We start from the raw sequence: 72,089 nt of genomic DNA, 5'->3' as shown, positions 1-72,089 counted from the left end.
GTTTTGTCTATGATAATTGATAAAAAGTTAAGTGGATAAATTTCTTGGTTGATAGTGAAATGGGTATGAAATATAAATCATAACGATTAGCGAGTTATAACGTTAAGAAACTTCTATCCAGGCACAACCCCAGGTACAGATTCCCAGTTCACCTCCTACATCAAATACTGCCATGATCCAGGAGAAGAAGTTTCTTCTCAAGCAGATCAAGCCGCCAGAATTTGATGGGAAAGGTAGGACTGTCCAAGCAGATGCAGAGATTTGGATAGAGTCCATGGAAGATTACTTTGAAGCAGCTGGTACTGCACCTGCCAACCAGTCTATGCTCGCCAAGCTGAAGCTCACCAGTGAAGCCAAGCTTTGGTGGAAGCAATGGTGCAGAGATCAAGGGATCTCGGAAGGATCCGTTACCTGGGAAAAGCTGAAGAAAGCTGTGCAAGGAAGATACTTACCACCTGCGTATCGCACGTAGAAAATGATTGAGTTCTACGAGCTGAAATAGCTGCGACTCACTCTTGATGCATACTACTCAAAATTCGTTTCACTTCTTAAGTATGCGCCATAGACGCACATGACACAATAGGTGTCAAACTTTTGTGCTAGTTTAAACCCATCAGTGAATACCTGTCTCGAATCTATGCGCCCAACAGATCTACAGGACGCACTCATTCGAGCTGCACCCATAATTCAGGAGGTGTAAGCTAGGCCAAGAAGTAACAAAACTTGGTCTTATAATGACCTGAACAGAGGAGCATATAGGCCTCAAATGAAGAGAATTCAAGGTCAAAATCGGGGACAAAGAAAGAAAGCAAGGACTAATAATGTCAACAACTTTGTCACCTACCCAAAGCAATGATCGAAACCTCCGTTGTTTCCACTGCAACGAGCCTGGTCATTTCAAGAGGCAATGTCCCAAGCTTGGCAAAGGACATCGTCAAGCACCTTTCCAAGGTACTGGCCGTGGCCAAGGAGCTGCTACCCGAGGCAAAGGAAGAACCGCCTGCGTTGCCAACAGGGAAATGTGCGAAGAAGAAGATCCGAGCATGGAAGCAGAGTTTGAAAGTGCGACAGTCCATGCCGCTCTTCACAAGAAAGGGGCGAATCACTAGTTTTCGGTGATTCAGACACCATTGGACTATCAAGGTAAAGGTTTCAAGACCTTGATTGATTGTGGCAGTACACATTCCTTTATCTCACCAGCTTGTGCAAGAAGATTAGGAATAAACACAGTAGAAGCACCTACCTTGCTTGTGGAATTAGCAAATGGTCATGAAGTCACTTGTACTAGGCAAACTGCTAAGGTGGAATTCTTTCTGGGAGGAAAGACAACTTCGGTTAAATTCAGAGTCATGAACCTAGGTATCCATGAGTGTTTACTCGAAATGGATTGGCTTAAACCTAATGACGCCCACATTCATTGTGGAAAGGGTCAAATTTCCTTTCGAAACTCTGAAGGGGAATTGGTCACAACTCAAGGAGAGGCTCGAAAGCCAAAAATTCAATTGGCCAAAGTATCTCGGATTATAAAGGGAGTTAGAAAGGGACTACTTGTCTACTTGATTACGCTCAATAAGTTAGATCAGAAGCATGAGTCTAGTAAAGAACCTTCATGGCTAAAGGAGTACACAGACGTATTTCCTGAAGAGCTGACAGAACTCCTGCCTCAAAGAGAAGTGGATCGTGAGATCAAGCTAGTGCCACGAGCTGCGCCAATTGCAAAGAGACCTTATAGGATGTCCATCCCGGAAGAAATTGAGCTGAAGGAGCAACTCAAGCAACTGTTAGATCAGGGCTACATCCGTCCTAACAATTCACCACGGGGAGCTCCAATGCTATTCTAGAAAGAGAAAGATGGAATGCTTCGACTGTGTATTGGTTATAGAGGGTTGAATCAATCAACTATCAAGAACAAGTACCCTATTCCTAGAATAGATGAGCTTCTTGATCATCTTCAGGGTGCGAAGATCTTCTCCAAGATTGATCTCAGGTTTGGTTACTATCAGATAAGGATCAAGGATAAAGATATCCCAAAGACGGCCTTCAACACAAGATATGGACACTTTGAGTTCCTAATTATGTCATTCAGGCTCACGAATTGGCCTTCCACCTTCAACAGGTTAATGCAGGATATCTTTAGGCCATATCTTGATGACTTCATACTCTTCTTTGACGATACCCTAGTCTATTCCAAATAGGAAGAAGATCATGAACCCCAACTTCGGATTGTCCTTGAGACAATGAGGGCACATAAGCTCTATGCTAAGATGAAGAAGTATGCATTCTTCAAACGTCAGATTGAATATCTGGGATTCATCGTATCAGTGGAAGGAATCTTAGTGGATTTGACCAAAGTCAGAGATGTTCTAGAATGGCCAATACCAACAACTGTCAAAGAAATACACAATTTTCTTGGATTGACAGGATGGTATAGGGTCTTCATAAAAAACTATGCTTTGATTGCAGCACCTCTGACGGATTTACTAAAGAAGCAAACATCCATTGCATGGTCAACTGCCAAACAATCTAGCTTTGATAGATTAAATCAAAGTTTGGTATCAACACCTATACTAAAACTCCCGGACCTCAGTAAGGATTTGGAGGTAGTAACTGATGCTAGCACGCTTGCTTTAGGATGTGTGCTCATGCAAGAAGGTCATCCTGTAGCATACTCTTCAAGGAGATTGAAGAGCCATGAGAAGAATTATGCTACCCATGATCTAGAACTGTTAGCTATCATCCATGCTCTAAAGCTTTGGAGACACTACCTATTGGGTAACAAGTTTACTCTAGTGATGGATCATAAAAGCCTCAAGTGGATCTTTACCCAAAACGAGCTCAACATGAGGCAACTCGGTGGATTGAAGTGCTAGAAGAGTATGATTTTGAAATGAAATACCGACCTAGAAAGGAGAATGTAGTTGCTGATGCACTCAGTTGCAAGGCATTCCTTAATTCTCTAATTCTACAAAATCCATCAACAGCTAGAGCTCTAGCCACAAAGGTATCCATGCCAAACAATCCAATACTTGAGCTAGCTAGAGAAGAAGCATGCCACGATCCAGCCTAACAAAACATGCTAAGGGAGATCCCTATCAAGGACCAGGACCAAAAGCTACAGGCTAAGTATCATGAATTCTCTATCAATAGTGGACTTGTCTACTATAGAACAAGATTATGTATACCATCAAGCCAGTCACTCAAGCAGAAGATACTGTGGAAAGCTCAGGATTCCCCTTTCTCAGGACATCCTGGCTATGCCAAGACTCTCAATGCAGTTAGAAAGAGCTACTATTGGGAGAGGCTTAAAGGTGATGCTCTCAAATATGTCATTGAGTGTTTGTCTTGTCAACACATCAAAGCTGAACATGTCAAAATTCCTGGAAAGTTGCAATCACTTGACATTCCCCAAATGAAATGGGAATTCATCAGTATGGACTTTGTTGTTGGCCTACCCCAAGTTCAGGGAGGATACAACTCCATCATGGTTGTGGTTGAAATGCTTACTAAGGTTGCACACCTTATTCCAGTAAAGACAAACTATAAAGCCTCAGACATTGCAAGGTTGTTTATCAAGGAGATATTCAAGCTACATGGGTTACCCAGAAGAATCATTAGTGATCGTGATTCTCTCTTCACATCACACTTTTGGAGAGCCATCTTTGAAGCCATTGGGACTCAAATATGTTTTAGTACAGCTTACCATCCCCAAACCAATGGCCAAACGGAGCGAGTCAATCAAGTTATCGAGGATATGCTAAGGGCACACTGTGGTCATGAACCAAAAAGGTGGATTCAATACTTGCCTTTGGTTAAATTTGCCTACAATGCTTCTTACCAAAAAAGCATTCAGATGACCCCTTTTCAAGCATTGTATGGTCATGACTGTCGAAGTCCCCTAAACTTCTGAGATCCAACCTTGAGGGTTGAAGCTTCAAGGCAGATGCTGGAAGAGATGGAGGACTAAATAAAGTCAATAAGACAGGACATCCAAGTTGCTAAGGATAGACAGAAGGCATACGCGGATTTGAAGCGTCAAGATAGAACATTCGAGGAAGGAGACATGGTCTTCATTCACGTATGGCCAAATAAGAGTTCTCTATCCTTAGGAAATTGTAAGAAGCTAAGTCCAAGGTATTGTGGGCCATAAAAGATCCTCAAGTGCCTAGGACCTAATGCTTATAGACTGCAACTCCCTGAGAACCCAAAGGTTCATAATGTATTCCATATCAGCCTACTGAAGAAGTATGTACCTAATCCTAGCCATGTACTTGATGATCAACAAATTGTAATGCCTAGCCAAGGAGTCCTTGAGCTACGGCCTGACAGGATCCTAGATGTTAGGGAGAGACAACTGAGATCTAGAACCTTGAGAGAATACCTCGTCCAGTGAAAAGATTATCCCGAGGAGGATGCCACTTGGATGGATGAAAGCACTCTCAACCAACAATATCCCCAGTTCATCTCGAGATGAGGACATCTCGATTCCTCCAAGGGGGAGAGAATGTAATATTTCCGTTTAAATGAAAATATTACTAGACCAAACTACCGCGCATCGTAAATCTGTGCAAAAGATTATCTCCAATGCCGGTAGTTGATTTATGACCGTACGTGAGAAAAGTTGTACTCCGCATTGGCAAATCCAGACCGAGGATCGAAACCCGCATAACCGCAGGTGAACATCCTCTTGGGAGGAGGTTAAGAGGATAATGTGGGGATAAAAATTCAAATTTTTATTTTATATTTATTATTCCTTCTCCCCCCAGCCGAATGTCATGCTGAAGGAGACAGAGTGTGGCGGGGATGGGTCAGCAGTGTTGCTGGAGGTCGTGGGGGAAGAGGGCCATGCCACAAGCCATGTGGGGGGGAGGTCCCCTCTCCCCCAAACTATAAAAACCCCCTTTCGGGGGGGAGGAGGGGGGGAGGAAGCGTGAGAGAAGGAGGACGGTGCCAGACTGTGGAGGGAGGTATTGAAGCTGCCGTTGTGATGTGTGGGGGAGGAAGAAGCTCCTGTAGTCCTTGGAGCCACCGGCCGGAGGGAGTCGCTGGTTAGAACGCCACCGCCTGTGGCTTAAGAGCCGCCGCCGGATCCATTAGAGCGGCCAATGCCGCTATTCCCTAACAAGGGAATTTCCCCCCCACGACATCAGTACCACCATTTTCCCCACGCTTTCCATGACATTATCATTAATCCCCCTATTTCCACGTGGTCTGCACTCAACCAGAAGCCCTTAGAAGCTTCTAAGGGGGCTTCTTAAAGCCCCCCTTCCCGTGGATTTCCATAAAGCCCTTTTTTCCCCCGGTTTTCTTCTAAATCCCCTTCCCATTGCAACTCCCACAAGTCCATATTAACCTCAGTTTTTAAAGCCCCCTTCCCATGGAGTCCCTATAAAGCCCATTGTACCCTGGAATTTAAGCCCACTTCCTATTTGGATCCTACACAAGCAATCTTTACCTCCGGTTTTAAAGCCCTTCCCGTTGGAATCCCCATAAACCCATATTAGCCCTGGTTCTTGTAAGAAGAAGAGGGGTTTCTCTAAACCCTTGCCAGTCAATTTCCCCCATAAACCCATCTCTATTTTTTCCCCCACATCCCTCTCCACAAAGATTTTTATTCCCGGAACTTCTATGAAAGGAAGGAGAAGTTCATAAGTCCCCATTTCTGCAAAGCCCATAAAACCATTCCTAGTCGGAATTTCAAGGAGAAGAATCTCTCAAGGCTCCATTTCCGCAAGGCTTTTGCAAGAACCCTCTCACAAATACCTCTTTTCCGAAAGAAAGAAGGCCCAAGATCCAAACCCTAAGGCCTTCCAAAGCCCAATTCCGCAAGTCAATACTTCGGTCAAGGAAGCCGTACCTCAAAGGGAATTGCGTGTACGAGGGAGACGGGCCAAGATCATAAGACTGCGGCCAAGACAAGAAGGTCGAATTCACGATGGCCCCTAAAAAGGCACAAGGCGCAACCACAGGAGGATCATCTCCTAACATTCATGTGGACATTTCACCGAATCCACAAGTCCAGGTTTTATTCCTATTTTTTATTTACGTCAAAATATTGCAATTATGCATGGTTAATTCATGGAACTGGGATGCACTTTTGCAACTGAAATACTTTGGCTATTTTAAAGGAAGTAACACAGGATCGAAGATCAGTCATTAGTATTTTTCAATGGAATGAACGAAAGATGCCTATGCATTTTTAGCAAGATACTTCTGTGCATTGCAAAGTAACGAATCTAGAACAACTAATGACTATCATTACAAAGTTGAGATTATTGTAGTACACCATCGATTATGCATGGAAAGATTAAATCGCATGTCGCATTATTAGACAAATCTTTCTTTGTAATGATTCATTAAGATAGTTGCTAACAACTGTAGGAATTTGCAAGGCATGGAAATGATTCTAGGACTGCATCAAGTAGGTTAACTCTAGTCAATTGGCATAAATCTCATTCAACTACGTAGTAGTTAGGAAAGGTTGCATAATGCTCAATCAGCGTACGAATATTTCATTCAGAAATGAAGTTAGGGAAAGGTTGCATCGTTTGTTTAACATAAAACCCTAAAAGCTTAGTAGCATGAGTCATGAATGCATGGAAGTTATGCGAATTTTAACATGTGCTTGGTTTTAACAAGAAAAGTTAGGGATTGTGAATCTAGAGGAAATGAATCACATGCTTACATGAATTATGACGTAATGCAACTAGTTTTTCCCCTCTTTGATCAAGACAATATCTTTAGGAATAGACAAGTAAATTGGTTTACCCTTAACACCTAAACTGCAAAGGACTCGCTTAGGATGGTTAAATCTATACAATACGCTCCAAGTGCTAACTAGGGTTAGCACGTTAAGGACTTGACCTAGTCGCACTTATTGCCAAGCCAAAACTCTCATACCCTAAAGTCCTACCCACATTCACGGAATGTAGGAACAATTGGACGGACTTGTAAGAACGAATTAGGGTTTCTGCCCTAAAGATCCCTTGTTCAAAAGATTAAACTCGGATTGAGTTGGAACCCCTAGGACCGAATGATGTCGGCCTAGTGCAATTGAAAACGGATTGGATATAAAGACACCCTAAACCCTGTTTCCTATCTAATCATGATTTCGTGATTAGAAGACACCGTTCGATGGGTGAAATAGTCCCATGGATTAGATGCGACACTTGTGCAACAAGTTGCAATGTCGTATGATCTTGTGGTTTGATCACAAGAGAATGGCCAATTCCTTGGAATGAGATTGGCAGATTCTTGCGCAAGTTTATCTTGCAAGAGGATGAGTAGTCATCCTAATATAGCATCTTTCTTGGGAAAAGTAACCAAGATAAGGGAATTAGATATTTGCATGGAAGCAAAGGACCAATCAATAATTTCGAGCAACATATTTACTATTAATAGAACTTAAGGTATTGATTAAGTTGGGTTAATAGGGTACGGCCCTAACCCAAGGACATACGGGTTAACAAACAAACCCTTGGGTATCTTGCCCAGTCGCAATTGATCCCGGATCGAATGTTGGATGCATTCAGAGAGAAGGATTCGCTCCTTAGTAGTTGGCCAAATAACGACCATTGGAAATGATTGTGCTTGTAACAATTTAGAGAGCAATGTTTGCTTTGTTTTCTCAATGAACTAAAGGATAAAAATATATCTAAAACTTCAGGTTGAAGGCCTGAAGGGAGAGGTAACCTCAGTTACCCCCGACTGTCTGCCTGACCCTAACCAAGGGGATTGTTAGTTGCACTGGGAAGGTGGACCAAACCCACCGCGTGAGGTCTCTTTGTTGAGCGCTACTTGGAGTAGGAGGACGCTTGGGTGCCAAGGGGGGATCTGGTCGTAAATCCCTCGCCTTCCGGGCCCTGCACAAGAGGCCAACGTGACTGGAGATTGGATCTCGAGGCCTGCATACTAGTCTACGAGCGGAATCTTGGATTAGTAATTCTTGTGGATTGCTGGATAGCCTTCGGGCGGATTATGGATAAGCCTGCGGGCTGGACTTTATGAATGTATTCCAAAGATAAATATGATAACCTGTTGAAAAAGAACTTGTTTGGGACTGCTTTTCTATGTCAAGTGCTAAGATTATGTGAAGGAACCGGTGCCTAACGGGCTAATTAAGAAAGCTGCTTGATGCATGTCCAACTAAATGTGGTAGGTAATTAGACAACTAAAACAACTTGAGGAAAGTGCGATGGATGTGGCCATGGGTCCATCCTACGGATGGGTGGTCCTGGTTGGCCGGGAACTTTTCTCAATCATAATGGACAGCAAGGAGATCTTCTTAAAGGAAATGAATAGCAAGGGCGCTGACCTAGAATCTAGATTTATGCTGTTTTAGGGGAACAGAATGGGACTATGCCTTACGTCAGAGAGGTTGAGCCTTGCATCCCTCTCGTTTCCCATTCTCCTTGAACGAAGTGCATCATGAATCAGCTTCGGCCCTGGCGTTTCTGCATAAAGTAGTTCGCTTGGGGTTTGACTCTAGTTGCCGTTTAGGAAATGACCATTAGGGGAAACCCTAATTCAGGTTGGTCCTAAGTGGGAACGGCCAGAATACTTCCATTACATGGCAGACGCGGAAAGTCCTAGATCGCAAACCCCGTAACATTCCATGGGAGTGCCGGGCGGAGCTTTCTAGACCTCCTTTTCGATGGACTGCTAAGACGTGTCCTGAAGGGAACAGGTGGACACGTTACAATGTAATATTTTCGTTTGAATAAAAATATTACTAGACCAAACTCCCTCTCCTTCAGCATGGCATTCGGCTGGGGGGAGAAGGAATAATAATTATAAAATAAAAATTTGAATTTTTATCCCCACATTATCCTCTTAACCTCCTCCCAAGAGGATGTTCACCTGTGGTTATATGAGTTTTGATCCTCGGTCCGGATTTGCCAATGCAGAGTACTCCTTTTCTCGCGTACGGTCATAAATCAACTGCCGTCACTGGAGATAATCTTTTTCATGGATTTACGGTGCGCAGGAGTTTGGTCTAGTAATATTTTTATTCAAACAGAAATATTACAAAAATCCTAAGGCTCGTTCTTGTTCCATGCATGTAGCTACCCCTTTATTTTTTCTTCTTGAAATAATACAGAATATGCTTAACCAAGATTAATTATAAAGCCTAGAATTTCAAAAGAGCCTGGGTTTGATTCATGATCATAGGGGCATTTGTTGCATTGGTCGCTCCGCTCGCTTCTCCTGCATTACCAGTACCATTGGTAGCTTTGGCACTTACACTTCCTGCAACTTTCTTTTTGGGAACCATTTATCACGGGGAATTTGGATAGTCCTGACCTTAATGGGCCTTTAAGATGACAGGCTTGGGAAAGGAAAGGTCATGAGTAAGGTGACCTTCACCGACGAGGGGGTGGCTTGAAAAAAAATGGCTTCTCGAACCGGCTCCTCAACAACCCCTCAAAACCTTCTCTACACACCAACTCTCTCTCTCTCTCTCTCTCTTTTTCTTCTTCTTGTCCTTCTCCTCTTCTCCTTCTCTCTCTCTTCCTCTTCTTCTTCTTTTCTTCTCTTCTTCTCCTCCTCTCTCTCTCCCTCCTCTTCTTCTTTTCTTCTCTTCTTCTCCTCCTCTCTCTCCCTCTCCTTCTTCTCCTTCTTTTTCTTCTCTTCTTCTCCTTCTCTCTCTCTCCCACTCCTTCTTCTTTTCTTCTCTTCTTCTCCTACTCTCTCTCTCCCTCTTCTTCTTCTTCTTCTCTCCTTTTTCTCCTTCTCTCTCTCCCTCTCCTTCTCTTCTTTCCTTCTCTCTTCTTCTTCTTCTTCTTCTTCTTCTTCTTCTTCTTCTTCTCCTTCTCTCCCTCCCTCTTCTTCCTTCTTTTTCTTCTCTTCTTCTCCTCTCTCTCTTCCTCTTCTTCTTCTTCTCTTCTTCTCCTTCTCTCTCTCTCTCCCTCTCCCTCTTCTTCTCTTCCCCTCCTTCTCTCTCTCCCTCTTCTTCCTCTCTTCTTCTCCTCCTCTCTCTCTCCCTCTTTTTCTCCTTCGCCTTCGCTGAACACGGGGGAGGGGGGGTTTCCCACCTCACAACGAGAAGGGGGGAGGTCTTTATCGACAGTCTAGGAGGGCGTAGCTGTTGCCACACAGAGGGGGGGAAGGATCTGCCTGCGGACGACCAGGGGGCGCGGTGTAGATGATGGAGGGGGGGAAGCTCCCCTTTATAGAAGGGGGAGGAGGGTGGTATGGCCGCCACCCCTTCCACCTAGGGGGCTGCATGCCCCCCTATTACTTTCACTTCACTCCCTCTCTCTCTCTCCCTGACGTGCTGTTGGCGGGGAGAGAGAGAGGGATAAAAAAATTTGCTTTAAAATTAAAAAAATTTTGTAAGGGGGGGGCATATTACATCCTCCCCCCTTAGAGGAATCGAGATGTCCTCATCTCGAGAAGAGTTGGGGGTATTGTATTTATTAGGTTCTTGAGTTTCTGTGCATCTTGAAATTGCTAGCTACCCACCTTGTCTGAAATTGTGCGACATGGCAGTCCTAGTTCTCTTTCTTCTTGCCAGAGAACTTAAAAGTCCTGACCTTATGATTGACTAGTGGATTTTGATTCGTGGTTCTTGGCTTTTTCTTCTTCAATGGAGGTAGAGGATCAAAACAAAGAGACTTCTTTATAGTAAGTACTTTACTCTTGAACATCACTATACTTCCTAACACCAAATGCTGCAATCTCTCTACCACAAAAATTAGAGGAGATTTTGTAGATGTAGTAGGGAAACAATACACCATAGCAATACCAATAGAGGTACGGACATCCTAGAACTCATCTCTAAACTATAGGAATTTTTTTTCCATCTAGGGTGCCAATTCCTCTTATTTTACCACCTTCATTTTGCAATCACACATATTATTGTCCATCCAATGACTCTCTTACCTCTCTGGATCTGTTTCAGGTCAAGATGACATTTGATGGATGCGGATAATTTTTTGATATACATGCAAAAATGCAAAATTAAACCTTTATATTGCATCATGCTGCTTGAGGCAATATGCCACTACTTTAGGTTGTGAAAAAAACTCAAATTTCTAGATTTACACAGAGGGGTTTTTTGTTGGGCTTTAATTCTAGACATAAAGAACAACATAGAGAGGGTTGTATCATCTTGTATATGAAAATGTGTTACTTCTTCATATAGAAAATTTGAAAATTTTCCATCAAATAAGGTTTTTTTTGTTGGTGTTTGAAAGCAGAGATATAGAGAAGCAACAAGAGGGTATACACACAAAAACCTTTTGAACTACATACATCAAATTGATAATAAAATCAAGTTATTTTTCACAAAGCTTCACACCAAAGAGTCAAGATGACAATGCTACGATTGAAAATGACTCTTAGCCCCAAATCTATGTAGAGTGCGTAATAGAGTTGACCTGCTTCATACAGGAATTAAGTAAATTGCATTAGGTAGTGAAAAATGCCATATCAGGCAACTCATAAAAAACTTAGAAATAATGACATAGATACATAGAAATACACTCTACAACACTCATAATGGTAAATTAGAGTGTATGCTAGAAATAGATAAGAAACATAGAGAAAACCATGGCTTCAACTGTCAAATCTCATATATAATAATAGGAATCCATCATACAACAAGTTGTGAATATCAAGAATGATTAAAAAACATGATACACCCATAATACCTCTCAAGCCATCCTGAAAACTGCCTACATAACTATAGCTTCATGAGAGGCAACAACTTCCTGAGGTATTTTAAGATAGAAAACAATAAGCCTCTTAACCATGCTAAGGGAAAAGATAATGTGTTAAGGCAATGGGTAACACTAGCAACCCTTTGAATTACCATCCTTTGTATGGTAGCTATTGGGATTCAAAGATGGGGTTTTTTTATATAGAGTCAACTTGATGACTCTGAATGGTTTTGGTGCTTCTTTCTCAATTGTGGGGATTTGGTATCTCAAGATTTTATGTAATGGGTTATCAGGGTGGTTTTATATGTGAGATTTGGTAACCAAATGAGCTTGTTTCTAGCTTAGTAGCTTTATGCTTTGAGCAAGGCTTTAGAAACCCACCAAATTAGATTTGGGGCACACCATTTGCATCGCCATTGTACTAAGGTAGGGGTTGGTATGTGCTGGGAACATGCAGTAAGTGGGCACCTTGCAATTTCTTACTCCATGTTGACACCTACCATTGATAGTTCATGTTGGATGGATATATTTTACTGACTTACCTAACATGAGATTCCTAAACTTGAGCAACTTGTTGAGGAGAGCATCATTGCTTTTTTTTGAGAGGTAAATTAGGGTGTGTGGAGAGCATTGGTGGTACTCCCTTCTCCATTGAGGCCTTATTACCCTTGTTGAAAGTCATGATAATCTTGAAGCTAGGAAGCTCCAAATGGACACGTTGTAGTTTGAGATTGATAGTGAGTTACTTGAAGAGCTATCCCAATAGTACATGATTACTAACTCCTTTGGCAATAGGTAGCACATAGAAGATAGCAAACAAACTTTTAGTCTCAGTAATTAAGGTGATATGACATTTTCCTAATAATATGTAAGGAGATCCCCCATATGGACTTACTTTTTCCATCATAAGCGTGAGTGATATATGTCAAGATGCTATAATCAACACCTTGATCAATCAAGGCAATGACATGGAGATATGGCCTTGTAATTATGCTGATATGCAAATAAATGGTAGGTATGGGGCTCTCATCCTCATGGTCATGTTTGGTAATTATAACTACTCCTATAGGAATGGGTGGTGATGCCATTAGGGCTTCGTATAGAGGGTGTGCTAGGGATAATATTTTTTAATTCTACTACCATTAGAAAACCCTTAGCCTTTGCCATCAAGTGTTGCAAGTTAAAAATTGCAAGTTCTGCTAATGGCATGCATGTAGAATACACCTAGATATATAAATTTCATTTTTTACTTGTGTCCCTTAATGGAGTACAATAGTAAAAGCTTGTCACTCTTATTGAAATCTCATTTCTTGATATGTTTTTCAAAAGAGGCTTTTTGTCATGCTTTTTTACAAATGAGCACATGGGTAGTACTAATTGTGTTTCAAAAAGTTTCTCTCACTCAAGCAACAAGCAGTTAGTCCATGCTACTCGTAGACTTGGAACAAAGAATTCTACAGACATGATGGTGTCTATCATGTATGCCAATTAAAACAAAATTTGTATGGTTACCATTTGTTAAGTTGTCTAGAATGTCCATAGAGTGACCATCATGAGTTTATTGTTCTAATTGCTTCAAGAAGCTGAGACAATTTCGATCATGACATTGATCAATGTTTTGTTTGTGGACTCAGCCTAGCCAATGGCTTGAGGGTGATAAGAAGAAGATTATCATAAAGACGATAAGTGTGCAATCACCTCATTCATGAAGTGGGTGCCTTGGTCACTTACTATCTCAATTGAACAACCAAATTGAAAGATCACATGTTCCCATAAGAAATTTTTTGTGGCTCTTGTGTTATTCTTTCCTAGTAGCTATAGATTCCACCCACTTGGTCATATAATTTGTGGTAACAATGATGTATCTTACCTACACGTATTGTGGTGCAAGGCTTATAGGTATGACAAAATCAATTCCCAGTTTTTCAAGATTATGCCTTGCTATTACTATATTAAGCTCCATGCTATCCTTTCTGACTAGAGTTTTAGCTAAGTGACACTCATCTAAGAATGCTTCACAAACCTTGCTACATCACGAAATAGGGTAGGCCACCACAATTGGTCTTTGATTTGTTGGCCATTGCACCAAACCATGCATCTATGATAGCTTGATCAACTATATCACCAACAATGCCCATTTTGGGTTGTTGTTCTCCTACAAACACAAATTCTCTTCCTCTAGTTGCAATAGCTTATTGCTCTCCTATACATTGATGATACTCCTCTTCTTCCTCTTAGATCTTAGCCTTGAGGAGGGACTTTATCCAAAAATCTTTTGCACTAATTCTCTAAAGTTGGCCCCATCAATCTTGACCACTTTAGAGGCCTTGATATGAACTATCTTAGTAGCTAGGGGACCACTTAGTCTCCTACCTGATGGGGGATGGTTATAAGAGTTGAAGTTAGGGTAACTATTCATAGGTTGTAAGATGAAGCTAATCAAGTTGTTGAGGTCCTTGAGCTCATATCATCTATTAGATATCTGTAAAACAGAAACAACATATGTGATTCGAGTTAAGAAAGTTGCAATAGATATCATAAGTAGGTGTTTAAGCTATTCATCAAGGTCAGTAGAGATAGCTATACCTACCATGAAACCAACAATGGTTGCATGGGAGAGAAATTTTGTTATAAAGCCAAGCTTGTACATAGCATAAATAGATGAAGTTATCATTTGAAAACTAGAAAACCACCAAAAAGAATTTGCAGACTCTATTTGGAAAATGTAAGAGACTTTGAGATTAATTTTCAAGACGACCTAAGTATACCAAGGGCTACTTGGAATATGCAAGAAAAGAAAGAAGTAGTCAATACAAGTGCGAAATAAATCTCCCAACATGCAAAATAGTCATTATTGATGCACTTGATTAAAGTGGTCTCATATTTAAGAGTGGCACATAGACCAAGCTAGACATGACCATAACCTTTTCAGTGAGTACAAAGATACTCCAATTCAGATTCCCCCTAATATTACTACTTGGCAAGATCCCCGTAGTTCATCCTTTATGTGATCGGAACCAAAGTGTGCACTAGTAATCTACACCTTGCAATAAGGACCCTTTGTCCGCACCATAGAGAGATCCAAACTCTATGGACCATCCATCCCCTAAATAGACCATGACCTTGCAATAATGACCCTTTGTCCCCATAATAGACCAAGACCCTCTATCCATCTGTCCCCTCAATAGATTAGGACCTTGCAATAAGGACCCTCTATCCCTCTTAGTAGACCAGAACAGGACCCTTTCTCCCTCTGTGCCCTTAGTAGACGAGGACTTTGCAATAAGGAGTCTCTATCCCCACCAAGAGACATCCAAACTCTATGGTAGCCATGGTATCATCTACAACTTGAGCTCTAAGATTGATGTGACTTTGATAAGCACTATGACTTGGATCAAAATCGTGCATGCATGCAAGCAAGGACAATCCCCAACATATGTCTAGCCCTTCTCACAAGGAAATTTCCTGCAATTGATGTTGCCTTATTTTAATTGGAGCTGCCATATTGAAGGCCTTGCTCCATCCATGTACTCTATATATAGCACTACCATTATTGCTATTGAAGGTGTTGTCCTTCACCCATTCAATAGCATCCTACACCCATTTAGTAGCCATATCAAGTAGAAAGATCATCTAAAGGCACATTGTGTGAACAAAAAATGAATGATTTGATCATCTAAATGGCCACCACATTTAATTTCATTGGCCTAGCCATCATTACCACTAGGGAACCTTATGTCCTTGAGGACCCTACAGTGATTAGAAAACTCAAGATAAACCATTGACATGACATGGCATTGACCATGGAAGATAGTTGTTACTTGCCTTGCTACAGCAAGAGCTACAAGGTAAGATGGATCTAAGAAGTAGCAGAATGCAAAATCAGTGTCATGATGGTCCTCCCCCTTCCACGTTCCTCCAAGCATCCCTATACTATTCAATAGTACCAGTTTGACATCCTCTGAGTATCTATGAGAAGGGATGTGTCTTGCTCCCATTCAGTAGCAGCAACAACAGGAAAAAGATCATCAATACCCTATACATTAATGGCAAAGTCCCATGACATGACAGTCATGGGCATTATGCAAGTAGCAAATGCATAAGCTAATCATCTAAAGGGCCCCCACACATAATTTCATTGGCCTGACAATTTAACTTCATTTAAAGTTGCTACCCTTGGCTATAAGCTCACTTGCGCTCTACCAATAGACTAGAATAAATGATTCTGAAGCATGATGATATTCTTGCAAGGTGATCCTTCAATTAGATCTAGTTTTCCAAGTTAATGGATCATCGATTCGATCCAACGTGCATTGTAGTGGGAGCTCACACTCAACCACCAAGACACATGGACTACTTATTGCTTCAAGCATTTCAAGAAAGAAAAAATGGCTATCTCTCACCTAGCTAAGGTGCCTTCAATCCAGAGGGGATTCACTAGTAGTAATAAGGAGACGTCACCTGTGTGCAAGAAATATATGAAAATACCCCTTATCTACCCCCTATTTATGGGACCTTACCTTATAAAATGTACCTTCCTTCCCTTGAATAACCCCCCTTCCTTACACTCATGTGGTACCACACGGTAAACCCTAGTGGACCCCCCGTGCTTCAATCCTATGGGATGTAGTGAGCTTATCTTGATGCCCGAATGAGTAGCATCCTCCAATAAGCAAGCTACTAGCTCTATGATTGGAGATGCTAGATCAAGCAACCCCAAGCCTCCTCCCTTGAGATCCATTCTCCATAGCCGTGTGCAAGAGAAGAGAAGAGAAGAGAAGAGAAGAGAAGAGAAGAGAAGAGAAGAAGAAGAGAGGAGATAATGAAGATCTTCTTCTCCAAGATCCTTCACCCTCACACACTCACTCCCTCACACTCCCTCTCACACGCAAGAAAGAAAGAAGTAGAGACCACTTTTGCTACACACCAAAGAATGAGCTCCTCATTCACTTTTGAGGTTTATATACAAGACCCAAATACCTTGGGCACCCATTTTCTTTTTTTACATGACTGGACATCTTGCCCAGGTCCTCTTTCCCTATTCCCTTTTAGTTGCCTTATCCCTTCACGTATATCCATTTAGAATTTACAACTTTCACAAGAGGAGGGAGCCTGGTGCTCTTATAAAATGAATCACATTGCACCCCACACTTTCCTTGTGAGAGCCCTCAGAGGTTCTCCTTCATCCTTGTTGAGAGAGCCTCCTTCATCCTTGTTGAGAGAGCCTCCTTCATCCTTGAGAGAGCCTTCCTACAATATTCGGTGCTCTCCCATATTTTTGTTGAGCTTGCCTTCTCCTCCACTTTTCTTGCTTGGAAAGAATGAGTTTCTTCATTCACTTTTGGACTTGGGCTTCCTTGGTCTTCCTCTACTTTTTTTTTGCTACATGGTCTATGTCTGTGACATGTCTTGCAACATTATCCCCTCCTAGACAAGTGTCACTCCCATGGGACTTGCAGGTTTGAGCTAACAAAGATTCAGTGATTTGACGGGTGGTCGTGTGAGTTGATGATAATGGGGCTTTCGAAGTTGGTGGCTTGCATTGCTTGGAGTTTCCTATAAAGAAAAGAAGGTGCACTACCTAGGGGTGTGTCTACCCTACCATCTGGTGCATTGTGCTTGTGCTAATGGAACTGGGAGTTGGGTCAAACCACATGTAAACCTTGGGTGCTGTCCCACATTTGAGGACCCAACTCTTGCCTAAGGGGATACCATGAGTGTGGCTTAGGGAGACATGTCTAACCTTAGGGGAGGGTGACCTCCCTAGGTATGTCCCACCCTTGACGTGCCCTAAGTGTGATGTGGGGAATAAAAAATGGGCTATGGCATTAGGGATGGAGCCAACAAAGCCATCGAATCTTCCCAACTTGAGAATCCCTAGATGCATTGACTATGGCCTACATGCAACAAGATCATTCGGTTGGTTTCCTTGTGATTTCCTTTTAGTGATCTCTTAGTCTTTCTCTTTCCTTTTTTTCTTTTCTTTGTATTTTCTCTTCTCTTCTTTTCTTTTCTTGTTTGTTTCCTTCTTTTTTATTTTTTATTTTTTTTAATTTTTTAAATAAATGTAAATAGATGAAGATCTAGTCCTCGTCACATCAGAGACATGCGAGGGAGGAGTTGCGAGCTTAATGGATTTGCTAAGAAATTGTCTACTTTGGATGTATCCCTTTAGGCCAATTCAAGTGTTAAGAGGAGCGGTAGATAGGAAGGGATGGTTGCAGGTAGTGACACAACTATCATTCATATCCTATAAGAGGGCTACGTAAAAAGATGGGTGGAGGGTAGTGCGCATCATTATCCTAGCCATTGCGCAACTATCTATGCCAGCATTGAGATAAAAAAGAGTGGCAGGATGTGGTTATCATGTTGGCGTGGGCTCCTGTCTAAGTAGTACCCTAAGTAATATTAGATAATTACAAGTAGTAATAAAGGTGTGATCTGGGAAAAAAGTGAACTCATTGAGGAAATGGGCAATTGTGTCCCATAGATCAGTTTTGAAGAAGGTCAGGGTACCCTCTGGCTTGGTGGCATTTACATTATATATCTTTGGAAAATCATATTTTCCATGGATGTCAGGGTTGAAATCCACCCCTACCCTTCTTGGATATGGCATATGTGTGGGGTCATTTCTCTCAATGGTAGTGTGTTGCAAAATGAGATCTAGACGTCCATGTTGTCATCCTAGATTCTCCTTTGCTACTTTGGTTGGGACTCGTAGTCTTGAACTGTTTGGGGCACCTCCTTGACTTTTTCTTCCCAATATTCGGATGATTCCATTTCCCAACATATCGAGTTATTTTCCCTCTCATGATTCCACCTACTGCCAAGTCTTACTCCCATACTTATTGCCTTCTCCTCCAGTTTTCATGCCACGGTAGAATGAGCTTCTGCATTCACTTTTTGACCTGGGCTTCCTTGGTCTTCCTCTGCCTCTTTTTGGCTGCATGATCCGTGTCCATGACATCTTGGATATGGCATATGTGTGGGGTCCTTTCTCTTGAGGGTTAGTGTGTTGCAAAATGACATCCAAGCGTCCATGTTGCTATCCTAGATTCTCCTTTGCCACTTTGGTTGGGACTCGTAGCCTTGAACTATTTGGGGCACCTCCATGACTTTGTCTTCCCAATATTTGAGTGCTTCTGTTTCCCAATGTGTCAGGTCTTTTCCCTCTCTTGATTCCACCTACTACTGATCCTTCCTCCAACACTTATTACCTCCTCCACCACTTTGGTCAATATCACTCTACATAAGATGGAGGGGAATTTGAAGGTGAAGTCAAAGAGTTGTTGGCCATTTTCTTTTTGCTCCTATACTATGAGCTCCACATTCCAATCCACTGGGAAGTAGTCCACTCGTGGTGGAATGGGTGCTTTTAGGGGCTATTCTTGGCTAGGCTTTAAATCTCCTTTTTTCTTGCTCCAATATCCTCACCGTTTTCTTCTTGAGTTTTGCTCTTCTCTCGGTAGTGGTGTCCACTTCTTGCTGCATTTTTGGATGTGGAGAGGGAGGTTGCAGTACTATTTTCTCTTCTAGGTCCCATTTCAAACTGTGGTTTGGATTTGGAGAGTGTCCTCTACCTTTTTGCTTCACTTCTAGGCTCTTGTGGCTATGCTTCCTTGGGTCCTGCAGCTTGCGGTTGGACGTGAAGCCCCTGTCTTAGAGCCATATGGGCAATCTCGAGCTTTCTCCTTAATGTTTCAATGGCATCTACCTATTCTAATTTTGTGGCCTCTAAGAGAGCATTGGGAAGGCATGTTGTTGGGCTTCCAAGATTATTTGCGCAGTCCTTGCTATCGTGCTTTCTACTAACACCTTGTCACCTTCTGCAAGGGCTAGTCATCTTGCTAAGGCTCTTATCTATCCTTCACTCTTGCCCATCCATTCATCTACACTTCTTTTCATCTCTTCCAAGCTTTCATCATGTCTTTGGGCTAAGGCCCTTATTCTCTACTCTCGCTCCTTGATTTCTCTTTCTGGTATTTTTTTCTCTTCTAGCTCCACCTCCACCCTCTTCTCCAACTCGTGCATGTTTTCTTAGTACCTTTGGGCTCTCTCCTCTTCTCCAGCTATTGTGTGCTCCTCCATGGCATCTTGCACCCTCCATCTGTCCCTGCATCTCTTCTTGTTGTAGGATCAAGAGCTTCTACTCCCTTTTAAGTGTCATTAGCTCTTGATTTTCATCTTCATTGCCAGTTGTCTTCTTATCCTTCTTTAGCCTTGAGCTCTGCTTTTAGCTCACTTATTTCTTTTTGGTAACGTGCCACTAGGCGCATTTTCTCTAGCTAGAAGGTTGCCAAGCCTCCTTTTTAGCCTCTAACTCAACAATGTCCCATTTCTTTTTGTCTTTTGCTCTCTCCAGATGTGACAGAAGTTAGTTGGCATAGTCATCATATCCTCTAGACGACAGGATTGCTGTAGGGGTAGTCATTGTGGATACTTCTATTTTTGTCTTTTGGGGTTCTGTCTAGACTCTGCATTTGCAGCTGCTAGTCTTTTTGTTTTGGTCAACACTAGAGTTCCTCAACTTCCCCCTTCAACTATTTCTTTGTGAACTAGAAATTGCACCCAAGCCACTAGGTTGCTCACATCCACTATGGTAGAAGAGCCTTGGGTGGGTGCAGCGACTAGGGTGGTGAACACTAGGGTAGATGGGATGGGGTTGATCACGCTTTTGCCCTTGCCCAACTATTTTGTAGGGACTATCCCACTTAGGCTCTAGTTTCCCTAGAAATAGCTTCCTACATGCATCATAATATAAAATTAAGTGCCCTTTCTTGAAGATAAATTTCTTTTCTTTTAAATCATGAAGCTGCTTCATTCGATGCTTCGCTACCTCATGATGTAACAGACTTTGCAATTTAAGCTCATCGAGGTGGGTGTGCTAAAGTCCTAAAGTGCTCAAAGAGTGCATCTTCATTCCCCAAAGAATGGTTAATTGCAAATCTTATAGCTAGTAACTCAATCTCTACGGGTAGTACACACTCCTTACTATAAAATAAATTCAATGGGGTGCAACCGGTAGCTCAGTTAAGGATCATATTATATGGCCACACCACCACATATAACTTGCTATTCCAATCTCGTTTCTTCTCAAATACTATATTTGATAGAATATCCACAAGTTGTTTATTGGTACCTTCAACTGGTCCATTTGCATGTGGATTATAAGGTTTCATTCTTTTATGTTTAATCTACCGTGCTTCAATTGGGCTCTTAATCACCTTATTGAGAAAATGGGTTCCATGGTTTAACACTAAGTCCTTTGGCACACCAAATTGGTAGATAATTTTCTCAAGCACAAAGCTAGCAGTCTCTTTTGCATCATCATTCCTTATCACTCGTGCTTCTGACCACTTTGTAAATGTAATTAGTTGCCACTATGATATACCTCTTCTATGCAGAGGATGATGGGGTAATAGCATCCACAAAATCAATGCCCCACTTCAGAAATGATAGTATAGTCATAATAGGAGTTAGCGGGTGCTTCCTAATCTCCCTAGTATCATGTCTTTGACATACATTACATCTCTTGACATATGCAAATGCATCCTAGAAGATGGACGGTCACCAATATTTGGCTCTTAAAGCTTTTTGTATAATCACCCTACGCAATATACTTTTAACTTTTGGCATGAGCTCAAAAGGGTACTACCTTTGACAATTGTGCGGAAGGTGATTTAGGTTTCATTAAGGTTAAAAAAAATATGGTTAGAGAAGAAGATTTAGAACCTTAGATTATGGCAATGCGAATGACTAGATTTTTTGCATGACAAGGTGTATGAGGTGCAATGGACTAAAAGGTTCCAAGTTTTACCCTTTTTGGAGAAGGAATACCTTAGATGACAACATGCAAGCATGGTTGGCCCTTCCAGCTCACTAAGGTCTCAAAGAGGGAACCCCACTTACATGCCTTATCCTAGGTGACATGGAGTTGACTACAACTCTTCAAGGTATGGCATGCATAAATTCCCTCTAATATAGAGTGTTAGTGCTGCGAAAAGGCTGGAAGATATCCACAATTTTCAAGAGAAGGACTTGACCTCTTCCTTGAAATGATTTGTAGAAGATTTCTCTTTCTACCTATATCCCAATTTCATTACAACATAAAATTATTTTAGATTTGTTCTTCAACTACTCAATTAAAAGAGGGTGGCAAAAGGGGAGGGTCTCCACCCATTATTCTTTGATGTGAATATAGGAATAAATAGTTATGCTATGATGAGATTAATCCCTCATACTACACTATTATTAGCATAGTTTTTTTGGCTATTGGAAGACATGAATGTTAGCCAATTTACCAGTTGTAGCCATCCTTTTCTCCCAAAAATACCCTTAGCAGTAAGATCTTCATTGCAAATCCATATGGCAAGCAAAGCATGTCTAGAAAGATAATTATCTAGACCTACTTGGGATTTGACTTGTCTCCTAGCTACGCCTACACAAGCACAAAAATCATGACACATTGGCATAGATACCCCCCAGTTAGTGGACACACCCTCCTATAGTGAGAACTAATATAAAGAGTAGCTTGATGAAACCAACAACATCAACGGCCCACATCAACTTGATTCTTCCATCTTCTATCTTGACATAGGCTTGCCCTCGAAGAAAAATCAGTAGATCCTAAAGCACAAGAATACTACTAGTACTCTCTACATCTCCAAACTAGCACCAATTGTACATGGATCCCTTCAAACCTTAAAGTGACATGGGAGTGACACTTGGCTAGGAGGGGGTAATGTTAATCCCTTTCAAAATAAAAGTTGTGGAAGAAAGAAAAATTACAATAAATATTAACTTTTTTGAAGCATAAGCCAATGTAAGAGCAAGAGTTTGATTGGGACCAAACAAGTAAAATTTTTCAAGTTGTACAAGTGCAAGAAAAATAATTCAAGTGCATGATCTCCAAGCTCCCTTATGTGTAAATTATGAAATTTGAGAGTTCATAACAACATATAGAATAATTTGTGTTATGTAGGCTTAGAAAGAATACAAGACATGCATTGAAAAAGGTCCAATATTGGACCAAAGGGTGGGTGGATGCCCAAAAAAGAGAACATGTATATAAGTTAAAGAAGAAAAGGATAAGCTCATTCTTGGAGAGTGCAAACTTGTACAACTAACTACATTCAATTGGAGAGTGCAAGTTGGTTATGTGACAGTAACCATGGCTTGGTTGCCTAAAGAACCATTGTATCATAAGCGAACATGCATAAAGGGCAAGTGTCCAACCCCCACTATCTTAAAACATGAAGTTACGGTATCTTGGAATCTAGAATACAATTTTACCCTATTAATATAATCCAATGATATTGAAATAACAAGCACTCCCATAGTATTTATATCCCATACAGTTCCCTACAAACTCTATCAAATGATCTCAATCAAATCAATCACCAAAGCTTCCAGGTTCTCTTACTTTTGAGAGTAGAAGTCCTTGCTCAAAGTTTTTGAAAGTTAGTTGAATTCTCACCATATTTCAGTAAGTACAATGATGTTTGAATCTACCTACGGTGATGAAGTTCATGAAAAGGAGCTAGTACGATACATATGTACATGGTTTTAAGTACAAATTAAACCGAGACATTCCCAAAAAAGTCGTGTTAGTAGTGACTATATATGAAGCATGCGGCCTGCATGAAAATTTTCCTCTCTTTCAAATAAATGTGACTGCTTCTAAAGAACCCTCAGGGTTGCAATAAGCCTATAGGTATAACTTTGTGAGACGCAACTTCTTTTCATCTTGTTCCCCTAGAGTTGAGATGAGTGCTTTCAAGCCACACTCTCAACCCTTTCTTTTTTTACTTCAACCTTTGACGCTTCTTCTAATTTATAGTTGGAATAAGCACTCTTCTAGTTGTCTTGTTATTGATGGGTTAATTCTTGAACCACGCTATCACCAAAAGTGACTTCAAGCTACGGTGAATAGGAATTGACTGACACCGATTATTGCATGGAATCTTTGATGTTGTGAGAGCTGTTTGATCATGCAATAGGCTATCGGGTCGGCCTTTGAATTGGTGAAAGAGAGTCTCCTCTAAATACAAAGATATGATTAGTGATCATGCCCCTTTAGACCACCCCAGGATTGCAGTTATGGCAATGCTCTCTGATACATGAATCATGTAGATGGCAACACCATCTTCAAGTACCCTTCTTGCAATCTCACATGCTGGCTCCTTCTCTTGTTTATCAAGATGGCCTGCAACTCTTTGCTCTCCTCAGGCTCGTGTTCTTGCTGACTTTCAAATATAGTGTTTTTTCTAAGCTATCCATTTGCTATCTCTAAGTAGCATATGTATCAAGACTTCTATCACTAGTTATAAGATGTTATGTTACCGACTTGAGGAGTTGCCATCCTATTTTTCTCTTGTCTACAAAACCTATTTACCACCATAGACCTGCTTGTAGCTCATTTTGTAGTCTAACAATTAGCTATTGATTTATGGGAATTTCATGCTTTGGTTGGAGCTGATACAACTACAAAGAAAAAACTTGTGAGAATCTTCAATGGGTTCTATCATGGGATTTCAATCCCAATACTTTCTCTCATTGCCCCCTGATATCTTCCTGCATAAAACTATTGTTATAGCATAAACTAGCTCCCCTTGCTCAAATCTTGATCATGTTGTTTAGCCAATAGTGTGCAAACATAAGCCTCTCACACAACCCAAAAACAAGACGTCAAGGAGTGCCGGTTAGGGATATGATTTTGTCGAAGTACAACATAAAATAAAAATTTTCAAATTTTGACAACCACAACACAACCAACATAAGGAAGTTTTAATCATTTCCTAGATGGTGAAGAAAAAGAAAATTTCCTATCAATTCCCTAATTAAAATTACACATAAGTAGGAAAAAATCTCGTAATTTTGAACCATCCATACTATGGACACTAACACTAACGACTAATATGAGATTGACTCTCTAGATTAACAAGAAAGCCAAGTGATGATGCACTCGAGGGTCTTTCACACTATGTCCTTCCCCAATCCTCGAGGTTTCATTGACTCTCTACATTAACATGAAGTTTGAATGATGATGTAGTCGAGGGTCCTTCACATTGTGTCCTCCTCCAATCCTTGAGGTGTCATCAAGACACTGGTACCACAAACAAAACTTGACTACCTACTATAAGAGGTTAAGGAAAGCCTCTATTATATACATAATCTAAATGTCTTTAAAAGAGATCAAAGCCTTTAAATCTTCAAGAAACAGACTCTGTAAAGAATAGCTTGCTTTAAAAAAAAAGGCCATGCTAAACAAAACTACGATAGCTTTTGATGAAATATTTTTTAAAAAACAGATAAAGTCAAATTTCTTCTAAAAACTCTCAGACCACGTTTATGATACAATTGGCTCCTATGTTGATTATGTCTCAACCACTAATGTATCCCACAGATAGGAAAACTCATCCAAAATAGAATATGGTTTCCAAGAAACTTTCTCAAGTGGTAAATCCTTCCACTTTATCAAATACTCAATGATAGAGCAAGAGCAAAGCTTCTTTTCACACTAATCTATGTATGGTTATAAGATGTATTTTCCATTAAGTGCAACCATGATCGATTTCTTTCAGAAGACATTGTGACTTTTGGTTAGCCCTCGGGGTTTAGGCTACTAGAAGTAGGATCCAAGCATTAGCAAGTTGATGCAAAGTAGAGATAGCAAGCTTAACACATACAAGCATTGATGATGAATTACTTGGCTAGATGGATCGGCATGTCTATAATTAGCATGTCAATGGTCATTATGATCCTCACATGGCCACTAGCTTATCACTTATTATATTTAGTTTATTGCACTTACCTACAACTAGCATAGTAACAACACTAGTCGAATAATATAGTCGGTTATGCAATGTTTGACTTAGTAGGCCACTTTCCTTTATGTTGTATCTTATTTATACTTTATGTAAATTGTATTGTGTGTGGAAGAAGAAGAAACCAGCAAGAAAAGTTTTTGGCCTCCATCTCTTTTCTTGTGTTCTTGAGTGAGATGTGTCTTGTGTATATGGTGTGTGTTTGGCATAGCAACTGAAGCAAGTCCCCACATCATACGATTCTTGATAGCGAAGACTAAATGGATTCACACCATCCATAGAAAGACCAAGTCAAGAACTCCTTATCTCTCATGCAAAGCTTGGAAAGGTGAAGCCGATGTGAATACATGAGTGTGAACCAGTTGGTATTCATTGGACGCCATTTGTGAATCTATTTTGTGTATGCCACATTGTCAAGCTCACTATGCCTGATGTATGAAATATGGGATGTATATGTGGTACTCGGTGAAGTTACTATATGTATATCCTCCAAATCACATGCGTTCAATGGCTATTTATAAATATCCTTATCTGTGAAACTTTCCTTAATAAAACATAACCCTTTTCTATTCAATCTGCAAATAATCCCTTTATATTATACCCTTCTATATGTATAAAATAAAAAAATATCATAATTAAAAAATACCTTATTTTGAACCCACGTGATACACACATATATTCATGAGTAACTTACCCGAGATGTGGTATAAGAAAAACTATCGGAGAAACTTCTAAGGGATGGTTTTCCCTTGCAAGTCTTGTACTCCTGTGAGCACCACACTTCAAGGATGTCTCTATAGTCTCATAGTTTCTTCAAGATGGCACACAATCATTGATATATGTATGAATGTTGTTGTGGTCCATACTAAGCTTTCGTAACACTAATTGTATATCATCATGGCACTCAAGCATCATGTTTCTAGGTGAAAATATGTGATATTTTAGCAACCTGAAAAAAAAACTCAACAACCTTTGAAGAGCCTAAAAATCAATTTTATAATGAAGTGAGAGACAAAGGAGTATAGTATGTACTTGAACAACTCGGTCACACTTGCATTGCTCCATCAATACTTTACATGTACACTTATTAGGATTGCAAGTAGCATCTTTAAGCAAGATACTTGATACCCATCATATAATGATATGAATACCTCCTTTCTCAATGGATCGGCTAGATGGCCCAACGTCCATGGGCATGACCTCTAATGGCTTTTTGTCGGCTCAGCCACTCCATCCACTACATGCCCACAAACTCTTCATACAAGTTACAATAGGTGCATTCCTTTGGATGGAATGGTACCTCTCTATAGACATTTTCAAGGCATATCCAATATTATTGTATATGATATTCAATAACAATTTGAATGTAAAGCATGATTAGTACACACTTTTGTTACCATTAGCTCAAAGTCTGAGATTTCTTGGTCAATAATCTCTGATTGAAACTTGCAGAAGCATCGCATGTGGTCTATAGACAAGCAACACTTTTGTCGAATTGCTAGTTTGCACCGAGTGCAAGAGCACGGGATACAATGATTGAGATATGCCTAATGATCTTGAATTTCATGGCTATCATCGTTGTTCATTTTGTCTATGTTATGACAGACAATATCATTTTATTTTTCTCATTGTTTCTCTTCCCCTATCTCTCTCTAATTTCTATGTCCCTCTCTCTCATTCTCTATTTTTATCTTTCCCTCCATCTCTCTATTTCTATCCCCCTTCATATCTATTTCTTTGCTATCCATCTCTTCATAAACAAAAGTAAAGAGAGAAAATAAGAAACTTAAAAACAAAGAATTGGAAATCAATATATCCCTCCCTCTCTTTTGCCCTCTCTCTCTCCTCCCTCTCTCATTATCTTTTTATTTTCCTATTTCTCTCTATTTTTATATTTCCCTCTCGCTCCCTCCCTCTCTCTCTCTTGCTATTTGTTATTTTCCCTTCATCTTTCTTTTTCTATCTATTTCTATGTCTCTATAACTCTCTCCCCCCTCTCTCTCTATTTTTCTCTTTCCCTTCATCTCTCTATTTGTTTGTGTCTCCCTCTCTCTTCCTTTCTCTCTCCCTTCCTTCTTTTTCTTTTCCTTTCTTTCTCCCTTCCTTTCTCTATCTTTCTCTCTATTTGTTTCTCTCCCCCCTCTCTCATTGTTTCTCTCCCTCCCTCTCCCTTATTCTATCTCTTTATTTTTCTCTTCCTCTCCCTTGCGCTCTCTCCCTTACTCCATCCCTCTGTTTCCCTCTTCCTCTCCCTCTCTCTATTTTTCATGAAGCTCCCTCTTTCTCCCTTCGTTTTCTCTCTTTCTTTCGCTCTCTTTCTCACTCATTATTTCTCTCTCCCTCACCCTCTCTCTCTCTCTATTTTTTACGAATCTCACTTTCTTCTCTCTCTCGCCCTCTCTATTTTTATCTGTACTTCCTCCCTTCATCTCTCTATTTTGCTCCCTTCCTTTTCTCTCCTCCTCTCTATTTTTATCACTCCTCCCTCTCTATTTATCTCCCCATCCTGTTTCTCTCTCTCTTTCCCTTTCTTTGTTTCCCTCCTTTCCTCTCTCTTTGTTTCTCCCCCCTCTATCTCCCTCATTGGTTCTCTCTCTCACCCTCCCTCCATCACTCTATTGCTCTCTTTCTCTCTCCATCTCTTTATTTTTTATGAAGAAACCTTCTCTCCTTATTTCTCTCTTCCTCTCCCTCCCTTATTCTCTCTATTTCTCTTTTTCTCTCCTGAAAGTGGAACTTGGGAGATTCCCAAATTCTCTACCATGGTGTTAGAGAGAAGAGATTCATATTCAGCTTCTTCCATTGCCTCCGACCATTTTTCCTTTTGTGGGGATGACATGGCATCACTATAAGAGACAAGGTCTTCACATATATTGAGATTATTCTCAAGAAAATCAGCATCATAAATATGATATTTACAATGCACATTATCAATTGGAAGATCAACACAAATATCAATGCCAAGGTTATCATCAATGGTAATAGCTGCAGGTTGTAAATCCTTATTTGAAGACTCAATATTATCCCATGAAGGAGGCTCATCATCATATAGAAAAGGAAAAGTATTGAGTAATTGAGTAATGACATTGTATCATCAACGTCCTCTAGTGACCACATCCTTCCATCATCCTCCTGAGACCATGGTGTTGTCCATAAGTTACTCATTAAAAATAGCATTATGACTTATGCTTACCTTCTTGGAGGATGGATCATAAAAATTATATCCCTTGGAAAATTTTGAATATCCAATGAAAATAACTTTCAAACCAAGAGGACTAAGTTTTTTGCGAGTCTCTTTGGATATATGAATATAAGTAATACATCCAAAGGTTCCAAAATATGAAACAAAAGGAGCTTCACCTATCTTGCTAGGAATCTGTATTTTACTAGAAGAAGTAGTTGTAGGAAGATGATTTTGCACAAATAGTGCTAGTAAGACTGCTTTAGTCTAGAAACATTCAAATAAGCTAGAATGAATGAGCATATATCGCACGACATTGAGGATACTCCTATTTTCATATTCAGCGATACCGTTATGTTGAGGAGAGTAAGAAAAAATATATTCATGATGAATACCCCTAGTCTAACTTGCCTATTAGCTGACCTAAGATGATTAGACCAAGAACTCCTACTAGGTGAGGACTCCTATAGCTTGGTCTATAAAAAGTCACATACTCTTCCATTTGACCATATTTTTCCCCTTCAATAGACCTATCCTTTTTATCAAATTTGAACTCATAATGTTGATGGAGGATCTCGTATCCACAATGGCATGATCCATTAATATGCAGTCAACATATGCTATCACTCTTCGACAATGATTTTTAGTATTTCAATCCAGTAATCTCCCACATGAGTTATTCCAAAGGGTTCGATGATATATCTAGTGGAAAGAATCTTAAATTCTGTATGCACTCCTGAAGATAACTTGATCAATTATTGCAGGAGATTCACATCAAACTTTATCTCGCAAAAGCAATATTATTTGACACAAGAATAGTATCATCAACATATAGAGCAAGAATAATAAAACATTTGTCCTCCCTTTTGATGTAAAGATTTGGGTCAGCAAAACATGCAACAAAACCTTTAGATGTGAGGAACTGATCAATCTTAATATACCAAGCACGAGAGGCTTGCTTCAATCCATGTAATGCACGATGAAGCTGGCATACAAGATGCTCCTTTCCTGTAATTATAAAACCTTCAGTTTGCTCCCTATAGATTTCTTCTTCAAGATCTCCATTGAGAAAAGCCGTTTTAACATCCATTTGGTGAATTTCTAGATCAAATAGTGTTGCAAAAGCCAAAATCATAAGAACAGTTGTGGAGCGCACAACGAGAGAAAATGTTTCTTGATAATCTACTCCTGCAACCTGCGAGTAACCTTTTGCAACAAGTCATGCTTTGAACTTATCAAATGAGCCATCAGCTTTGGTCTTGGTTTTATAAACCCATTTACATTTGATAGGAACACGATTTGGGGGGAGTTCAGTAAGAATCCATGTACCTTTGGAGATTAAAGAATCGTACTCAGCTTGCATAACTTCTTACCATTGATCCCTTTGAGACGAATTGATAGCTTCCATATATGATATTGGATCCTCTTGGATAGACATAGCATCATCAAAGACATCATATTCAATAGAATAGAATCCACGCTCTATCTCAATAGGAAGATCGACATAGATCTCCAAATTTTCATCAATCTTCTTTGGAGGTGAAGGAGTTTTATGATCATCAGAATTAGTAGACTCACAAAGCAAGTAAGGAAATGCACTAAGCAAAGACTGTGTATCATCTGAAACATCTGACGACCATGTGCCACCCATAGTCTTCTCATCAAATATAGCATCACGACTAACGATAACCTTTTGAGTAGAAGGATCATAAAATTTGTAACCTTTGGAATGATCTGAATAACCAAGAAAAATAACCTTCAAACCTGGAGGATCCAACTTATGTGGAGTGTTCTTGGGCACATGAATATAAGCAATGTAGCCAAATGTGCGAAAGTGAGAGACTGAAGGTGTCTTTCCTATCCAGATTGTTATAGGAAATTTACCAGCAGGTGCAGTAGTTGGAAGATGATTTTGAATAAAAACAGTTGTTAGAAGTGCTTCAGTCCAAAACTTTCGAGACAAACCAGAATGTATAAGCATGCAATGTATAGCATTAAGAATAGTGCGATTTTTGCACTCAACAACACCATTTTGCTGAGGAGAATAAGGAACTGTAAACTCATGATGAATACCTTGATCCTTACAGAAGTCATCAAATAGATTGGATACATATTCACCGCCATTGTCACTGCGAAGCATCTTGATAGAGAATCCAGTTTGAAGCTCCACACTTATCTTGTATTGTTTAACTATAGATAAAGCCTCAGACTTATGTCGAATAAGATAAACATGTGTGTACCGTGAGAAATCATCAATGAAAGTTATAAAATATCGATATTGAGACTTTGAGGCAAGAAAAGGATCGCAAATATCGATATGAACCAAATCCAAGAGAGCACAGGAATGTGATGAAGTAGAAGTGTGGAAAGGTGAACGATGGTGTTTTCCAAGTGCACAGTACTCACATATTCCCATACGTGGATGAGATTTAAGATCCATACCTTGCACAAGACCATGACGATGAAGATCAAGAATTTTGGAAAAATCGGAGTGTGCAAATCGTTGATGCCATAATTTGCAATCTGCATCTCTAGGGGCAGTAACAACATTTGCAACTGTATTGTTCAATGATAGCTCAAATAGATTACCATGTCAAGGAGCCACTGCTAGAGTATGTCCGTCTTTCTCTATACGACATTGATTATGATCAAAGCCAACAAACAAACCAAGATCAACTAGACGAGCAACAGAAAGAAGATTTCTTTGCAAATATGGAACATGAAGAACTCCTCTTAATATTCTAGTGGATGAAACAGTCCCCAGATATAAATCACCCACTCCTTTGACTTGACAAGTCGTATCATCCGCAAGGTAAACAAACTTCTTGACAAGAAGAGGATGATAATTGTGAAGCCACTATGATTGGTATGTCATGTTTCTAGTGGAACCTGAATCAACGATGAATAGAGAACCATCATGAACATGAAGTACCTTTTCTGGAGAGATATCATGATGGACAAAATTGAGCTCCTAATGAGTATGATCATCATCAGTTGTAGTTTGTTGAACAATATAAGCTCGAGAACGTTCTTCATCATATCTGCGTTTATAACAACGACAAGATGGATGATCTGTATGTGCACAATAATCACAAGGAGGAAAACTTTTGGACGAGCGAGGTTGCTTTGTAGTAACTCCATGCTCCTCATCATATTGACGTGCCCAGCAAATCAAAAGCCACATGGCCTTTCTTATCACAATAAGAACAATGTTTGTTAGGATAAGCAAGACGAGAAGATTTACTACCTTGATTTGGGCGTCCACCCTGCTGAAAATGTGAAGCGGGACGCTTGCAAGCAATAAAAGCAGCATCAAAATCCCTTTGTTCGTGAGTGACCAAAACAGCATCAGATTTTTCCAAATGATGCTCATGACGTTGAGAATATTCAATAAGAGATATACATTCTTTGTCAAAGTGGATATCATCCTTGTTAGACAAAATAGTGATGATATTGTCATATAAAGGATTGATGGTATAAAGAAGTTGAGTAACAATTTAATTTTTAGCAACAGGAGCGCCGGCAACACCAAGCCGATTGATAGGTTTCTAGATGAAAGACATCCAACATAAGTGAGTCAAGAAGTGCAGACAATATATAACGATGAGCCGCTTTGTCATGACGAATCCAACCAGTATGATCAATTTTGCATTGTTCAAATAATGGGCCATCAGTAATCACAGAATTATTATTCATCACATCAATAGGTTGAACTAGGCAAGACACATCGCCCAAAACAATATTAAATAATTCGTCACCTTCAAGAATTAGCATCATCTTTGCTTTCCACCCAGGAAAGCCTTGTCCTTGGAAGAAGGGAACTGAACGTTGGCCAAACGGATATCCGTTAACAATTACGCAATTGGCCATGCCTGTATGTCGAGAGAAAACAAATAAGATGAGATCGCAGAATCTGCAAACCATGATCAAGACGAGCGTAGTTGAGATGCATGCAACATCATTTTCAGCCATAAGAAAGTCATCTTCTTCCTTCTCATCTATCATCCCATCTTCATTCTCATAACGTGCTCGAGAGAACATGTCTGCCATTGGGTTATCTTTTCCTACAATATGCTGAGATTCAAGGTTCAAAGATTTGATGTATGCAATTCACCAGAGCATAGCAATGTTCGGAGTAGCACAACTAGTAATCATACCCAATACCGGTAAACAATAGGTCTCAATGACTACATGAGCACCCATAAAATACTCCTTATCACATTTAAGAGTTGTCACAATTCCCCATAATTCTCTTTTAACATGTGGATATCTAATGAAATTTTTGACCTTTCCTTAGAAGCTGATAAAGAGCATAGGCTACATGTGCAAAGTGAGGAATCCACATCAAATAGAACACACATGCACCCAAGAATCTACACACCTTTGATATATTCGTGCATACATCTTGCATTCTATCAATCCCATCTATTTTTGCTAGTGATGGCTTTCACCCATAAGGCCCACACATATGCCCAACAATTAAAACCTCTTCAACTCCAAAGACATAAATTTTTCCAGAAAGAGTTAAATGCACCTCTTCTAGACGTGTCAAAATCCTCTCACAATCCACAATATGATTTGCAACAAACTGTCTGCATCCATGAGCATCCATCTCTTCATTCTTTTCATCCACTGTACACCCTTTGATTGGAACATCATCCAAGAAGGGCATAGTCAATTGTGGTATAAAATCCATGAGTACCCTATTCATAGCATTTGTCATGTGTGCCACTAAGTTTGTTGCACCCTGTGGGAGAGTACACATCCGTACTAACCCCAAAGGAGTCTTCATGGTTGTGATATCCCTGCTTTCAATTTCAAGCTGAAACTGATCATAACCCGAGTAAAGATCACCCAAAGAATAGATCACTTTGCCTACAAAAGCCTCTGCAAATTCATCAACCACACGACCTGCATCCACATTTCTTATGGTCACTTTATTGACCGGTTGCATGTCTTGAATAAATCTCAAAGCCCCATTCTTTTTTGGCACAATAAACCAATGATTTGAGTATGGGGCTGAAGAAGGCTCCAAGATCTTCATGCAAATCTTTTCATTTAGCAAGTAAGCTTTAAGCACTCGAATAGGCCTCAAGTTCCATGGTACATGTGGCACAGTAAATATGACCATAGGAGAGACAACATTCGGATCCACACAACCTATTTTACTTGGCTAAAATGCAAATGCCTTCCCATGTCTAGCCAACATCCACATAAAACAGTCTCTCTCAGCAGGCAAAAGAAACCCTTCTGCACCAACTTTCAATGCCTGAAATGCCATCATTTTCAGCTTCTAACAACCCCAATGCTCTCAGTTTCTTAGTAGCCCATTTCATAGATATGTGTTCAACCCATACACATAGCTTCCATAGGCTTAAACCAACATGAACTATTTGCCGTAAACTGAGAATTACCAATAGTAAATACATGCTTCATTTCATCAAGAGGCAAGTACACCCACTGAATAGCACTACTATAGCCCCGCATTACAGCAATGCTTAATGAAAATCCAGGTCTTTGAATTCCCTTGTATTTGGAACCAAAGGAGACTCTCGAAGCGTATCCCGATTTCTAGGATGATTAACACAAACAGTAAGAAATCGGACTACTTTTCTCCCATCCTTGCTTCTGACTCTTGTATAAGAAGAACCATCATCAAGTACCTTTGTTTCCGTACACACACTTGTAATATAGGGCTGTCCCAAAATCACTGCATATGAGAAATTATCTTCCAAAAAGAAGTGTTGCTCTTCCTGTACATCACCAATTGTCACTTTTACATTAGGACATGCAGCATAGAGCTCCCTTGAAAAATTATTTGCAGCCCTCATTCGCCAACCATGATCAATGTCCATAGGCGATGCACCATTTTCATACAATCCACACTCAATGACATTTATCTCAAACCCATGGTCAAGTAAAGCAACACAAGGAGTTTCACGCTCTCCTATTTCCACTACCATTTCAGTGGTAGCTCTAGCCCAATGATTTCTTATGTAGTGACTTCGAGGAATAAATCTTGGAGTGTCTTCTCCATATTGTTGCATTTGCCTTACTCCACCTTGTATATTGCTACAAGACAATGCATTTTCAACCACTTTCTTCTCTTTTCCACATGTTGTCCATTGATTAGTAGCATCCTGCATAGACAATGTTGTACTTACTTCATGCTCATATTCAGCCTGAATACCCAACAAACAAGTTTCCTCTTCAAATTGCAGCAATGCACTAGTGGTATCACCAAGAAACTAACACTTCCTTTTAATTATGTCAATGATCTCATCATGAAATTCTCGCTTGGCAATGCCAAGCACCTCTCCCAAGGTAAATTCCACCCGACTGTTTAAGATCCATTCTTCAAGAACCTTCTTAAGATCTGTGGCTGTCTCAATGTCAGATTGCAACTTATATCCTAGCTGCTTGCTGTTCTTTTTGCCCTCTTGTTTGTTATCCTAGTTTTGCTCCTGACTGACCTCTTCCATAACATGCTCAGGAGGTGGCTAATTTGCAGCTTTAGGCTGATCCACACTTCTTCTTGTCATTCTTTTAGATGTCCCTGCAATATCTTCATCTCTTTTTTGCAACAAGTATATCCATGTTTTCTACCTTTGCTAAATATACATACACCGAATATGCATCTACCGGTGATTCCCAACCAGTTATGCCACGAATGTCTTGCCATGCATGAGACATTTCACTATCAGTGAACTTTCTCTTTTCAGCTACATGTAAAGCATGTGTCCATATTTCAGCCTTTGGACCAACCATCACTTGGCCATGCATTCTATCCAACCATCACTTGGCCATGAACTTTCTCTTTTCAGCTACATGTAAAGCATGTGTCCATATTTCAGCCTTTGGACCAACCATCACTTGGCCATGCATTCTATCCAACTATAGACCAAAAGTAGAAGCATGTACCACCGCATAAGCATTTCGGACAGCCAAGTCTTTCAACAACTTCTGCATACCTCCCTTTCCAAAATTCAAAGAAAGAGGCAATCCCATTTCTTATCCATGGATCTTGCCATCTTTCCAAAAGATAAGCTATCGCGCCAAGGCCTCCTGATAGGCAGCACAATCCTTTCTCTCATGATGCAAACTATCACACCACATATATCTTTTTCCAGGCTTAGGGGATATTGCCTGTCCCCTTTCCTCTTGTCCTTTTTCATCCAATTTTTCAACCTTCAATTGAAGATCCCGCATGCCTTTGACCAATTCATCTAAGACATGTTCTCTAACAAAGGGAACAATAGCAGGTACAGCCATAGTGTTAGCCACACAGAAGTAGGTGGCTTACTGGATACATCAACTGTCTTGCTCGTAACACTAGGCAAGTTAGAGACATGCAATCTTTCTCTTCTTCTATGCTTCTTCACAAGTGCAGTAATAGCTTTCTTGACATGTCTTCACTTTGTTTTCAAACATGTCTCTATAGTCTGATCCTTCGACAAATTATCAAGCTTCTCTTGAAGCTCAAGATCAATTGCCTGTAGAAACAATTCAATTTTTTGACTTGCAAGAGCTTGTTATTTTGTGAGATCCAACTACTCAAATCGACTTTCAAATTCTCTTAACAATTCTATAGCTGCAAGACCCTTATTGGGTTGTATAACCCACTCCCGAAAAGACTTGTGTGTAATCAAACTGGTATCCTCAATATAAAATTCTTCCCTGAGTGTCTTCTTGAAGGCTACCCAGTCACCATCTTGCAAGTATAATTCAGTAATCCATGCTTTCAATTCATGAACAGTAACACGTACAAAATACCGGCTCCATGCAGACTGAGCCACTCCAAAGAATTCCATCTTCTGAGCATAGGTATGTACATATAAAGATACATTCGTGCCATTGAATAACTTCACCTCACGCTCAATTGCTTGCAAAGCATTCATCACAACACTTTCTGTTTGAGTAGAAGCTTGCATCACCTGTTGTTGTTGTTGTACCTGCATAAGCATATTCATATTTTGCACCAACTGTTGCAAAACATCACTGGAGAATGTATTCAAAGATTCTCCCATCTTGTCTTTCCTTCTTCTGACGACCTTTCACGTCGAGTTCACCAATGTCGGAGGGGTTTTTGTCGAAAGGTCAAATCCACCGGGGATCAGAAGTAAAAGGAAGTAGAGATAGGAGATGGAAGAGAAGATAGAGAATACCCAAGTGATAAACACTACAAAGAAAAATCATAATGAATTGAATCAATATGTATTGAAAGAACCTGGAATCTTTGCACTACTCAAAAGCAATCTCCAGGCATTAGATCTCCTGGAGCTTCTTCCCAGAACAAAACGTGCATAAAAATTAGATCTCATTCTCTGCTGCTCGAAACCCAAATCTGATGGCTCCGTTGGCTCCGAAAGGGGGGTAAAACCACAGGACACCTTGGTCACAGATCTCCCAGATCACTCATTCTTCTTCTTTCAGTTCAATCTATAGTTTAGCCTATTTACAATGATCGTGATGCGCGCAATTTTGTCAATCTGCCCCTCTTGTAAAAATCCCATAATTGGCTGAAAAAGCAACTAGCTTTTTACATGCCATCCTAATCTAGAAGCTTTTTCTAACTTTTTTCAGATTTTTACAATAAATAATAGGCTAAAATTATCCAAAAATCTAGTATTTTTGGATAATCCATGTAACTCACACTTTTACTAATGGCTTAGATCACATTGACTCTCTAGATCAATAAAGAAGTCGGATGATGATGCATTCCATAGTTTTTCTCAGTGTGTCCTCATAACATCACGACAATGTGCTGGAGGTCATTCAAGAAAACATATCCTAAGTTCATGACCCTCTGGCAAGAAAGCGGTGTGTCCTTGATATACCATTTTCTTCATGGTTCATGACCTTCGGAAGTCGAACTGTGGCCCACACAATGGACATGCATGATAACCTGAGGTAACCATGTTACAACTATATATATCATCTCTCACTTGACTTGGGTCTCACCTATATATACTAACTCTAGATCAATATGAATTATTCTTTGGGAGCATGTCTTGTGTATCTCTCTCGTACTCTCTCTCTCTCTCAACATGGTATCAGAGCTATGGATGTGTAGCAACAATAAGGAAGATAAGTTGTTTCATTGTTTATACTTGATTGAATTCTTTGCACAAGTGATGATTTGATACATGAACTTGTTCAAATTAGAAGTATTAGTTAATTTTGTCTTTAAAAACCGCTTGTCAATCGGAGTTCTGGATCAAAAGTTATGACAGTTCAGGATTCAAGACAACAATTCTGCTCGAATATGCGATTCTTTATTTAAAACTGTAATTCTAATTATAGTTCATTAATCCCCAATTACAGTTCTTCGTTAATGACGTTGATTATGACAAGCAAACATCTTGCTATTTTTAATGATGTTTTATTATCGTTCACGTTCTTTGCTCGATCGAAATAGCACTTTTCTTATATGTGTCATCTCGTCTTGCACGTTACGTCTCTCTATTTCGGGATTTCTTTTTAGGTGTTTTGTATCTTGTGTAGAAGTGTTTCTGAAAGACAAATATGCAAGAGAGTAGCTGAGAATTGGTCAATACCTCAGTACATTAACAAAGAGAGATGAATGGTCAGATAAGGAGTTTAAGAAAATAAAGAGGAAAGCGTATGGTTTTTCTTTTAAAGATTGATACTTATGGAAACATGCTAAAAAGAAACAGGGTATGCCATTGTGAGTTTTGGGTGATAGAGCTTCACAAGTAAAAGTAATGCAAGAATTTCATGAAAGCTTGTGGGCTGGTCATAGATGTGTTTGGGGTACTTTTACAAAGATCAAAGAAAGATATTGGTGGCATGGCATATATAAGGATGTTGCTCACTTTGTGAAAACATATACGACATGTCAAATGTATTCATCTGTGAGACATCGAGATGGATTGCAACCCACATATTCATTGTCTCTTCATTTCAAGTGGGTGGTGGATTTGGTCACAATGCCTACAGGTCTTTGGAAAATGAGGTATCTTGTGCTTGCTTGTGAAGACTTGACTAATCAAGTGGAAGGGAAAGCTTTACATACTAAGACAACAAATGCTGTGTGTAATTTTCTCTTAGAAGAGATCTTTTGTCGGTATGGCTGTGTGGGAAAATTTACAGCAAAAAGGGGTGAGTTGGATGCAGATGAAACTCATGATTTCTTTGCACGGTTGGGGATAAAGGTTGCTTTAACTTCAGCCTATAACTCTGAAGGAAATGGAAAAAGTGAAAGAGGTCACCCACCTATTGTGAAGGCATTGGCAAAAGCATGTGGAGAGAAGGTAAAAGAGTGGCCATGATTGCTCCCTTATGCTTTGTGGACCGACAGAACAACTCATAGTGTTGTTATAGGATATATACTTGCAGAATTGATGTATGGTCAAAAACCTATCATTCCGATAGAAGAGATGATGGTCACATGGAGTGTGTTACCTTGGGAGGAGGAGTTGAATCGAGAGGAGTTGTTGGTCTTACGCATGACAGTTGGAAAGAAAGTCAAAAGACATAGAGGTAGCAACTGCAAAGCTAAGGGCAATAAGGATACAGAGAACAAGAAATGGTTTGACAAAAGACATAGACTGAGACCAAGAACCACACAAGATGAAGATTGGGTATTGGTTTATGATAGTAGTTTAGATAACCAGCATAGTGCCATGCTGGTTGCGTAAAGTTTCCAAAAGATGGTTTGGACCCTATGTGGTAAGACATGTGTTTGATAAAGCTACTTATGCATTAAATGAGTTGGATGGGACAGCCATCAAACTTCTACTAGCAGGGCAAAGAATCAAATTATTCAAAAGGTGGGAATCTACTACCTATGAGTTGCCAGAATTGGAAGAAAATAGTGGTCTTGATACTGGGGCTAGACACGAAGACATGGAAGATGAAGAAGTAAAGGATATGGTTGCAGAGGCTGAGGAGGACTCTCTCAGAATCCTGTGACAACTAGGATTTTGGCACATACCGAAGGATGTGCAAGTTCAGAGGGGTTGGATGTTGTAATGTTATGAGGACACAGTGTGAAAAAGTATGGAATGCATCATCATGCGACTTCTTTTTTTATCTAGAGAGTCAATGTGATCTGAGCTATTAGTACTAGTGTGAGTTGCATGGATTATCCGAAAATACTAGGTTTTTGGATAATTTTAGCCCATTTTTCATAATATTTATTGTAAAATTTAAAAAAAAAGTTAGAAAAAGCTTCTAGATTAGAATGGCATGCAAAAAACTAGTTACTTTTTTAGCCAATTATGGGATTTTCACAAGAGGGATAGATTGACAAAATTGCGCGCATCGCAATCGATGTAAACAAGCTGAAAACTACATATTGAACGTAAAGAAGAAGAATGAGTGATCTGGGAGATCCGTGAGCAGATGTCATGTGGTTTTACCCCCTTTCGGAGCCAATGAAGCCATCAGATTTGGGTTCCGAGCAGTAGAGAAGGAGCTGTAAATTTTATGCACGTTTTATTCTACGAAGAAGCTCCAAGAGATCTAATGCCTGGAGATTACTTCTGAGTAGTGCGAAGATTCCAGGTTCTTTCAATACATATTGATTCAATTAATTATGATTTGTCTTTGTAGTGTTTATCACTTGGGTATTCTCTATCTTCTCTTCCATCTCCTATCTCTACTTCCTTTTACTTTTGATCCCCGGTGGATTCGACATTTTGACAAAAACCCCTCCAACAACGTATGAATGCCCAAAGCTAGTACGAGCTGAAAATGGTCCACACGGAGTCACATCCAAACGAAATGCGACGGTTCTCACTTTTCTATGAATTTTTATATTGGACCCACTTATAGATCAACCACTTGTTGGATCCCATGCATATTTTCAAGAACATGGGTAGCTTACTATGGGACCATATCACAAGAAAGAGAGACACTGTAGGGGCATGAATGGATTTGAAGGAGGTAGGCAAGATGGAGGCACTTTGGCCGTAGTCAAGTGATGATGGTCGCTTGCAACTACCTCGCGCTTCTTGGGTTTTGTCCACTAAAGAAGAGCGCATTGTGAAGTAAATAGTCAAGTCTATGTGCACTTCAACAGGTATGATGCGTTCTCTCAGGTCCGTGTTTTTTAAAGACAATCAATTATCAGGGCTAAAATCCCATGATTGGCATAAGATATGTCATATTTGTACTACGAGTGGATTGTAAGTGGCCTACGTATTTTACTATTTGGAGTGTAGTCATTGTTCATAATACTTCCTCATTGGTGGTAGTTTGTACTGCTGATCTCGATCACAGGATGCCTTACTCTAGAAATACACGGGGTGATTTACAGATTGTCAACTTTAGTGTAGTGGATCTCACATAAGGAGATTAAGATGTCCCCTATTGAATCCGCAAGGCGGGGAGTAGTGGAGACGGTTTGTCTCTTTGAGAAATACTTGCCTACTAGCATACTCACGATAGAAATCCACCTTCTTGTGCATTATGTAGATGAAGTGGAGATTGTTGAACCTGTCCATACGCGATGGATGCTCTTCTTGGAACACTTCATGAAAACCCTGAAAGGCTTTATGCGACAATGAGCTCGGCCAAAAGGTAGCATGGCTGAAGGTTGGTTGGTATCTGAGACATTAGTGCATATTTCACAATGGCTACCAACGGTGGATTCAAACAACAGTATGCTATGGTCGCTGAAGGACGATGATAGACTGACCAGAGATGTGGTGGTTAAAAATGGGGTAGAGAAAATAATGGATGTTGCAATGGAGGAGAATATGAATTGTTTTTGTATGTTGCACCATGCCTCCATGGAGAAGTGGCTCGGTAGGTACGAGGAAGCTAGGAAAGATCAGGAAGAAATGCGATCTGAATTTCGATGTAGTATGTACTATCGACTAATTTGATATCCCGAGGGCATGGAGGAGATGACATGGCTTATGTCAATGCGATAATTACATGGAGCTTTAACCGCAGCATCTCGTGAAGGGGCGAAGGTCTCAACCAAGGAGTGGGAATTCTCAAGGAGATGTAGTCCAAAGGTGATGACGTGTTTAGGGTTTGTCGTATCTATATTTTATATGCGACAACTAATTGAGTGTTTTAATGTACAATACAAAATATATAGTGTGGCATGGTCGTGCAGATGACATTTCCACATGGAGCGTATCGACAAAATGCGCTCCACAATAAATTGTGGTATCATGGAAAAGTTCGAACAAGAGAGCCGACGACGAGCAATGGATCTAAACACAGTTATAGATGAGATGGAGTATTTTGGGAACTTGAAAAGTATTATCACGGAGGATTACCATAGCTTCTCCATGGCCCTATTTGATATGCAGTGGTTCAAAGTGGTACTTAAAGGAGCTACAGCAACAATTTGATGAGGTCCATCTCGATTTCTCAAAATAGATTCCAAAAAAATATGGATGGATTTGCGCGAAATGTTTATGTTCTCAGCCCGTTGTGAACATGTGCATGAGCTCGTGTTTTTTAAAATTTTATTATGACATGGTACATGTCTTAAAAGTTAAATCTCTCTTGCACATGATTTTGAATAGGTAATTTTCTATCCAAACCCTTGACAACCTCAATGGTGGTATGTTATACCTTCAGCTCCCTGAAGTGCGAGATTATATGATCAAAGTGATGTTCCAAGTGTAGATGAGGACAATTTGCAAATAGACGGGTCAATATTGCAAGAGGTAGAGGCCACCAAAAGCTTGGAGCATGTAGAGGAGCCACAATCGGGTAACAATGATGAAAATATAGAAGTCCAAGAATTCTTTGAGAATGAGGTGGACTCATCGTTTTGTGGTGACATGTCTATTGACCTTCCAATGTATGCGCAGTTGTGTCAAGAGATTGACATGGGACCATAGGGTACTTCATACTTGGAGCATCCACCTACTCAATTCGTTGACGAATCGCTTATAAGGACACATAAGATATGCATTTTAAGTAAGATCATTTTTTTAAGATTTATATTACCGTACTTTGTATGATTTATATTGATTATACTAATATAAATTTTTGTCTATGCAGGTAACCTTTGTGGATATTCAGATCAGCACAATGAGTCAAGGGATGAGCAACAAGGATCTATAGGATATCTTCACGTGTATGTCTCTAGATCAGATGGCTCGATTCAGAGATATGGCAGACCAGGAGTTGTCTCCGACACCATCAGGCCGTTCTGTTAGATCTACTTCGGTGTGCTCTGATGCTTCAGTTTCCAGTAGAGGAGATCGATGCTCGAGACTTGGGCCAGACAGCAGGAGTGGTTTTGGGGGATGCAACAAAGACATGGATGCAGTGAGCTCGCTGTCGACTTGGGATACAGGTGCTACTCCTCACTTTTTGGTGGTGGTTTGAGAGAGCATGGCTCAAGTGGTTGTTGTGGAGGTACCGACGTTGTGTCTCTGTCTTGTCATTCTGTTGAAGTTATGTCACCTATGGGATTTGTCACACATGTGGGGACGTCTACTCTAGTCACTCCAGTTTTTTCTCACCCATCCGTAGGTAGCACCACTATGGATGCTACTCCAAGAGATACTACCCCTGTAGCTACACCAAATGTACAGGGGTCTCTTGGATATGCCCAGGAGTATGGTTACAGGTGGGAGAGGACACATCTTAGGCATACCCCAAAGGGGTATGGATACCTTGTAGATGATAGGACAAGAGCCATCATCATGAATGATGAGGGGAGGAGGGTGATGGCTTGTATGAGAGAGTTGTGTCAACAAGTTTTTCGGCACAACGTCTTGGATCATTGGAAGAACATACCGAAGGGGAGCAATGACTATATAGTAGCATCTTTGCATGACGAGTTTCCGGTACCTGCCGCAGTAGATAGGTTTTCCACAAGCTGGATGATGGAGTGCATGCGTGCGTACATGTCACAAAGACGATTGAACGCACGCAAGGCACTTAAGAGTGGGGCCTCAAACCCCGAGTGGCTAGATGCGGATAACTGGCACCCACTCAGGAGGAGGCTACGGATTCTCCAAGACATTGGAGATAGCAGTGCAAGGCGACGAGGGCATTACTGGAGGCAAGAGTGGTCCATCATCTTGATAATGGCGGCCACAGGACATATTTGGAGGACTTTATAAGTTTTTATTTTGATCTACTTGCTTATTTTTTTGCAATATTCATTGTACTGACAATCGTGTTTCTAACAATTGTATTTTGTTTTCTTTACAGCACTCCATTACAAACCGCGATCCCATAGGCCTAGACACTTGATATGCGGAGAGAAGATCTCCCTGTATTGATCGACCGATTGTATGGACATGGCGGCCCTGTAAGTCACTCATCTTTCTTGTGTATAGTTACTAAATTTAAATAAAATGCATTATTATATGGTGGACTGATGTGTAGTTGTTTCTCTTTTTGCAGAGTCCGTTCGATGCTCCTTCGCGGCGAGACAATGTTTTAGATGGTGAGGATCTATAGCTGGCCCTTGGATCCATGGAGCTCACATACTCTTCTTTTTTTGTCATGTGATTTGCGTAGGCATTTTCTATGTAGTAGTAGTATCTTGCCATGATTGTACCAACGCTTTCATTACATGATCATCTATTTATTTCACATATATGTGTTATGATTCAAGTGCACTTTTCATCAGCCCGTAACACAAATGGAAGTATTTTAGGCCATTCTCTCATCTTCCCTCTGCAAGACTTTGCCAAATCTTTGAGAATCGGTTGATGACCTCTTTCATTCTTACCATTGCCTTCAGGATTGTAGGCTGATGTAAGAGATAGCTTGATTCCCAATTGAGCAAAGAAATGGCAAGCCTCATCGACATCCAATTCTCCTCTATCAGTAGTTACTTTGGCAACATAGCCATACCTGCAAAACACTTCTTCAAGTAAAAATCTACAAACAGCTTGAGTGGAATTTGTTGTCAAGGCTTTTCCTTCCACCTGATTTGTGAGATCTTCTCTAGCAAGCACTAGATATCTCATGTTCCAAATTCTTGTAGGTATGGTTACTAAATCAACAACCCATCTGTAATGAATAGATAAAGGAAAGGTAGGCTGAAGCCCATCTCTATGCTTAACCATAGAGTACATTTGACAAACATGACAAGTCTCAACAAAATGCTCAATGTCTTTATACATGTTTTGCCACCAAAATTTCTCTTTTATTTTGGTAAAAGTGTCCCATATGCCTCTATGGCTAGCCAATAGGCTTTCATGAAATTCTTGCATGACCTGTCTTTGAGTCTTCTTGTCTCCTAGGACATGACCATGCGCTCCTCCTTTCTTCTTCACATGCCTCCAAAGGTAGCCGTCTTTGAGAAAGAAGCCATAAGCCTTTCTCTTGATTCTCTTGAACTCTTCATTAGTCCAATCTTCCTTCTTTGTCGTAGTGCTCAAGAATTGGCCAATTTTTAGCCAATCGTCTGCATAAAATTCTTCCTTAAAATGAGAACAAACTAAAACAGATCCATGGTTGTTTCTTCCTTCTTTCCTGTCGTAAATTCTGTTACAGCAGCAGTAACTATTGTACTTCTCGTAATTAATGATGTACTTGCATTTATGACAGTTGTACCATCATTAAGAACAGCTGTACTTGCTATTTTCAGATTTGAACTTGCAACTACAACATCATTTTCAGCAAATATAGACTCTGTTACTTCCTCATCCATCATCTCTTCTTCTTCCTTATATCTGGCATGCGAAAGCATGTCAGCAACTGGATTATCTCTTCCTGTAATATGTTTCAAATCACGATTTAAGGATTTAATATAGGCTATCCATCTTAGCATAGCTATATCGGGAGTGGAACAGTTGGCAATCATGCCCAAGAGTGGAAGACGATCTGTTTCAACTACTACATGTGCACCCATGAAGTATTCCTGATCACACTTCAATGCAGTTACAACTCCCCAAAGTTCTCTTTTAATTTGAGCATACCTTCTTTGACGTTCATTAAGAACCTTCGCTCCAAAGCGGATTGCATACCTGTTTCCCTCAAGATCATCTTGACCGACAACCCATCCTATCCCAATAGGACTTGTGTCTACCGTGAGGATGATAGGCTTTCCATTAGAGTAATCATCCCTATTCAAGGTGGGGGCTGAAATCAGCAATTTCTTCAATTTTCGAACAGCTTGAGTATCCTCTTTTTCCTACATAAACCTTTGGCCTTTTCTTAACAGTTGATAAAGATTTTCAGAAATATGAGCAAAGTGTGGGATCCAAACAAGATAGAAATCACACACTCCAAGAAATCTTCTCACCTCCGAAACATTTGTGCATATTTCTCGCATTTTGCTGATGGCATCGATCTTGATTGGAGAAGGTTTTTGGCCATATGGGCCACACATATGCCCAACCACAAGAACTTCTTCAACTCCAAAAAAAGATTTAGCTCCTGAAAGAGTAAGATGGACTTCTTCCAGTTTAGACAAGATTTGAGCACAATCTTTAATATGATTGGAAACAAACTTGCGGCATCCAAGCTCATTGAGCTCTTCATTCTTCTCATGAATTTCACATCCTTTGATCGGTACATCATCAAGGAAAGGGAAAGTAAGTTGGGGAATATAATCTCTCAATACTTTGTGCATGGCATTCATCATGTGAGCCACTAAATTTGTAGCTCCTTGGGGTAGAGTACACATGCGGACTAAACCGAGAGGCGTCTTCATTGTGGTAATGTCTCGACTCTCCAAAGCAAGCTGAAATTGGTCATAGCCCGAATATAAATCACCCATGGAATAAATTGCTCTACCTGCAAAAGCCTCATCACATTCATCAACAATTGGCCCTGAACCAACATTTCTAATAGTGACTTTATTGACAGGCTGTAAATCTTGAATGAATCGCAAAGATCCATTCTTCTTAGGCATGGTAAACCATCGGTTAGAATATGGAGCTGAAGATAGCTCCAATATTCGCATCTTTATCTTTTCATTTAAAAGCTCTTTTAACTTAGGCAAATGAGCCCTTGGTACCGAAATTGGTTTAAGATTCCAAGGGATGTGTGGGACCGTGAAAATCACCATTGGTGCCATAACACTTGGATCCACACAACCAATTTCATGAGGTTGAAACGAAAAATCTTTTCCATGTTTCTTTAATATCTGCATAAAAGCTTGCTTTTCAGCTGGAAGAGAAAAGGGTCTTCACCAATTTTTAGCTCCTGTAAGCTTTCAGCTGTAAATTGGTGACCAATATCTTTGGGGTCAGAAGGCTTGGTTGTTTGGATGCCCTTTCAATCCCTCACTTTCGGGAGGTAGTGGAGTTGCCACCGGCTTGTCAACTGTCTTGTACTTCGTTTCTAAGCTTGCCTCATCCCTGTTTGGCTATTCAAAAGCTTCATGATCAGAAAATTCCTGAATTATGTCATAAATATCCAATGTGCATACCTGTATGGACTGATTTTCAACCTGATTTTTGGCATGGACAGTTGCATGTATTTCAACCAATGTATCATTATAAGTCAGCCCATAAAATAGTCCTAAAATTTCTTCATTTTAAACCGAAACATCAACTTGCTTCAGCCCCCGTTCCATATGACATAAATGCTTTCTTTCAGCCCTATTCATGGCTGAAAACTGTTTATAACAGCCCACACTGTTGGCCATAAATACCTGCAAGTCAGCCTTTGGCATAGCCCCCTTTACATGCGGAGGAAAATTTTTATGACATGAAGCACTGCCATAGCCTCCACTTACAGCAGTGCAACCCGAAACCCCTTAAATTCTCAGGCATTAGGAGACACAGGATGATCTCTCAATCGATCTCTATTCCGATGGTGATTTACACAAATAGTCAAAAATTGGACAGCTTTATCATTATCCTTACTTCTTATCCGAGCATAAGATGAACCATCATCAAGGGCCTTTGTCTCCAAACGAGACTTAGAAATAAAAGGTTGACCAAGAATGATAGGATAGCTACAAGAATCTTGAACAAAGAAATGAAATTTATCTTTTACATTACCAATAATAACCCGTACATAAGGACATGCAGCATAGAGATCGCCAGAAGAATTATTGGCTGCTCTCATGCGCCATCCCGGGTCCACATCTATGGGCCATCTACCATTATCATAGAGACTTCTTGACATGATGTTGATCTCGGAACCATGGTCTATAAGGGCAATGCATGGAGTCTCTCTTTCTCCAATCTTGACAATGGTTTCGGTAGTTGCCCTTGCCCAATGGGTACGGGAGTAGTGACTACTTGGAATAAAATGAGCATCAATCTCTTCTTGCATGTTGTGAAGACGAGCTTCTTTCTTATGCATGGGCTGCTCTTTGGATTGAGAAGACCCCACCATAACATTCTCTACAATAGTCATAGATGTCTTCATCTTTGGCTTCTATGGCTGCAACAATTCTTTGATTGCCTCCAATCGAATCCCTTGAGTATTCAACTTCTCTTCATCCTACAAATAAACATGAAGAGCTTGCAAAAAAGCATGCACATATTCTTCAGTTTCTTCACCAATATATTATCTTTTTCATTTAATTACATCAATTATTACATCATGAAATCCTCGTTTTGCAATTCTGAGAATTTCACCCAATGTAAATTCAATTTTGCTTCGAAGAATCCTTTCTTCTAGGATCCGCTTGAGATCTGTCGCAATCTCTATGTCAGACTGTAGCTTATAGCCGGAATGTTTGCCTTTTCTCTTTCCTTCCATCTTCTTTGCTTGTGGGGCATCTTCCATATCATGCTCTAGTGATGGTGGTGGATTTTCAGCTGCCTTCTACTGATCTAGTTTACTTCTTGTCACACGTTTGGTTGGCCCTAAAGGGGAGGGACCCGCAACATCTTCTTCTATTCTTCTCTTTTCTTCTACCATAGCTTCTTGATTATTGATTTCAGCCAACCAGCGAAAGCTGAAAATGAATCAACCGGCTCGGTCCATCTGGTTCTTTCTCAGATGCATTGACTGGCAGTAGTCAAATCATCTTTGGACGCCTTGCCTCGCTCCATGCGATCTAAGGCCTGCATCCACACTTTAGATTTTACATCAGCTTTACATGCTTTAACAATTTCATTGGTTGGCTCAATTTGCAGTCCATAGGTAGCTGCATCAATAGCTGCATAGGCTGTTCTTGTTGCCAAATCTTCCAGTCTTTTGTTCATGCCACAGTTACCAAAATTTGGCTCAAGAGGAAGCCCAATTTTGGTCGCATGAATTTTACCATCCTTCCAAAAAACTAATTTTTGCGCCTCAGCTTCACGGAATGCGCTGCACTCCCTCTTATCATGCTATAGGCTATCACACCAGATACAACATCTTTTGAAGCTTTCTCGTATGGGTCTTTGGAGGACAGCTGTCCGCCCTTTTTCTTCCACTTTCACATCAAGCCTTTCCACCTTGGAATTAATCTCTGTTAGATTAAGATGGAGATCCCGCATGCTCTTGATCAGCTCGTCCATGACATCCTTCTTTGGAGGCGGAACAACAGGATTTCTTGGTTGCTCGGCCATAGAAACAAGAGGTCGAGATACAGGAATAGGCTCTTTTATGGACTCAGATGGTGTAGAGGTAGAACCCCACCTTAGGCGCATCGACTCTCTCTGAGCAATCATATTAACTGCTTCAGTGGCATCACCCCAAGCAGTCTTCAATCCCGTCTCAGAGTCAAGATCTTCAAGCCGATCAATCAGCTTCTCTTGAAGAAAAGGATCCGCAGCCTTAAAAAACAATTCAATCTTCCGGCTCTCCATACTCTACTGATCATCAGGATCTAACTAAGAAAATTTGCTTTCAAATTCGTGGTGAAGAGCAGCGGTTTTGTTAGTCCCTTATTGGGCCTTTCAACCCATTCAATGAAGATTTTATTTGTCATGAGGCCAGAATCTTCAAGAAAGAATTCTTCTTAAAGAGCCTTCTTGAATGCAGACCATCCCGCATCTTTCTGGAAAAGACCATGAATCCGGTCCTGGAGGCCATGCACGGCCAAACGGGCAAAATATCGGCTCCAAGCATGATAAGGGACCCCAAAGAAGACCATCTTGTGAGTATAGAGGCAGATAAAAGAGGACACATTTTTCCCATTAAATTGCTTGAGCTCCTGCCCAATTGCTTCCAAAGCTTTAATGGCAGTAGTATCATTCCGCTCTTCATCTTGCCTCCGTTGTTGCTGCAGTTGCATCTGCTACTGAAATTGCAATTGTTGTTGTTGGTTCTCTTGCATCAGTCGAACCAACTGCTATAAGGCATCTACTCCCTAACTTGATGATTCTCCCATTGTACTTTCTCTTCTACAACCGACCTTCACGTCGGGTTCACCACTGTCGTCGTGTGGGGGGTCGAAGGTCTACCATCGAGGTTTAGAGCAAAAGAGGAGTGAGAGATTCAAGGTAAGAAGAGAGAGAAAATATTGGGGTTTGATAAGTCTTGGGTTTTAGAGATGATTGAGTTGGAGAAGAAGACCTCAAGATTTATCATATACTTAGCATACATGAATGGCAGCAAAGACTTTGACTCAATTACATCAATGCTTGTGAGGTTAATAGACCATTACATGTAGAGATTATATCTCAGATTTAATCCAAATACATATTTCAAATGCAAGCCCAAATGGATACAATTTCATAAATGCCAATGAACAACAACTCCAAGATACAAGTATTTGAGTGGTAGATTCCACTACTTCCAAGACATTAAACCAAAAGCTTCTGAAATGCACTGACAAAGCTTTTACTTCACTTCAGCCCTATTTAATAACAGTAATTTCCAGCCCATAAACAAGCCCCCAAAACATATAGAAACTCAAGAATATGCCTCTCTATTCACATTCAAATGAAGCCCTGATGTTTAGAGGTCAATACCAACACTTACAACCACATAGATCACTTGATTTCCCTTCAGGAAGACAAGAATAGTGGACTACCCTATTTATGACAGGTTTTAGCAGTCCAAATGAGTTCCATACACCTCCAAGATCTCCCCTTTACTTGCCCCAAAGTCACTCAAGTACTTGGGCACAAGAAGGGCATCAATGATCCATGAATACGGTAAGAGAATGGAAGAAGATGTTCATAAGAGCAAGCTGAATACTTTATCTCTGTTTTTCCCTTTTATGGACTGTCATACCACTCATTGTTGTGATACCAAATGGATGGGCAAAAATCACTCTCACCTTCTTTGTTTGTATCTCCTCTCTATCTTCAGTCTGCTCTGTGTTTGCATGCTTTGGAGCATACACCATAGTCTTCAGCTCTCCCTCCATCTGCCATAGGTGTGCAAGCCCAAAAATTGCGCCAAAAAATGTGGGCTGCATTGCTCTCCTGCTTCCACACAAAAAGTGGATCATATAGGTCACTTGCAAGTCACACAAGTCTCTTACAACCATTACTTCATGTCCCATACAAACCAAATGGACTTTGGGCACTCTTCTTGATTTCCAAGCAAATACACCTCATGAACCAATGTGTCATAACTTGTAAACTGTCAATTTCCACCTGTTGATCAAGTTAAAGGACCTCATAGACTTAGTTTTTGTCAGTTTACATGATACAAACTGAAAATTGCATGTTAAGTTACAAAGGAACTTATGAGATTAAATGGCATCTAAGACAAATGTAGGTGAATAATGACTGGATTATGTATGAAAGTCTCTCATGTGAATCCTAATGAAGTTCTTCTGTAAACATAAGAACTCGATGTTTTATGCCATGAACATAAAACCATTTGACATTCACCCCCTCCTAACCTGCACATCCTCGGGCATGTGCCACTTCATGAAATTGCAGGTTAAGGAGACTCTTCTTCTGACATATCTTCATCTTCATCCTCTAAGTCTTCTTCTTCTTCCTTGTCTTCAAGAAGATGGCTCACATCCAAGTCATCAAGCACATAAGTATAAGACTCTCTTCATTTGAAGAGCTTGATATGTTTGCTAGCTATTGGTATCTTAATCACGGTCCCATCCATTTCAACCAAAGTGTAAGTAGCATTATCATGAACTACCTTCACCACATATGGTCCAAACCATCGCTTGGCTAGCTTCCTATGAGCACTATACTGATTGTCCAGGCTGCTATCATAGACAAGTACCTAATCATTCTCTTGGATAGCTCTTGGACGGAGTCGATGACACTTGTCAAACCTCTTCTTATTCTTCAATGTTGCTACCTTCAGCCTTTCAATGGCTGACTTGACATCCTCTGGCCTTCTTTCAATCTACCTTATACACAAAATCAGCAGCTCTTCTCTATTTATGCCTTCATCCCAAGGCAAGATACTCCATGTGATAATAGACTCCTCAATAGGAATAATAGGTGGCTGCCCATACATTAGTTCAGTCGGCATATAAAATGTCACTGCACTATGGGTAGTTCTATCAGCCCATAACGCGAATTGAAGCATTTTAGGCAATTCTCTCATCTTCCCTCTACAAGACTTTGCCAAATCTTTGAGAATTGGTTGATGACCTCTTTCACTCTTACCATTGTCTTCAAGATTGTAGGCTGATGTAAGAGATAGCTTGATTCCCAATTGAGCAAAGAAATGGGGAGCCTCATCCGCATCCAATTCTCCTCTATCAGCAGTTACTTTGGCAACAGAGCCATACCTGCAAAACACTTCTTCAAGTAAAAATCTACGAACAGCTTGAGTGGACTTTGTTGTCAAGGCTTTTCCTTCCACTTGATTTGTGAGATCTTCTCTAGCAAGCACTAGATATCTCATGTTCTAAATTCCTGTAGGCATGGTTACTAAATCAACAACCCATCTGTAATGAATAGATAAAGGAAAGGTAGGCTAAAGCCCATCTCTATGCTTAACCAAAGAGTACATTTGACAAACGTGACAAGTCTCAACAAAATGCTCAATGTCTTTATACATGTTTTGCCACCAAAATTTCTCTTTTATTTTGGCAAAAGTGCCCCATATGCCTCTATGGCCAGCCAATAGGCTTTCATGAAATTCTTGCATGACCTGTCTTTGAGTCTTCTTGTCTCCTAGGACACGAATAGGTGCTCCTCCTTTCTTCTTTGCATGCCTCCAAAGGTAGCTGTCTTTGAGAAAGAAGCCATAAGCCTTTCTCCTGATTCTCTTGAACTCTTCATTAGTTCAATCTTCCTTCTTGGTCATAGTAATGAGATAAATCAACCCAAGAAAACTGTCGGTCTCTTTCCAATGTTCCTTGAACTGGGACATAGTGATCTAGCCCAAAGCTAGCAAGTACAAGTAGCTCTTATTTTTGCAACTATCCATGCCATTATAAGCCCTGTGTAGTGCCTCCTCAAGTTCCTCTAATGGCTCCCTAGTCTCGGGTGAGAAGCCTTGAGATGTGAGAGCTTTAGCTGCTCCAACAACAAGTTACCTATCGGTTTGAGATGTTGGGAAAATTGCTTGTAGTTCTTCTTATGCATGTGAGCATTGCTTGCTACATTTACGATCAGAGCTGCCAGCTTGATAGAATCTAGGCTAGTGAGTTGGGCTACTCTAGCAACAACGCATGTTGACCATCATGAAAAATAGCGAAGTAGTCCATATCTTGAAGCATCTTTGAATTGCATATCAATAGTGAAAGCAAGAAAGGGCCATTGCTACCAAGATAGGTACTCTTAGTTCTCTCCCCCTATCTGCCTCTGCACTGATATTTTTTTTACTTGCAACATTAAACATTTGCATAATAAGGATATTAAACATTTCTTAAAGTCTAAGGTTTATCACACACATTACACCTTGAAAATTAGTGGTTTGAAAATTTTATGTGCTACATTGACATTCCTTTTTGTTTGTGTTTAGGTGCTATTATTGTTTGTGTGGTGCATTGAGTTTTGAGTTTCTTTTGTGGTGTGAGTCTATGGGCTATTATTTTGTGTGGTTTAGTGATTTTATTTTCTTCCAAGTGATTTTTGTTGCATCTCCATCATGGCACCTCTATGTCAAAATCCAAAACACATGCTCTACTGCAGTAACTATTCTCATTGAAAGTTAAAACTAAAGTCTTGGATTGTGCAGAAGATTTATTGTGCATTGGCAAAAGTAATTGTAGCAAGGATTTATTTTCTTTTTAAGATGCTGGTAATTTAATACTTCATGAATAGTTGTCAATGCAAGTGCAAGGGAAGTTGCATGGGATCTAGTGCCAATGTCCTCATAGTGAGAAAGATAAGGCTATAATTTTGTTTCACCTCCTTGGATGAAATCCAATGCGAGCTCACCCCCTATGCAAATTCATTGTTTTGTCAAGGTGCATGCATTTTGGAGTAATCACAACAAGCTTATAGATGTGAGAAAATGTAAACTTATAATGCCACACCTTTTGGTATGTTTAATATGTTTCTTTGGAGGCTAGTCATTTTGAAGTTTCCCATATAGGTAGACTTCATAAGATCATACATATTTTAGGGCATTCCCTTTGTGGTGCAAGGTTGAAAAGATGATCATTTTTATCTCTTTTGGCAATGCAGATGCATCAAAAAGGTATAAAAGAAGATACACAAATGGTTAAGCACAACTGTTTATTATATAACCAACTAAAACAATCAACAAACTTGAGACCAATCTCAATTCCTAAATGGTTAGATCTTGAGGTTCCCAAACCTCACAAGTTCTTCTGAAGAGAAGGGAATCAAAGGAAACCTATGGAAACAAGCTTTCTTTTGCTCACACTAATCATCACATCCTATAGAATTTTAAAAACTATCATATGCACTTTCATGAATGGATCTACACATTTGGTCTTTGCTTGCACAATGTTGTCTTCATTGCCATAGAATCAAGAGATGAAATGTTATCTTTATGGAATATGAAGCCCCTTGGTTACTCCTATTGCACCTTCAAATCCAGTCACTCTATATGGTTTGATTGCACTAAGGTTCTTAGTAAATGTTTGTAAATAGTAAAAGAGTAATGCAAATCATTGTATTGATTTCTACAACCATTTGTTGGGCAAGTTCTAGTAAGTAAATAATCTTAATTGTAATAGCTTTAGCTATTAGGATATCCCAATATTTTGGGCTTATTCACCACTAACCTCCTAAAGGATGGTAGGTTACCACCCAATTCTTGACAATGATAGCCCATAGTTGTTGTGCATCCAACCTCTTAAGTAGTTGAAACACAAAGGAATATGATCCCTCTTTTACTTTCATTAATCCAAGTCTTCCTTTTGATTTCTCGACTATGACTAACTCCTATGCTAAAACTTGGGGGGTTCACTATATATATATTCTCTATATAACGTGCGTTCATGACCTATTTATATTATCCTAGTCTATGAAATTTTCTTGAATAAAACACAACCCTTTTCTATTCAATCTGTAAGTAACCCCTTTATATGACACCCTTATGTATATAAAAAATGTATAAAATTGGTGTTTTAAAAACCCCTTATTTTGAACTCACGTTATATATGCATATATTCATGAGTGACCTCCCCGAGTGCTCTCAGTGAGTGCTACAACATGCCATCTATATTTGTTTGCTTGCTTTATTAGAGTTTTGGATGGTTCAAGGATATGATCCAAGCCAAGGTTCAAAAATGGTCTTATGAAACTTACTTAGTGGGGGACAAGCTTAATATATTGGCACACATACAAAGTACTAGGTTATCCATGTAAAGAGCCAAAGCTGACTTGTGGATCTCATCACCTTGAGAAAAGTTGTTGACTTAGAAAGGTTTCATGAATGTCTAGACAAAAAAACATCTTAGAATGCATAAACCAAAACCAATGAAAGGTCGCTCTTACTTTCAAAATTTTCTTGGATGCTTGCATGCATTTTATTGGTACTAATGGCTAGCCACTCCTTTTTATGCATTACAAAAAACTATCCACTCACCTCTTGATTGTCAAATTCAACAACACTAAGATAGTTCTATCCCAAATTGGATAATTTCCATCTCAATTATTATCTTTGTTTCACACATCTGTCCCCAAATGAATATGAAATGACCCTTAGTCATTTTAGAGCATCAATCCAAATGGCAAACGCGTTTGTCTTAATTTATATACTTAAGTGAAAAGAGAAAAATTAGGCAATAAGACTTGAAATTTTCCTTGATTATAAGAACGCTATATGGCCAAGGGGTCGATGATATGTATCAGTGATGTGCTATGCTTGATGAGATTCCCTTTATCTTGGAAGAGTATCATGACTTCGCATGTGGAGGGTACTTTGTTGGAAAGTTGTCTACATAGATATCTTTGATAGCTAGATATTGGTGGCCGTCCATTTTCTAGGATGTATTTGAATATTCAAGAGATATGATGCATGTCAGATACATGATAATAGAGAGAATAGGAAGCACCCACCACTGACTCCTAATATGGTTGTACTACCATTTGAGGAGTAGGGTACTAAATTTGTTATACCTATAAATCCTTTGTCAACTACACGAAAGTGTTATATCATTCTGGCAACAAACTATTTCACAAAGCGGTCTAAAGCCCATGCTACGATGAAGGTGTAATATTTCCGCGTAACCGTACCGTAAATATTAACCTTCCGCACGCCGTGTAAACCCTGCACAAAGGGTATCTCTTGCACTGAAATTATTGGCAGTGTAATGTGTGACCCGCGCGCGTGAAATGGGGTCCTCCGCTTTGGTAAATCAAGACCGGGAGATCAAAACCGCAAGCCGCACGAAAACACCCTCTTGGGAGGGACAATTTTAATTAAATTAAGGCAAAATTTTTTTTTTCTATTATCCCTTCCCCCAGCCGATGCATGGCTGGAGGAGAGGGAGTGTGGAGGGGGGGGAATGGCCAAGTGAAGATTGCATGAGGAAGCTCTCCACGTGGGTGGAGACTCTCTTCCCCACCCCCCATTCCTATATAAACACCCCCCATCAAGGGGGTGTGCTAAGGAGGAGGCTGTGAGAGGAGACTGTGGAGAAGGAAGGCCGTGGGAGAAGAAGGTGTGCTAGAGAGAGGGAGAGGGAGCGGGCCGTGCTGGAGAGGAGGATCGTGAGGGTCGCCAGTCCGCCGCTGCTGCCGCCCAGGCCGCCAGGCCGCCGTCGCTGCCGCCATCCCGTCCGCCACTGCTGCCATACACCTTCCACTCGCCGCCACGCTGTCCACGACCCCCCCCTTACGTGCTTCTCTGAAGCAGAAGCTTCTTAGAAGCTTCTTTGGAAGCTTCTAAGAGGGGCCTCCTTAAGGGCCCTTCCCACCACCTGTCCCGAAATCCCCTTCCCACCACAATTCCGGGAAAAGCCCTTTCATATCCCGTTCCCGGATTTTGGAAGAGGGGACGGTGAAGCCATAAAGACCTCACAAGAACCTTCGACAAGACTTCTGGCAAAGACTTTAAAGCCGCAAGCCGTCCTAATTCCGTGCCGATTCGAGTTTCTTGAAAGACTCCTAAAGCCTTTGTCGCAAGCACCATCCCGAAAAGGAAATCTCCCGCCTACAAGGATAAAGGCAGAGGTCGGAAGGCCGCATTCCGAGGGCCGTCACTCTGTAGACCACTAAGACGAATCGGAAGTTGAATTTACGACTACGATGGCCCCAAAAAGATCGCAAGGTGCGACCGCGGAAGGCTCATCTCCGAACGTGCAAGTGGACATCTCTCCGACTCCACAAGTCCAGGTTCTTTCAAGTTATTTCCGCATAAGGAAAAGATTAGGCGCGCTTAGCCCATAAAAAGGAATTGCATTTTTACGCTTAATATGCATACGGAAATTGGAAAGAAATACATCTCTTGAACATTAGGTAAGGTTAAAATTGTCATGAATTTGAACGAGTAAAAGACTAATTGCATGTAGATTTGGTACCTTATCAAGGTAATGAGTCTAAACTTAGGCAAGGAAATGGAATTTATAAGTGCATTATCTTTCGTCTTAGATTTGGTAGAAATAAGCATATACTGCACATTAGGCAACATACTTCTCGTAATGATTTCATAGGAAAAGGTTAGCACCATAAGGTATCATCCGGAAAGAAATAATAGAGTACCAAAGTGAACGGATGGACTTGCAAATAGCTTGTAAGATGGAATAAATTAACACTAGTTTGTATAAACTTTATTATCTACTTCGTAGCTAGGAGAACGTTGTGTATTGCATAGTCGTCATGCCATCATTAAGAGTTGCATTTAGGGTCAAAGCATAGTATTCGAAAGTATGGACTACAAGTAGTAGGCATGATTAATTGGTAAATCCTAGTAGGACCTAGGAAAGTTAGCGTACAGATTGGCAAGCATTTTACCTTACTAAGGAAAGATAATGTTATCATGAACCATGTGATACGTAGAGGCAATCAATCACATGTTTACGCGTTTTGGTGGAATTGTATCTATTGCTCTCCGTTAGATTTAGTTATTACCTTTAGAAGGATCATCCTCGTCGCAAGATAGTGACTAAGTAACCTAATCATGGGTATGGTTCCGTCGGAATGAAAGGTATTCCAAGTGCTAACTAGAACTTAGTGCAATAATAATTCGACCTAGCTTTAGACAAAAACCGTGAATCTAAAGATCCTACACACGTTCACAAAATGTCGAAGCAATTGGATGTTCATGTATGAAATGATCTAAGGTTATCCTAAGGATCATGACGAAACTCCGACGGAGTTGCATATTTCTAGAACCATGGGCCAACCTAATTAGGAATGATTTGGAGGATGTCTAATCATCCTGTTACTCACTTTTGGAATAATTTGCCAAGGAAAAGGAAAGTTAAGTATTTGCCTTGAAGCAAATGACCAGACTATAAACCAAAGCGACATGGTCGCTGGAACCTACCACAAACTAAACACTAAAGTATGGGTAGGGTATGACCCTAACCCAAGAATGATAGGAATCTTGCCAAGTTGCAATTGATTCCGGAACGAATGCGGATTGCATTCGGAGGAAAGGAAGTCACTCCTTGACAGTTTGCCAGCCAAAACGACCATTGGAATTTGATTGTGCTTGTAACAGTTAGAAAAGCACTGTTTGCATTGTTTGCTCAATGAACTAAAGGAGGAAAACATATCTAAATACTTCAGGTTGAAGCCTGAAGGGAGAGGCAGCTTCAGTTACCCCCGACTGCCTGCCTAACCCTAACCAAGGGGGTTGTGAACCGCGCCGGGAACGTGGACCGAACCCGCCGTGAGAGGTCTCTCCGTTGAGTTCTGCTTGGAGCAGGAGGACGCTTGGGTGCCAGGGGGGGCTCTGGCTGTAAATCCCTCGCCTTCCGGGTCCTGCACAAGAGACTAATGTGACTCGGGATTGGATCTCGAGGCCCGCATACTAGTCTACGGGCGGAAACTTGGATTAGTAATCACTGAAGGATTACTGGATAGCCTTCGGGCGGATTATGAATGCGCCTACGGGCGGGAACTCCTTGTATTGCAAAGATAAAAGGATTAAATGATAACAAAGAAGTTGTTTGACATTGTTTTCTTTATGTCCTGTGATAAGATTACGTGAAGGAACCAGTGCTTAACAAGGTTAATCAAGGAAGCTGTTTGTATATGTCAAACTAATGTGGTAGGTAATTACATAACTAAAACAAACCGAGGAAAGTGCGGAGGATGGACCATGGGTCCGTCCTACGGATGGGTGGTCCCGGTTAGCCGGGAACTTTTCTCAAGATCTTCGATGGACAGAGGATGATCGTCATCACCAAAACAAGCAAGGAGAACAAAGACTTGGAAGTACCGATTACCCGATTCAGGCTGTTTTAGGGGAACGGAATGGGACTATGCCTTTTGGCAGAGAGGTCGAGCCTTGCATCCCTCTCGTTTCCCATTCTCCTTGAACCAAGTGCAGCATGAATCCGCTTCAGACCAGGCGTTCTGCGTAAAGTAGTTCGATCCGGTCTGACGCTAGTCGCTGTTAGTAAATGACCAACAATTCCAGCCGATCCTAAGTGGGAACGGCCAGGACGCTTCCGTTACGTGGCAGACGCGGAAAGTCCTAGATGACAAAACCCGCAACATTCCATGGGAGTGCCGGGTGGAGTTTTCTAGACAACCTTTCCGATGGACTGCTAAGACGTGTCCTAGAGGGTTCCAGTGGACACGTTACAGTTGGTATCAGAGCCGACTTACAATGGAATTGCTTTCATAAGATTTCATTAGAAGTGAAGTAAAGAAATTGTTCCTGTCCAAACATTTTCTCATCTTCGATACTGTCTTGCAGAATTACGAGGCGTGGAACAAGTTTTTGGTGTTCCGGATCATGTTCATGACTGCGATGCATTCTCTGCATTATAGGCAGAGAATTGAAATGATGAACATCTTGGAGCAGATTTATAACCCATCACCTCTATATATAGAGCGAAGATGGACTGGGTCTTCAGGAATCTACTACATAGCTGCCCACCGGTTCGCTTATCTACATACCAACTTGAAGAGGATCAAGTGGTTGGAAGATTTGAAAGTCGTGAAGCTGTTCATTTTTGTGGAAGCTCACGTGAATTCGACTTTGCATATTCAAGGTCGGAGGGTTGAATTAAACTCATATGTTTATGAGGAAGTAACCCGTGTAATTCCAGCTGATAGGATCAAGGTATTGGGACGCCATGGGAAGTATGGTTTCCAGCGGAAGGGATATCCCGAACTTCCGATGAATTATCGATTCCTAAAGATACATGACCCAAAACCCTACTACTACACAGTTCCTGTAGACAAATCCAATACTATATTGTTTTCCCCAAACTAAATGTAATGATTGGATTATCATCGCTCGAGTTGTTGTATGAGGCTACGCCATATAAATATAAATAAGGACTTCTTTTTATCACTATCCGATTGTGCATCAAGGTTGTTGCAAAAAGTTAAGTAGCTTCATGAGTGACGAAATAGTTGAACTAAAGATGAGTTAATGTTAATTATCATATGATAATATTAAGAAAACTTTTATCCAGGCGCAAACCCAGGTACAAGTTCCAAATTCGCCCCCTACGGCAAGTACGACTGTGATCCAGGAGAAGAAGTTCCTCCTCAAACAGATAAAGCCACCCGAGTTTGACGGGAGAGGCAGATTCGTCCAATCAGATGCTGAGATTTGGATTGAATCTATGGAGGACTACTTCGAAGCCGCTGGCACTGCACCTGCTAATCAGGCCATGCTCGCCAAATTAAAACTCACCGGTGAAGCCAGACTATGGTGGAAACAATGGTGCAGGGATCAAGGGATTTCAGAGGGATCCGTTACCTGGGAGAAGTTAAAGCAAGCCGTGCAAGGGAGATATTTACCACCCGCATATCGTACACAGAAAATGAATGAGTTCTATGAGCTAAAACAGTTAGGACTCACGCTTGACGCATATTACTCTAAGTTTGTCTCACTCTTAAAATATGCGCCACAAATGGACACGACACAGCAGGTGTCCAAATTTTGCGCAGGCTTAAATCCACCTGTAAATACTCGTCTCGAATCTATGAGACCATCAGATCTTCAAGATGCACTCATTAGAGCAGCACCCATAATTCAGGAAGTGCAAGCTAAACCAAGGAGTATTAAGAGCTGGACTTATAGCAATCCAAGCAGAGGAGCATTCAGACCTCAGGTTAAGAGAGTTCAAGGCCACAATCAGGGACAAAGGAAGAAAGCAAGGACAAATAACGTCAACAACTTTGTTCCTACTCACAGTAATGGCCGAAACCTCCGATGTTTCCATTGCAACGAACTTGGTCACTTCAGAAAGGAATGTCCCAAGCTTAGCGAGGGACACCGTCAAGGTGCTGGCCGCGGGCAGGGAGCCGCCACCCGTGGTAGAGGAAGAGCTGCCTGCATTACCAATAGGCAAGGATATAATGCAGAAGAAGAGGAAGACCTGACTATGGAAGCGGAATTCGAAAGAGCAACAGTCCATGCCACTTTACACAAGAAGGGCCCGAATCGCCAGTTCTCGGTAATTCAAATGCCGTCGGACTATCAAGGTAAAAGTTTCAAAACCTTGATTGATTGTGGCAGTACACATTCCTTTATCTCACCAGCGTGTGCTAAGAGATTAGGAATAGCCACAGTAGAAGCACCTACCCTACTTGTGGAATTGGCAAACGGTCGTGAGGTAACTTGTGCTAGGCAAACTGCTAAGGAGGAGTTCTATCTGGGAGGAAAGAAAACCTCAGTCAAATTCAGAGTCATGAACTTAGGCATCCATGAGTGTCTACTCGGGATGGATTGGCTTAAGCCCAATGACGCCCACATCCACTGTGGAAAGGGTCAAGTTTCCTTTCGAAACTCTGACAGAGAGTTTGTTACGACTCAAGGTGAGGCAGGAGTGCCGAGAATCCAGCTAGCCAAGGTATCGCGGATCATAAAAGGGGTTAGGAAAGGATTACCCATTTACTTGATCAAACTTAACAAGTTAGATCAAAAGCAAGAGGCTCATGAGGGACCCTCTTGGCTAAAAGAATATGCTGACGTATTCCCTGAGGAGTTAACTGAACTTCCACCTCCAAGAGAAGTTGATCATGAGATAAGGCTAATACCCGGAGCTGCGCCAATTGCAAAGAGACCTTATAGAATGTCTATTCCGGAAGCTATTGAGTTGAAGGAACAACTCAAGCAACTGTTAGATCAGGGCTACATCCGGCCTAGCAATTCACCATGGGGAGCTCCAGTCCTATTCCAGAAAAAGAAAGATGGGACACTTCGACTATGTATTGATTACCGTGGGTTGAATCAATCAATAGTCAAGAACAAGTACCCTATTCCTAGAATAGATGAGCTTCTTGATCGCCTTCAAGGTGCAAAGATCTTCTCCAAAATTGATCTCAGGTCAGGCTACTATCAAATCAGGATCAAGGATGAGGATATTCCAAAAACGGCCTTCAATACGAGATATGGGCACTTTGAATTCTTGGTTATGTCATTCGGCCTTACAAATGCACCTGCCACTTTCAATAGGTTAATGCAGGATATTTTTAGGCCATATCTTGATGATTTCGTGCTTGTCTTCTTCGACGACATTTTAGTCTATTCTAAACAGGAAAGAGATCATGAACCCCAACTACAGATTGTTTTGGAGACAATGAGGTCTCATAAGCTGTATGCAAAAATGAAGAAGTGTGCATTCTTCAAACGTCAGATTGAATATCTAGGATTCATAGTATCATCAGAAGGAATATCAGTAGATCCAGCCAAAGTCAGAGATGTGCTTGAATGGCCAATACCAGTATCTGTCAAAGAGATACGTAGCTTTCTTGGCTTGACAGGATGGTATAGGGTCTTTATCAAAAACTATGCTTTGATTGCAGCACCTCTTACCGACTTACTAAAGAAGCAGACTTCTATTACATGGTCAACTCCCGAGCAAAATAGTTTCGACCAATTGAAGCAATGTTTGGTATCAGCACCTATTCTGAGACTTCCTGATCTCAATAAGGAGTTCGAGGTAGTAACTGATGCTAGCATTCTTGCCTTGGGGTGTGTTCTTATGCAGGAAGGTCATCCAGTAGCGTATTCTTCAAGGAAATTGAAGAGTCACGAAAAGAATTATGCCACTCATGACCTCGAGTTGTTAGCTGTCATCCATGCTCTAAAGCTTTGGAGACACTACTTGTTGGGAAACAAGTTCACTCTAGTAACCGATCATAAGAGTCTCAAATGGATTTTTACCCAGAACGAGCTCAACATGAGGCAACGTCGATGGATTGAAGTATTGGAGGAATATGATTTTGAAATCAAGTATCGACCAGGGAAAGAGAATGTGGTTGTCGATGCACTCAGTCGCAAGGCATTCCTAAACTCTCTAATCTTGCAGAATCCATCAACGGCTAGATCTCTGGCTACAAAGGTATCTATGCCAAGCAACCCTATACTCGAATTAGCAAAAGAGGAAGCATGCCATGACTTAGCTTACCAAGCAATGATAAAAGAAATATCTACCAAGGATCAGAATCCGAAATTGCAGGCAAAGTATCATGAATTTTCTGTTGACAATGGACTTATTTACTATAGAACAAGGCTATGTATACCAGCAAGCCAGTCACTTAAGCAGAAGATATTATGGGAAGCTCATGACTCCCCTTTCGCCGGACATCCTGGCTATGCAAAAACTCTTAATGCAGTCAGGAAGAGCTATTATTGGGAGAGGCTCAAAGGTGACGTCCTCAAATATGTCACCGAATGTTTGTCTTGCCAACGTATCAAGGCTGAACATGTCATGATGCCAGGGAAATTACAACCCCTTGACATTCCCCAAATGAAATGGGAATTCATCAGTATGGATTTTGTGGTGGGCTTACCCCAAATCCAAGGAGGATACAACTCCATTATGGTTGTAGTTGACATGCTTACTAAGGTTGCACACCTGATTCCCGTAAAGACAAACTATAAAGCTTCCGATATTGCAAGAGTGTTTATCAAAGAAATATTCAAGCTACATGGGTTACCTAGAAGGATCATTAGCGATCGAGATTCTCTTTTCACTTCACACTTCTGGAAAGCTATCTTTGAAGCTATTGGGACCCAACTCTGTTTTAGCACTGCCTACCATCCCCAAACAGATGGACAAACAGAGCGAGTAAATCAAATCATTGAGGATATGCTTAGGGCTTACTGCTGTCGAGAGCCAAAGAGATGGATTCAATACTTGCCGTTAGTAGAATTTGCTTACAATGCCTCCTACCAGCAGAGCATTCAAATGACTCCTTTTCAGGCATTGTATGGTCATGATTGTCGAAGTCCTCTAAATTTTTCTGATCCTACCCTGAGAGTGGAAGCCTCAAGGCAAATGTTGGAGGACATGGATGACCAAATAAGGTCAATAAGACAAGACATACAAGCAGCCAAAGATAGACAAAAGGCATATGCGGATTTGAAGCGCCAAGAGAGGATCTTCGGAGAAGGAGACATGGTCTTCATTCGTGTACACCCCAAGAAGAGTTCTTTATCTCTAGGTAAATGCAAGAAGCTAAGTCCAAGGTACTGTGGACCGTATAAAATCCTCAAGTGCCTAGGACCCAATGCTTATAAATTGCAACTTCCTGACAACCTAAAAGTTCACAATGTATTCCATATTAGTCTCTTAAAAAAGTATGTACCCAACCCAAATCATGTACTTGATGACCAACAAATTGTAATGCCTAGTCAAGGAATCCTTGAACTAAGGCCGGAAAAGATTTTAGATGTCAGGGAGAGACAGCTGAGATCTAGAACCTTGAGAGAATGCCTTGTCCAGTGGAAAGATTACCCCGAAGAGGATGCTACCTGGATGGATGAAAGCACTCTCAATCTTCAATATCCCCAGTTTATCTCGAGATGAGGACATCTCGATTCTTCTAAGGGGGAGAGAATGTAATATTTCCGCGTAACCGTACCGTAAATATTAACCTTCCGCACGCCGTGTAAACCCTGCACAAAGGGTATCTCTTGCACTGAAATTATTGGCAGTGTAATGTGTGACCCGCGCGTGAAATGGGGTCCTCCGCTTTGGTAAATCAAGACCGGGAGATCAAAACCGCAAGCCGCACGAAAACACCCTCTTGGGAGGGACAATTTTAATTAAATTAAGGCAAAAAAAAATTTTCTATTATCCCTTCCCCCAGCCGATGCATGGCTGGAGGAGAGGGAGTGTGGAGGGGGGGGAATGGCCAAGTGAAGATTGCATGAGGAAGCTCTCCACGTGGGTGGAGACTCTCTTCCCCACCCCCCATTCCTATATAAACACCCCCCATCAAGGGGGTGTGCTAAGGAGGAGGCTGTGAGAGGAGACTGTGGAGAAGGAAGGCCGTGGGAGAAGAAGGTGTGCTAGAGAGAGGGAGAGGGAGCGGGCCGTGCTGGAGAGGAGGATCGTGAGGGTCGCCAGTCCGCCGCTGCTGCCGCCCAGGCCGCCAGGCTGCCGTCGTTGCCGCCATCCCGTCCGCCACAGCTGCCATACACCTTCCACTCGCCGCCACGCTGTCCACGACCCCCCCCCCCCTTACGTGCTTCTCTGAAGCAGAAGCTTCTTAGAAGCTTCTTTGGAAGCTTCTAAGAGGGTCCTCCTTAAGGGCCCTTCCCACCACCTGTCCCGAAATCCCCTTCCCACCACAGTTCCGGGAAAAGCCCTTTCATATCCCGTTCCCGGATTTTGGAAGAGGGGACGGTGAAGCCATAAAGACCTCACAAGAACCTTCGACAAGACTTTTGGCAAAGACTTTAAAGCCGCAAGCCGTCCTAATTCCGTGCCGATTCGAGTTTCTTGAAAGACTCCTAAAGCCTTTGTCGCAAGCACCATCCCGAAAAGGAAATCTCCCGCCTACAAGGATAAAGGCAGAGGTCGGAAGGCCGCATTCCGAGGGCCGTCACTCTGTAGACCACTAAGACGAATCGGAAGTTGAATTTACGACTACGATGGCCCCAAAAAGATCGCAAGGTGCGACCGCGGAAGGCTCATCTCCGAATGTGCAAGTGGACATCTCTCCGACTCCACAAGTCCAGGTTCTTTCAAGTTATTTCCGCATAAGGAAAAGATTAGGCGCGCTTAGCCCATAAAAAGGAATTGCATTTTTACGCTTAATATGCATACGGAAATTGGAAAGAAATACATCTCTTGAACATTAGGTAAGGTTAAAATTGTCATGAATTTGAACGAGTAAAAGACTAATTGCATGTAGATTTGGTACCTTATCAAGGTAATGAGTCTAAACTTAGGCAAGGAAATGGAATTTATAAGTGCATTATCTTTCGTCTTAGATTTGGTAGAAATAAGCATATACTGCACATTAGGCAACATACTTCTCGTAATGATTTCATAGGAAAAGGTTAGCACCATAAGGTATCATCCGGAAAGAAATAATAGAGTACCAAAGTGAACGGATGGACTTGCAAATAGCTTGTAAGATGGAATAAATTAACACTAGTTTGTATAAACTTTATTATCTACTTCGTAGCTAGGAGAACGTTGTGTATTGCATAGTCGTCATGCCATCATTAAGAGTTGCATTTAGGGTCAAAGCATAGTATTCGAAAGTATGGACTACAAGTAGTAGGCATGATTAATTGGTAAATCCTAGTAGGACCTAGGAAAGTTAGCGTACAGATTGGCAAGCATTTTACCTTACTAAGGAAAGATAATGTTATCATGAACCATGTGATACGTAGAGGCAATCAATCACATGTTTACGCGTTTTGGTGGAATTGTATCTATTGCTCTCCGTTAGATTTAGTTATTACCTTTAGAAGGATCATCCTCGTCGCAAGATAGTGACTAAGTAACCTAATCATGGGTATGGTTCCGTCGGAATGAAAGGTATTCCAAGTGCTAACTAGAACTTAGTGCAATAATAATTCGACCTAGCTTTAGACAAAAACCGTGAATCTAAAGATCCTACACACGTTCACAAAATGTCGAAGCAATTGGATGTTCATGTATGAAATGATCTAAGGTTATCCTAAGGATCATGACGAAACTCCGACGGAGTTGCATATTTCTAGAACCATGGGCCAACCTAATTAGGAATGATTTGGAGGATGTCTAATCATCCTGTTACTCACTTTTGGAATAATTTGCCAAGGAAAAGGAAAGTTAAGTATTTGCCTTGAAGCAAATGACCAGACTATAAACCAAAGCGACATGGTCGCTGGAACCTACCACAAACTAAACACTAAAGTATGGGTAGGGTATGACCCTAACCCAAGAATGATAGGAATCTTGCCAAGTTGCAATTGATTCCGGAACGAATGCGGATTGCATTCGGAGGAAAGGAAGTCACTCCTTGACAGTTTGCCAGCCAAAACGACCATTGGAATTTGATTGTGCTTGTAACAGTTAGAAAAGCACTGTTTGCATTGTTTGCTCAATGAACTAAAGGAGGAAAACATATCTAAATACTTCAGGTTGAAGCCTGAAGGGAGAGGCAGCTTCAGTTACCCCCGACTGCCTGCCTAACCCTAACCAAGGGGGTTGTGAACCGCGCCGGGAACGTGGACCGAACCCGCCGTGAGAGGTCTCTCCGTTGAGTTCTGCTTGGAGCAGGAGGACGCTTGGGTGCCAGGGGGGCTCTGGCTGTAAATCCCTTGCCTTCCGGGTCCTGCACAAGAGACTAACGTGACTCGGGATTGGATCTCGAGGCCCGCATACTAGTCTACGGGCGGAAACTTGGATTAGTAATCACTGAAGGATTACTGGATAGCCTTCGGGCGGATTATGAATGCGCCTACGGGTGGGAACTCCTTGTATTGCAAAGATAAAAGGATTAAATGATAACAAAGAAGTTGTTTGACATTGTTTTCTTTATGTCCTGTGATAAGATTACGTGAAGGAACCAGTGCTTAACAAGGTTAATCAAGGAAGCTGTTTGTATATGTCAAACTAATGTGGTAGGTAATTACATAACTAAAACAAACCGAGGAAAGTGCGGAGGATGGACCATGGGTCCGTCCTACGGATGGGTGGTCCCGGTTAGCCGGGAACTTTTCTCAAGATCTTCGATGGACAGAGGATGATCGTCATCACCAAAACAAGCAAGGAGAACAAAGACTTGGAAGTACCGATTACCCGATTCAGGCTGTTTTAGGGGAACGGAATGGGACTATGCCTTTTGGCAGAGAGGTCGAGCCTTGCATCCCTCTCGTTTCCCATTCTCCTTGAACCAAGTGCAGCATGAATCCGCTTCAGACCAGGCGTTCTGCGTAAAGTAGTTCGATCCGGTCTGACGCTAGTCACTGTTAGTAAATGACCAACAATTCCAGCCGATCCTAAGTGGGAACGGCCAGGACGCTTCCGTTACGTGGCAGACGCGGAAAGTCCTAGATGACAAAACCCGCAACATTCCATGGGAGTGCCGGGTGGAGTTTTCTAGACAACCTTTCCGATGGACTGCTAAGACGTGTCCTAGAGGGTTCCAGTGGACACGTTACAGAAGGATAATACCAAGGGAAAAATGAGTTTTATTCTAGAGTAGATTGCTTGTCGTTTTGGTCTACCTAAGGAGCTTGTGATTGAGGCTTTGAAAGAAGCTCTAAATATTAAACATAATAATACCACACCTTACAATCTCCAAGCTAATGGGCAAGTAAAGAGTACTAGTAAGCACCTTATGAAAATTTTATCGAAGACTGTATCTGAAGGTAAGCATGATTGAGATAAGCTTTTGTATGTAGATGTTTGGGATTATAATATAAGTTGAGATAAGAAGTTGTATGTAGATGTTTGGGCTTATAATATGATATTCAAAAGAGCTATAATACATAGCCCCTTTAAACTAATATATGGGGAAGAGTGTGTTTTATCTTTGGAGATTGAGCTACTTACAATGAGGTTTGCTCTAAATCATTCTTTGGGTGAAGAGGAAACGTTACAAGAAAGGTCCATTTTCCTAGCACATTTGGATGAGATTAGGTTACAAACCTTGTTACATTAGGAAGTAGAGAAGAAGTGAATAAAAATGATTCATGACCTTTAGGCTAAGAAGTATAAATTTGCTAAGGATTAGCTGGTTTTATGTTGTGATTTGCTAAGAAGTATAAATTTGCTAAGGATTAGCAGGTCCTTCAAGATCCAGCTTAAACTTGGAGAATGTACCAAGACTATTGGATGGAAAAAATTATTCATTATCTTAAGGATCCATATCTAGAACGATGTTACCACAAAGGCAAAGTGATCTGGTGGAGTAAGAATTATCACATTACTAAGTGGAAAGATGGATCTTTCCCATAGGATATTCAAGTCTAATGCCACCACCATCATAGGATTCTTATAACTAGCATCCCTATTGAGTTCAATGAGAAAGGAGGGATTGTATCTGTCTTATACCCTCTCTCAATTAGACTTTGACTATCATAAGTACTAGTAGCTTGATTGCTATGGTAGGTTACATCAATCAAGCCTTCGTTTATACATTATATTTTGATGGAGCTTCTTGAGGACCTCCTAAGCATATGAGTATAGGAGTTTTCATTAAATATCCTCTTCATTGAGTGGTTTGAAAAATAGAAGTATTTCTAGGAATAACATGGTAGAATATAAGGCAATGCTTATGGGGTTAAATCTAGCTAGATGTGGTGGTATCCATCAGTTTACTGGTGAGAGGAAACTCATAGTTAGTGATCTACCAATTGAATGGGACTTATAGTGTGAGGGATCCCATTCCAAGGATGTACTGTCATGCAACTTTGGACGCCCTTGAGATCTTTGAGGCAATGGCTTGCCATTTGATTCCGTCATAGTGGAATCACTTCACAAACTCCCTAGCTAATTATGCCTTTATTGAAGATACATTTCTTAGATATGGTTTTGAGGGCTTTTATAATTGCCTCCTGATGTTATTCTAGTTCTATTATGGGGACTACTTGCTAGCATATTCTATTTCTGCTACTACTGATGGCTAGTATGGGTTATGAGCCAAGTAACAATTGATCATCTTTCTATTATGTCATAGATGCATCTGATCATTCAACTACATATTCATATGACACCTCTTGCCATTCATGTAGGAGGGTTAGCTAATAATTTGATGCATTTAATGTAGATCTTGAGAAGCCCATCCCCTTAGTCTAATTCGCTGCTTCAAAAGGATATCTATGGGTACCAAGTGTTTATTTTAAGTAGTAGTTTGCTGAATGGTGTGCTTTGTAGCTATACTTTTGTTAGGCCAAGAGGGTAGTTTATTTTGTAGTAAAATAGTTTATTTTATTAGGCCAAGAGGTCCAATTGTTCATTTAGTGTGGGTGTGGTTAATGTTTTTTGTTTCAGTGTTGTACTAAAGAGATTTGACAAAGCACCTAGAGAGAGTCTTTTGTTGTGTAGAATGTTCTTACGGCTAAGTCTAGGTAATGTCCTTCCTTTATGATGAGTTCTTTCACTCTATGCTTTATGTGTATATTTACGTGGGATATTTTCTTTTTGTGGCAATCAGGATTCAAGGCATGAAGTCCCAGGATTGGATTAGGTGTGTTTGGGAAGGATTGACCACCTCTTGTGAAGACATTGTCAGGTATTGTAAGAGTTGTTTTTGAGAGGAATCCTAGTGACCCTATTCTGTTAGCATGCTAGGGAGCTATTTCTAAGAATCCCCATTAGTTGTAAGGTAGATAAAGAAGCCTACCAAGTAAAATAGAATAACAAATAATGAACATATTTGAAGTATATAAGATATAGAGATATGTAAAAAGGGGTTTGAACCCTTAGAATAGTAAAATAAATGAAGAAAAACTAAACTCCAAGAGCATAGACTTATTTCCTTCCGAAGGCCTGGTAGGTTCTTAGGGACACGTCTTGATGTCTTGTCTTATTGGGGGTGGCATTTAGCCATTAAAAAATACTAATAAGGATGGTTGGAGTGAAAATAAAAGTGAGCAAAGTAGAAAATGATTTAGTGTCACCTTGAGAGAGCTTGATAGGTTCTTGGATACTGAGATAGGAACTTGAGACAGATGTCCTGTTCTCTTTGGGTCACAATACATTGAGATCTCTTATTTTTACATGCCCAAGTATAAAGTATTACAAGAAAAAAATGTGGTTAAATAAAAAATATGTGCCTTTTTATAGACCAAGCTATAGGAGTTCTTGCCTAGTAGAAGTTCCTAGTCCAGTTGTCCTAGTTCAGGTAGGCAAGTCGAACCACCACTTGGGATAACTTCTTTGATAGTTCTTTTCAGCCATTCTATATTGGAGTAGTTGGATGGTGACTAGCTCTTGATCTCTGTCAGACTATGCTTAGCGTATCCCTTGTGCACTTCATGCTCCAGGGGGGTAGGATGAGAGTTGTATTTTTGCTCTGTTGTGTATTTTTATTTGTAGTAGCTTGATGATCTTTATGATTTATGATGTGTAGATTAGTTCATGGGTTTGATGGATTGAGTTGCCCTATCCTATGGTCACCAATGACAATGGATTTTAAAGTCCTAACTAAAGTGCAAAAGTGGCCTGCCACTTGTAAAAAAGATATTTTTCATAAAAATAAAATAGTTTATGGATCAAAGACATGGAGTTTCCTTACCTAGATGCATTTCAATGCCATGACTCCAATGCAAGTGTCAATTTGTTAATTGGAGTCTGTTTGATTGTCCAATTAATGGTCACAAGGTTTGCCATTATGAAGCAACTACTGGATCTGGAAGTAAGAAATCATTTGAGGGAGGCTAGGGCGATAGATTTGGATGCCAGAAAGTCACTCATATAGTCGGATCACAGCTTTGAGGGCGTTTGTTCCTCCAACCAAGATGAAACCACTTCGAATCAAGTGTGAACTTGCAAATTGTAATATATCAAATTCACCTCCTATTAAGGTTAAAAGGGAAATTTTTTTCTCTTATCCTCTTGTCCACGACGATCGAGCTAGAAGGGGGGAAGGGAATAGAGGAGCCAGCAAGCTCCTCACTGGAGCTCGCTTGGCTTCACGGCCATGCATAGGGACACCTTTGAGAGGGAGGATTCCCTCCCCTCCCCTATATAATTGAGGGAGGGCTGCAGGCTACTTGGGGGAGGAGGAAGGACAGAAGACGAATGCTACCGCCTGATGCCAAAACGTCACCTAACTGCCATGAGGGAAGGAGAGATTGACGTCGAGTGTATGAGGTGAAGCCAGGGAGGTGTCGCCGGGAGGAGAGAACCGTCAGATTTCTGACACTACCGTTGAGCACTACCGTCGAGAGGAAGGAGCCAAG

This window comes from Lygodium microphyllum, chromosome 20, assembly GCF_053477565.2.
Source record: "Lygodium microphyllum isolate KBCC chromosome 20, Lygodium_microphyllum_v1.1.10, whole genome shotgun sequence".
NCBI classification, from domain to species: domain Eukaryota; kingdom Viridiplantae; phylum Streptophyta; class Polypodiopsida; order Schizaeales; family Lygodiaceae; genus Lygodium; species Lygodium microphyllum.
This window is presented reverse-complemented; position numbering follows the sequence as displayed.